This window comes from Rhamphochromis sp. 'chilingali' (genome assembly GCF_963969265.1).
Source record: "Rhamphochromis sp. 'chilingali' genome assembly, chromosome: 2".
Classification (NCBI taxonomy): domain Eukaryota; kingdom Metazoa; phylum Chordata; class Actinopteri; order Cichliformes; family Cichlidae; genus Rhamphochromis; species Rhamphochromis sp. 'chilingali'.
Genome location: NC_137930.1, coordinates 56,182,800 through 56,254,888, shown reverse-complemented (window position 1 = coordinate 56,254,888; position 72,089 = coordinate 56,182,800). Strand labels below are relative to the sequence as shown.

General features: G+C 41.9%; 1 protein-coding gene across 1 annotated transcript; it reads left to right on the top strand.

Moving 5' to 3' along the window:
- Nucleotides 1-28,950: 28,950 nt before the first annotated feature.
- On the top strand, nt 28,951-53,483 carry smad6b (SMAD family member 6b). Its single transcript, XM_080869614.1, has 4 exons — nt 28,951-30,544; nt 33,461-33,517; nt 35,401-35,478; nt 52,672-53,483. Exons 1-4 carry the CDS (start codon nt 29,755-29,757, stop codon nt 53,211-53,213), a joined length of 1,467 nt encoding a protein of 488 aa, XP_080725740.1. The 5' UTR covers nt 28,951-29,754; the 3' UTR covers nt 53,214-53,483.
- Nucleotides 53,484-72,089: the final 18,606 nt, after the last annotated feature.

Genomic DNA, 72,089 nt, shown 5'->3' with positions numbered 1-72,089 from the left:
GATATCCTAGACCTAAATGAAATTTGTATGTTTCTTCAGGCACATTTCCTAATGAATACCTCAGGCATAAACATTATTTGCTATACTGAAAAGATGCTGACTGAATCGTCTGCGTGTAGCAGAGCGCTCATCCTGTACTCGACTCCCAAACACACAATCTAATGCAGCATGCTAGATGTCGTTGCCAGTCATACTGGAATGCTAGCAGTGTTTTCAATAGATTTCGAATTTATTTGTGGCGTCTGGGTGTGTCACAAAAGGCACATTCTCTTAAATGAATTTTTAAATGATACCATGTAGAAGTTTCTCCTCTGCAAATATATTTTATTTGCCAAGTGCTTTGTGACAAATAAATAACTTAGTAATATAATCATCTGCCTTTCTACTGAGTCTCATTTTAAGGATGAATTCCAACTCCATAATTTTAGACTGTGGCTGGGAACAGGAGTCCTTAATATGCTCCGCAGCCTCAGTGAGGAAGATGTAGTGCTTCTGGTTATAGTGGCCCTAAAGCTCACAACAGATCTCCAGAGCTGAAGAAGGACTACTGTCACCAGTTCATTCAATTCAAGGCAATGATACTCGAGGTACTCTTTGGAAAGGGAGCTGAATGATATCAAGGACCACAAAAGCAACCTGGCCAGCAAACCGCCAAGGAGAATAAATATGAGATGGGAAGTGTTGGGGGTAGCTGGTTAGCTTCGGCTGAAGTTCAAATTCAAATTTTTATTTGTCACGTACACAGTCATACACAGTACGATATGTAGTGAAATGCTTGGACAACTGCTCGTGACCTAAAGAAAACAAAAAAGGAAAAGGCTTTGAATAAGATAGGAAATAAATATGAAAAATTAAAAAGGGTAAATTTAACTAGGAAGGAATAAAATATAAATTAAGGTTAAAAATGAAATAACTGTACAACACAAATTAGAATGAAGGGTAAATTTAACTGGGAAGAATAAGATAAAATATATAAATTAAAGTTGAAAATAAAATAACTGCACAACAAAATACACAATATAGAACTATATAAGAATGTATGAAGAAATATAAATAAATATATACACAATAACAGCAGCTGTACAAGTATTAACCGGAAATGAAGAATGTAGTGACCAGTGTTGTGCAATCCACATTATGTCTTCTGCAGTGCAAATATGCTTAAAGTGATTTAAGTGATGAAGTGAAAACAATGTCCAGAATGTCCAGTGTGTGTGTAAGAACTGTATGTGTGGGTCAGTACTGTGTGGTGGTGTGATTGAGAGACCGTATCGCCTGCGGGAAGAAGCTCCTCCTCAGTCTCTCTGTGTTGGTCTTCAGGGAGCGGAATCGCTTTCCTGACCTCAACAGAGAGAACAGTCTGTTGTTGGGATGGCTGAGGTCCTTCACGATCTTCCTGGCCTTGGTCCAGCACCGCCTGCTGTAGATTGAGTGCAGGTCAGGGAGCTCGGAGCGGATGGTGCGCTCAGCTGACCGCACAACCCTCTGTAGAGCTCGTCTGTCCTGCATGGTGCTGTTCCCGAACCAGGTTAAGATGTTTCCCGCCAGGATGCTCTCTATGGTGCACGAGTAAAAGTTCCTGAGCACCTTGGAGGGCAGTTGGAAGTCTCTCAAGCGTCTGAGGTGGTAGAGACGCTGACGGGCCTTTTTCACCACGGTGTTGATGTGGCAGGACCATAACAGGTCCTGCGTGATGTGAACTCCGAGGTATTTGAAGCTGTCCACTCTCTCCACTGGGCACTCGTTGATGACGGGGGTCTGGTAGTTCCTCTCCTGCTTAGTGCTGAAGTCCACTATCAGCTCCTTTGTCTTACTGACGTTTAGAAGGAGGTTGTTCCTCTGGCACCAGTTCTCCAGATTCCTAATCTCCTTCAGGTAGGCCGTCTCGTTGTTATCAGAGATCAGGCCCACCACGACGGTGTCGTCAGCAAACTTGATGATGGTGGTGGAGCTGGTAGTGGCCACACAGTCATATGTGTACAAAGAGTACAGCAGGGGGCTCAGAACACACCCCTGGGGGGCTCCAGTGCTGAGAGTGGTGGAGGCTGAGACATGTCCGCCCATCCTTACTGCCTGTGGTCTGCCAGTTAGGAAGTTGGAGATCCACTGACACATAGATGAGCTGAGTCCCAGATGCTCCAGCTTGGTGGTGAGTGTGGAGGGAATTATGGTGTTAAATGCAGAGCTGTAGTCTATGAAGAGCATTTTAACATAATTCCCCCTTCTAGTGTCCAAGTGAGTGAGTGATGTGTGGAGGAGATGAGAGATGGCATCGTCTGTGGAACGATTTGGACGGTAAGCGAACTGTAGTGGGTCCAGTGTGTCTGGTAGTGAAGAAATGATGAAGTCTCTGACCAGGCGTTCAAAGCACTTCATCACTACTGAGGTGAGGGCTACAGGGCGATAGTCATTGAGAGAAGCAGGGTGGGGTTTCTTCGGGACAGGAACAATGATGGACTCTTTGAAGCATGTGGGGATCACCGACTGAGATAAAGAGATGTTGAATATCTCAGTGAACACAGGAGCTAGCTGGTATGCGCAGTCTCTTAGGATACGACCTGGGATGCCGTCTGGTCCTGCTGCTTTCCTGGTGTTCACTCTCTTGAAGGCTCTCCTTACTTCATGCTCGGAGATGACGAGCACGTTTCCGGTGCTGGCAGTATCTTCCTGTCTGCAGCCGTTAGCGCCGCTAGCACTAGCATTGTTGGAGTCCTTAGCTGCAGCCTCGAAGCGAGCATAGAAAGTGTTCAGCTCGTCTGCCAGAGTCACGGCCGCGTTCATCATACCAGTTGTTGGTGCTTTATAGTCCGTTATTGTCCTTAGTCCCCGCCACAGGCTCCTAGAGTCACTCTGTTGGAGTTGTGACTCTAGTTTCCTCCCGTAGCGCTGCTTCGCCTCTTTCACCGCCCTCCGCACGTTATATGACGCGGCTTTGTACGGGTCCATGTCCCCCGTCGTGAGTCCCGTGTTGTAGGCAGCGGTGCGGGATCTCAGAGCGTCGCGGATGGTTTTATCCACCCACGGCTTCTGGTTGGGAAATGTTGTGATAGTCTTTGTCTCCACGGTATCATCCGCTAGTTTCCCGATGAATCCCACAACTGCTTCCGTAATATATATATATACAGTGGGGCAAAAAAGTATTTAGTCAGCCACCGATTGTGCAAGTTCCCCCACTTAAAATGATGACAGAGGTCAGTAATTTGCACCAGAGGCACATTTCAACTGTGAGAGACAGAATGTGAAAAAAAAAATCCATGAATCCACATGGTAGGATTTGTAAAGAATTTATTCTTAAATTAGGGTGGAAAATAAGTATTTGGTCACCTCAAACAAGGAAAATCTCTGGCTCTCACAGACCTGTAACGTCTTTTGTAAGAAGCTTTTCTGTCCCCCACTCGTTACCTGTATGAATGGCACCTGTTTGAACTCATCATCTGTATAAAAGACACCTGTCCACAGCCTCAAACAGTCAGACTCCAAACTCCGCCATGGCCAAGACCAAAGAGCTTTCGAAGGACACCAGGAAAAGTATTGTAGACCTGCACCAGACTGGGAAGAGTGAATCTACAATAGGCAAGCAGCTTGGTGTGAAAAAATCAACTGTGGGAGCAATCATCAGAAAATGGAAGACATACAAGACCACTGATAATCTCCCTCGATCTGGGGCTCCACGCAAGATCTCATCCCGTGGGGTCAAAATGATCATGAGAACGGTGAGCAAAGATCCCAGAACCACACGGGGGGACCTGGTGAATGACCTGCAGAGAGCTGGGACCAAAGTAACAAAGGTCACCATCAGTAACACACTACAACGGCAGGGAATCAAATCCCGCAGTGCCAGACGTGTTCCGCTGCTGAAGCCAGTGCATGTCCAGGCCCGTCTGAAGTTTGCCAGAGAGCACATGGATGATACAGCAGAGGATTGGGAGAATGTCATGTGGTCAGATGAAACCAAAGTAGAACTTTTTGGTATAAACTCAACTCGTCGTGTTTGGAGGAAGACGAATACTGAGTTGCATCCCAAGAACACCATACCTACTGTGAAGCATGGGGCTGTTTTTCTGCCAAGGGGACAGGACGACTGATCCGTGTTAAGGACAGAATGAATGGGGCCATGTATGGTGAGATTTTGAGCCAAAACCTCCTTCCATCAGTGAGAACTTTGAAGATGAAACGAGGCTGGGTCTTCCAACATGACAATGATCCAAAACACACCGCCCGGGCAACAAAGGAGAAGCATTTGAAAGTCCTGGAGTGGCCTAGCCAGTCTCCAGACCTCAACCCCATAGAAAATCTGTGGCGGGAGTTGAAAGTCCGTGTTGCTCGGCGACAGCCCCAAAACATCACTGCTCTCGAGAAGATCTGCATGGAGGAATGGGCCAAAATACCAGCTACTGTGTGTGCAAACCTGGTAAAGACCTATAGTAAACGTTTGACCTCTGTTATTGCCAACAAAGGTTATGTTACAAAGTATTGAGTTGTATTTTTGTTATTGACCAAATACTTATTTTCCACCCTGATTTACGAATAAATTCTTTACAAATCCTACCATGTGGATTCATGGATTTTTTTTTTCACATTCTGTCTCTCACAGTTGAAGTGTACCTCTGGTGCAAATTACTGACCTCTGTCATCATTTTAGGTGGGGGAACTTGCACAATCGGTGGCTGACTAAATACTTTTTTGCCCCACTGTGTGTGTATATATATATATATATATATATATCCAGCAGATCCCGGGAACAACATCGGAGATCTCTGTCCAGAAGAGCGCAGTCCTGGGAACAGCTAAGATACTGCGCAGGACCCTCAAGCTCCCAGGCCTCTGGTAGAGGACCCGAGCTTGAAGGATAAACCGCCCGCAGGGGCGTGCTGGGTGTTTTTATATATATATATATATATCTCATTCCCCTATTGTGTATATTTATTAATATATTTATTGCCTGTCTGTCTTTCAAATACTGGTTTTAAGCTGAGAACTACCGCGCAAAACTTTCATTATGTGAGTGCATAATGATAATAAAGATTCAATGGTTATGTCAGTTATGTCTATCCATGGGCAACACTTTAGAGTCCAGGGCCTGCTCAAAGAGCTGCTGAGATATGCTGAATCTGTGAGCACTCTCTCGCTCTTGTCAAATGCACAAACATGCACAAACAAAACCATCACTCTCTTATCTGTGGACTGAGGAGCACTGACTCTGTGCAGACATTGCTTTATAACTGGGCTGTGTCTCTGTATACAAAAGGAAATCACCCACTCGTCATGAAAAAATGAAATCTCTGTCAGACATCCTGGCTCTGAGATGAGAAAAAAATGAGAAAAGTAACAAATTTAAAAAGAATAAATCAGATTTAGACTAGCTGATGTTGAAAAAAAAACCCAATTTTTTGTCCTTCAGTATTTAGACAAATCTTTCTCATTTTCTTGTATTATGTACTTTTAATTAGATGGACTGGATCAGCTATTCTTTAGTAATTCTTTATCCGAGCAAGGATTTACTCATTGTTTCCTAATTGTTTTTAAAGATTGTACTGAGGATAGACTGACAGATAGTAGTGATGTCGGGGGTCAGCAGCCATAGGGAAGTTAGGACGGCTGACCCCTCAACAGGACAAAGTGTTCAGAGGTGTTGACTTAAAACTGCCCAGACTCTAGAGTGGCTTTAGCCCTGTCTTTTGGCTGACCTATCCCAAGTGCTCACCGCAGGAAAGATCAGCAAGACAGTAAAAACTCAATGCGAGACCCAACACAGTGGGAGTTCTTGGATCCTGATACTCCCAGGATCCTTGGTGGCAGAATATGCTGACTTATCAACACCACTTGAAACACACATTTGAAATTCTTGGAGAGTGTTTGGTGTTTCCATGTCAATCAGTTTCTTGACTGCAGGAGGCGTCAGCATAGATCTAAAGTAGCTGTATGTCTGTGCAACGGAGGAAGTAGAAGTCTTGTCCAGTACTGTTTAGTGGGTCTTTCTGTCTTTTCTTTAATGTATTGCTACAATAAAGAAAGCAATATGTAGTGTTTATCAGATGAGTTAGTTATTGTGGTTCATATGTATGAAAAAGCTAAAAAGTGTAAAATAAAAACTTAGGTTTCCCAACAGTGAAGAAATATTCTGATATCCTGATTAGATATTATATAAATATAATATCTAATCAGGTAATTGCATAGCAGCAACTCAGTACATTTAGGCATGTAAACATGGTCAAACTGTTTACACTTTGGGACCCTTTGTACCAACTGATCATCACTGTTGATGGTGATTCTTAATTTTTCATTAATTTGACACTCTTTACAAACCCCTTCTTCATCTTGTAATTTTTAGAAAATTTAAATAAGGGCACAGCCATTCTGCAGGTCCAGAGATGATACATTTGGGTGAGGAAACTCTAGGCTGTGGTATTTGTGGCTTTACAGTTTTATAGCGTTAGTAGCCAGGTCATGGTATACATATCACACCAGTCTCTAATTCAGACCTGAACACAAGAATAACGACACTCGAACTCAGTTCAGCACTACTTTGTTCCCAGTCTTTTCACGTGTTTTTGGCAATTGTTTTTCTAGTGAGCCTAATTTGTCTGAATGATTTGAATGTCTATGTCAGACTCCATGAGTAAACACAGAGCAGAGCAGAGTTAGTTAGGGGGAAGTTACTTAGTTTGTGTTTACAAAGCAGACAAAACAGTCCGGGCGCTTTATTTATGAATACTTGATCATTTATTTAAAAAATGACTCACATTAGCGGTTTCTATGGTAATGCATCATTTTGTCTTCAAGAAATTTGTTCAATATTAGGGCCATGCCTTGAAGTTACTAGCAGCGTTTTTGAGTTTGAAGTTTGAAGGACCATACTAGAGTGGATGAGCTTACTGACAGTCAGATAAATAATTTTATGTAGTTTACTGGAATCATGGTGCCCAAGCTAATGTGGTACAATCACCTTGTCCTTGGACAATTATACACACTGACCATGATGCATAATGTCTGCACAAAATGACTAGTTACTGTTACTATTTGTGTTTTTTAAGGGTTGCTAGGTTACAAGAAGTACATGTCTACATGATTTCAATTATTACTAATTACCCAGTTTTACTGCAGCAGCAAAATCATGCAAAGTACAGCTGCCAAAAACGACAAACCCACCTCCACATTGTATCTTTTTAATCCCAAAACCTCAAATAGCGTCAGCAAATAAAGGTTAGCGCTCATCTTTTGGAAGCTACAAATTCCTCCACTTACTTTGAGCGAGAGACTTATGATTGCATCAGAGTGCTTAACCCTTTGTTGTTGTTATCGTTGCTGTCATTTTATGTTCTCCACAGTGGGTGTCTAAACTGTTTCCAACTTACCAAGAACCAGCACATACCAAATCCTCCTCTTAGCATGCAGATTGTGAAATTATTAGACTAAATGTTGCTGTTTCCTACTTTGCAAACTTTCTTTTCCCTTTTCAAAATCATCAGTAACTGAATATGTGAGAGGATATATGTTGTTCATGAACAATAGGTTGCATGTTGAAGATGGATGTAGTTTCAGGGTTTGAAAAGGGACGTGGAAGTGTCTTAAACCTGAATTTTTTCTCTTGGACAGCAGAGGATGGCTTATCTGCTGGAAAAACATAGTCAAACTGTATGGAAGTCAATCAGAAAACCCCCTCGGCTTCATTGCTCCATGATCTGAGTAAATATTGATGAATTGATGGTCTCAGTCGCTAGTTTCAAGTCTTAGTGATACAACATGATGTTTGTTTTGTAAATTATGGTCCCTGCTAAACTCAAAAGGCATAATAAAGCAGGTATTGCTTTTGGACAGGCCTACCATATAACGTATTAGTCATTATGCTACAAACATGCAGCGTTTCTTGGTTTCTCAGTCATGTTCATCCCTTGCTAAACCATATCTGGTTTCAACGCATCAAGATGGCAACTGGACTTCAAAGTGGACTTCACAAACCAATGCTTTATGTCACGCTGGATACGTCTTTTATGTAAGTATACATACTCCATACACCTAAACTGAACTCCACACTTTATCAGTCCAGTCTGCTAGTATTTCTCCAGCATCATGCTGTGCTGTCTTCTCCAAATTGTGCCGACTCATATCTGTTTTGGGGGGTTTTCTGAAGTTTTTTTTCACAGAAGTTTAATATTGCCAGTGCTCTCAATCATCTCTGTGTAGATGTTGCCTGAGTGACACAGTGGGTGTCTCTGGATCGGGCTAAAGAGAGGAGGAGGGCTTATTTTTACCGCTGCTTTGGGAAACATTGGGTTGCAATCACTGGGAGAAAAGATGGTTCTAATTACAGTCTCTTTTATTCCCTCTCCCCCTCTGTCTCTGCATCTCTCTCTTTCTTCCCCTCTCAGTCTACCATTCTGCTTTCTGTATTTTCATCCACCCCCCTAATCAATAAGCTGGAATGTTCTCCGTTTAAAATTGCACATGGCATATTTTTAAGTATAGAGCAAAAGGGACACTTTTAAAGGGTGTTGTGCCTGACATTAATGCTTGGAAAACTGAATAACAGAAGTAAAGAGGGTGGCGGGTCCTGTGCAGCTCTCATGAAACAACATCTGCAGCAGCACACCAGGCCAATAATAATGTTGTGTTTAAGCGATAATGCCTGTTTTTATACGTGTCAATCTGTGATTGCGATGTACCGTTGTTAACTGTGATAGCTGAGTGTATGTTATGAAAAATAAGTTGCTGTTGTTCAAGCGATGGTCAGCATTGTGTGGACCACCAGATATGTCAAAGTGCCTCCAGCGGCATATACCCACACATGTCTGGCAGCTGTAACTGTATGGTAAAAAAGTTACATTCATGCCAAACTAAACCCACAGACAAAGATGGCGGATTAGAGGCTTCCAGGTCCTACAAGGATCTGGTTAAAAGCTCTCCTGCATGGAGGATGACTGGGGGGGAAAGGGTGGAAAGGGAAAAAATCAGAGAACCAGCGGTGAAGGCGGAAAACGAGTGGGGTGGCGAGGGGAAGAGGTAAAAGGATTGAGGTGGAAGGATTTCTCTGGAGAAGAAAGAGAGGGGGAGTGCAGGATTAGAGGCTAAGAGCAGTGTGAAGAAAGGGATCAGAGGCGGGGGAGTGAAAAGAGAAAAAGAGACATAGCAGAAGGGAAGGAGTCTGCATCTGCCAGCAGTCCGTGGCTGTCAGTGGCAGGGCCTCTCTCCCAGCACCAGGGGCTCCAGGGCTGTGGCCACATAATGAAGGCTTGTTTGAGTTCACATTCAAACATCACAGAGAGCGCCTGGAAAAACAGTGCCCCACGGGCTACTTTTATTAACCCAGCTAGTGTTCCCAGCCTTTAACCCTGTTCCTAAAGTCTTCGTCATATCGAGTCTGGAACCTTTACCAGTTTGAGCGTAGCTCTGTAGGCACTGGAGACTCTCCCCTGTCTCCTGACTGTGAGAAAATTAGCAAAGAGCTTTTCACAAGCACAGTTAATTGAGAACGATACTGTTGCACAAGATCGGGTTTTAGCGCTACACTCCTGGCACTTTCTGTCTCATGCAGAAGCTCCGTCGGCTGCTCTTGCTGTTTGTCTTTTCTCTCTCTACCTCTCTGTCATAACACGCACAAGCCCGCTGAATGATGGCCCTGCGAGATTCACAGGGGAGGATATTTGACTCAGGATTTTCCGATAATAGGATTTGAAGCATGCTTGCAACAGATAGTGGTTTTGTGGTGAAGGAAAGGAATACGTGATCCTGCTTCTGTATGTAAATACAGCAGTCGTTTATGACAGCAGTGTTAAACTGTATTCCTGTCGCTGCTATTAAGATGATTTCATTCTTTTTTTTATGGTTTGAACAGCAAACCAAGCCGGAATTGACTTGTTTGAGTTTGGACTCCTTCATGAAGAAAGGAGAAGTTTCACAGAACAACCTGGACTTGTAAGCATTAAAAAAAAAAGAAATCCTCCGTCAGCTTGACACAGTAGGAGAACATAATGAAAGACATAGAAAATCAAGGGGGCTTTCTGAAATCCAGCATGGAATCTGAGTCTCCTCGGTTTTTTTGTTTTTGTTTTTGCTAGGGTTGCCTGTTTGAAGGGCCCGTAAGTCACAAATCCCCTTAAAACCCCCTGGAGTCACTGAGGATGTATCAGGCCCCTGGATCTGTTCTATGCAGGGCTGGTGACGGGCTCTAGTCCGGAGCCAGCCAGGGGGAAGAGGACAGCTACTGTGAGGGCGCCCGGAGAGCCGGGAGTCACTCAGCCACAGAAACCCTGTGTTTGTGTATGGAGCGCAGTGCTCTTATCTCCCGCCTGTACTGACGCCACACTCTTCCTGTTTCAAATCTTTACTGCTGATTTTCTCTTCACTGTTGCCTCAGCCCCAGCCAGTCCTGTTGTTTTTTGGTGTTCTTGTTCTTTTCAGTGGAGATTAGATAGAGCTGCTCTGGCGACATAAGAGACAGAAGCATAGCTGGTTTGGATGTGAGCTAATATTTTGTGCTTATCACGAAATAATAGCCTGTTCGGGGCTTTTAAAGAATGTCCTAATTGTGCTTAATCCTAAAATGTCTGTGATTAAATTACATGTTAAAATTTGAACCAAAAAAAAGTGTGTGTTCTGCTTTAGAGATGCCTGCTCCGTTGCATAAGACTCCACAGTGGAAAAAAGAAGTCTTAGAAAACAAGTTACATGCAATTTCCTGCTTTTTTCTGAAGGTGCTTGAAGTGAAGTTGTAACAATGACACAAATGCAACCGACATACAGTAAAACCTCCAGATTATGGGTTTATTGTACAGGTGCAAATGGATTTCAGTACAACATCAGCAATTCCACTGACTAAGAAATTATTTTCTCAACCCGTTAAAACTGACATAAACTCTTCTATGGTAACTATTTCTATAAATCCAGGAACAAGGGACGGCATATTTAAAATCTTTTTACTAGTTCTGTTCTGACTCTTCGGACATATATTTGTGAAATATTGTGAGAATAAAGGCCCTCAATACCAGTTATGATTTTTACACAAGCATGTGCAGAGATAAGAAAATCAGAGATCCATCTGTCCACGCCATTTCTAAAACCTATAATCCAATATCAGTACACAGAGACTCAGCATTAATAATTAAAATAATCCATTTGTTTTTAAACAACCAATCAATTTCTTAAAGGCTTTTTTATAATTTTAGTCATGAACCTGCTGTTTACTTATTTTGACTCCTTAAGAACGGTCTGTGGTGTATCACATTCGAGGGGTTAAACATCTTCAGTTTGACTCTGTTATTTTTGGAAATGGTAATAAATGTTAATTACAGTTTTCTGTTACACTGTAAACCTGTTTTACACACCTGACTAAAACACATAAAGTTGGTCTCGATTCATCATGAAAAATCTCCCCAGCATATATAATAAAAGGCAATTATAATGGATAGTTTAGTCCATAATATTTACACAAATCACTTTTGGGGGGTTGTGTCAGGAAAGGCATCCAGAGTGAAAAATCTGCCAAATCAAACATGTGGAGCTACCCGCTGTGGTGACCTCTTGTGAGTAAGGGAGCAGCAACTCCAAGTAGCCAAGTTTACTTTGTAATATTAGCACTCACCTTTAAACAGACCTGTTCAGAATCTGATTTGTTAATTGATCCCTTCTTATTTTTTGCCTCTTTTAAATGCATACCTTATAAACAGCTATGGTAAAGCTTAATATATGCTTCTTTGGTTTGGTGCATCAACACAAAACCAAGATGGTTTGTGATACCGTCTTGGTTTTGTGGTTCTTCTCTTTCAATGTAGTATTAGCTGCCATGTTTCATTGTTAGTGCTGTAATTAGTTACTTTCAATACAGACAATACTCAGACAAATTGCATAATTTTAGGGGTTTACAGGACACAGCAGAGTAGAAAAACGAAAGTGAATGCGAACAGAAACATGCACACGCACATACACAAATACATGACTGGAATAAAGGATTTTATGTGTTTTAGGCCACTTTACATCTCACATTACAGCTCCTCTCAGGTTTTGAGTGTTGTGCTAAACCTGAAGTCTTGTGCAAATTATGTAGCTATCAGTGACCTATAAATTAAAACCAGTCTGAGAAAATTGTGAATGATCTCTGGACTTAAATAATAAAAATTGTTTAGTTGACACTTACTGCATCCTCTAAGAGGAGATCTGAAAAGTATGCAGGATGCAGCTGACAGTTCTGGCTGTATACATGTATGAGTTATATAGTGTCCATTAGTGAATGTGCACCTTGGGTATAAACCAGGCTGGCATGCTACACGTGTTAGTTTCACAAACTGAAAATTGTATTGATACAATTAATGTTTGCAGTTGGCAATGTTACCTTACCTAACAGAAGTGTAAGCTGGATAAATAAATAATAAACTTGACAATTAAAACTGTAATTTAGACTTAAGCTGGTAAAAAAAAAAATACTACTTAATAAAAGTGGTTAAAGATGTTCTTATTATAATCCTGGATATTTGACAGGAAGGCAAAAGTCTCTTTGGTGGAGCCACAAAACATGTTCATATCCTGGAAAAACACTGGTATGTGGAGCAACCTCTTGCTTGGTGTGACTCTTTAAACTAAAACATTGTATACATTAAGAAAATATATTTTAAATCCATGCATTACACAAAAAATGATATTGCACAAATTGTGCACAAACTGGTTTAGTAAGTGTGGGAAGTGTCTATTTTTCATCTCCTGCTTTACAAAATCAAAAACAGCCATCTAAAATACATAAACACTGAAAGAGGTGCCTAACAGTCCTCTGCTTGGTATTTTCAAGCGTCACTACCAGTCTTCCTCTCCCTTGTCTGGCCTACCCGGCTGCCTGGATGGCTGATTCTGATGGCGCCAAGCACTCTGCAACTCTGCCGTAATCAGGAACAGTGAGGGGCAGTCTCTATCACAGAGAGTTTCTTTCCCTTTCCTTTGTTTTCCACAGATTTCCTTCCTCGTTTTCTTAGATATTCTCTCCCCCTGATGTAAGTCCAAACAGAGGCCTATTTAGAAAGTAAACAGATGAATGAGGGGAGGTTCTGAGCCTGGCGTCCGTGGAGTCAGGCACTGAGTGGAGACGTCTCGCTCCACCCGCCCTGTGCTGACACAGCCTGTAAATATACAGCATGACAAATGGCATGGCTCTGCAGCAGTCCCCCGACCAATCTCTGGCAAGCAGGCCTGATGCCGGAGAGGCTAGCCGACAGGCCGTGTCTGATTCACTGTCACAAGAGACACATTGTTTATAGGACAGAGAGACACTGTAACACAAATACTAATACCCCTAGAGTGGGTGACACATTGGGAAATCCCTTGGTTTGTGGCTCCAGCATTGGCCTCAAGGAGAACATTGCAAGGAGAAGTTTGTTGCTTCTCCTTGCTGAAAAGTGTCTTACACTGCGTGTCCTGCCTTGCATGTATATCCTGATGATAATGCACCATGCCTAATTTTTTGCCCTGGCCTTTTCGCCTTGCTCTAGTTACACCAGCTTGGCTTCCGATCCTTGGCTTTCCACAAAATATTCCTTTGCCCGACTGTGACTGGAAACATATATTTTCACCATAGCAAATTTATTTTCATGCTTCTCTCAAAGGACATCCTCTCAGGGAATATTCATCTTGGGAGAGTTCAAACAACAGTTTTTCTTCCTGTTTGTCTCAGTTTTTTGCAAAAACACTGGCTATCATGCATATCCTAGCTCCGTGATAACTCAATAACTAAGTAAAAGGCCACACATAGAGATGTTGATGGATTTGATGGATCATTGTGGAGGAAAAGTTTAGAGAAAGGAATTTCTTTGGGGGTGTGTGGGGGGTGCAGGGGGTGGAGGCCCATGGAGGGAAAAGGCTCTGTTTGACCTCTAAGGATAGACCTGCAAACTGAAACGACCACCCTATTTCCGGCCATACTCTCTACCAGGATTTCCTTCCCATGTCTAGGCCCAAATCTACTGAAGCACCAGGGACATGGGCCACAGTGGGCCACCTATTGTGAGCTGGCTCACTAGCTGAGGTCACACGGGGAGCCTGTGAGCGCCAGACTGGCAGGCGATCCATGGTTTCCTCCAAGATAGGAGATCAAGTAAATCAGAGTTAGGAGCCGTTACCCTTTAAGAGTCCTAATGACCACTGCTCCTTCCCCCCACCACACGGCTATGTCTGCGATGTGGAGCATTATGAGGATGGTATTTTGTGCTATCATCCATTTTTCATCGACTGGCTCTCCTTTCAGCAAACATGATATCATCCTGGTATCATGGCTAACTTAATGCAGCCAGTATTAGTGTTGTGTTATGTAGCATTAGCATATAGACTGGAGCTCCATTAGTCATGCCCTGGACTTTTGCCCCACATGGATACTGTGTTACCTCTTAAGAGGATCCATTTTTCACAGGCTGCCGTGGGCTATAAAGACAAGAGACAAACCAATTGATTTTAATTCGTTGGCAGCGTCAGGGGAGCCTGTTTGAATGGACACATGGAGATTCATCTCCCTAAGCACTAGTGATGACAAGACTATAATGACAACTATCTGATCGAGACCGATTTGCTGTTGCTCGAACAACAGAAACATCTTTGATGTTGTGCAAGTTGTTGAGCATTACACCTACTAGGACACCTTTAAAAACCCACCTGACATTTATTATTCTCATTTGCACATTGTAGCCATCTCCTTATACAGGGAGTGCAGAATTATTAGGCAAATGAGTATTTTGTCCACATCATCCTCTTCATGCATGTTGTCTTACTCCAAGCTGTATAGGCTTGAAAGCCTACTACCAATTAAGCATATTAGGTGATGTGCAACTCTGTAATGAGAAGGGGTGTGGTCTAATCACATCAACACCCTATATCAGGTGTGCATAATTATTAGGCAACGTCCTTTCCTTTGGCAAAATGGGTCAAAAGAAGGACTTGACAGGCTCAGAAAAGTCAAAAATAGTGAGATATCTTGCAGAGGGATGCAGCAGTCTCAAAATTGCAAAGCTTCTGACGCGTGATCATCGAACAATCAAGCGTTTCATTCAAAATTGTCAACAGGGTCGCAAGAAGCGTGTGGAAAAACCAAGGCGCAAAATAACTGCCCATGAACTGAGAAAAGTCAAGCGTGCAGCTGCCAAGATGCCACTTGCCACCAGTTTGGCCATATTTCAGAGCTGCAACATCACTGGAGTGCCCAAAAGCACAAGGTGTGCAATACTCAGAGACATGGCCAAGGTAAGAAAGGCTGAAAGACGACCACCACTGAACAAGACACACAAGCTGAAACGTCAAGACTGGGCCAAGAAATATCTCAAGACTGGTTTTTCTAAGGTTTTATGGACTGATGAAATGAGAGTGAGTCTTGATGGGCCAGATGGATGGGCCCGTGGCTGGATTGGTAAAGGGCAGAGAGCTCCAGTCCGACTCAGACGCCAGCAAGGTGGAGGTGGAGTACTGGTTTGGGCTGGTATCATCAAAGATGAGCTTGTGGGGTCTTTTCGGGTTGAGGATGGAGTCAAGCTCAACTCCCAGTCCTACTGCCAGTTTCTGGAAGACACCTTCTTCAAGCAGTGGTACAGGAAGAAGTCTGCATCCTTCAAGAAAAACATGATTTTCATGCAGGACAATTCTCCATCACACGCGTCCAAGTACTCCACAGCGTGGCTGGCAAGAAAGGGTATAAAAGAAGAAAAACGAATGACATGGCCACCTTGTTCACCTGATCTGAACCCCATTGAGAACCTGTGGTCCATCATCAAATGTGAGATTTACAAGGAGGGAAAACAGTACACCTCTCTGAACAGTGTCTGGGAGGCTGTGGTTGCTGCTGCACGCAATGTTGATGGTGAACAGATCAAAACACTGACAGAATCCATGGATGGCAGGCTTTTGAGTGTCCTTGCAAAGAAAGGTGGCTATATTGGTTGCTGATTTGTTTTTGTTTTGTTTTTGAATGTCAGAAATGTATATTTGTGAATGTGGAGATGTTATATTGGTTTCACTGGTAAAAAATAAATGATTGAAATGGGTATATATTTGTTTTTTGTTAAGTTGCCTAATAATTATGCACAGTAATAGTCACCTGCACACACAGATATCCCCCTAAAATAGCTAAAACTAAAAACAAACTAAAAACTACTTCCAAAAACATTCAGCTTTGATATTAATGAGTTTTTTGGGTTCATTGAGAACATGGTTGTTGTTCAATAATAAAATTATTCCTCAAAAATACAACTTGCCTAATAATTCTGCACTCCCTGTAGATCCGTGCCACTGATCAGCACAAACTACAGAGTCACCCTCAGATCTGCAGATCTAAATTTCTTAAGATGGATAATCTCAAATATTTGATCACAACAACTTATTTGACTTACAGACTGCATCATATGCTGAGCAGATTCCTCATACTCTTAAAAATCAATTGTCATGGTTCAGTCAGGGTAACAAAAAGGAATTTGCCTTTCTTCCAAGTAACCACTTAAGAGCAAGCGTGCTGGAACTCAGGTGTCACTCACTGAACCCATTAAGTCCAGATTCCAGTGGTGTGCTATTACCAAACAAACTATCCTTGTTGCATAATTACATGCATTTCATTGCACTCGTTTGAAAATGTGATCAAAATCTGCGCAGTGCATCATCACTTACAAGAATTTTAGCCTTATTTACCACAGGATTTGTGCACGTATGATGTTACCTGACTGTCAGCGACAGGTGCAAAGACTAGAGATGGACCGATCCGATATTACGTATCGGTATCGGTCCGATACTGACCTAAATTACTGGATCGGATATCGGAGAAAAATAAAAAATGTAATCCGATCCATTAAATATCACGAAAGCACCTCACAAAACTTGCAACACGCTGTAACTCACCTCAGAACGTTAGCACGTCGGAGCAGTATGCATCACGTGATAGAGCGGCTGTGGCATGCGGGACCTGTCGGTGGTCTGGATAGCATTTGGAGCTTCGCTAGCAACCCGGCATTTCATCTCCGACAAAGTTATCCCCGAGAGAAGTAAAGCAAGTGTGTAAGTCCATCTCTGAATGTTTGTAAAGCATTCCTGCGTTAAGCTTAACAAGCGACTGCCTCTCCTGCTGCTACTTCAATCATGAAACTGCTTAACGATCAGCTGATCGGCTTTTCTGTCGCGAGTCCGTGTCTCTAGTTTGCTTTTGGCCCACTTTGCACCAGAAAGAGGAAACCAGCGGCTGAACAACAGCAGCACGTTTAAGCTTGATCACCTGTTGTTAGAATGTATTTAATATTACTTTCTACTCCAGGATCTTTTTCTACGTAGCTGACGCTGGTAACTGTGCAGGGGCGGATCTAGCAAAGTTTAGCCAGGGGGGCCGATAGGGCAATAACAGGGAAAAGGGGGCACAAAGACATACTTTTCTTTCTTATTCTCATTTAAAATGTCTAGCTTTTAATAAATAATTATCTGACACCCAAAGTTTTAATTTGATGTAAAATGAATAGAAGTCAATTACTGTATACAGACTTAATAAACTAATCCGTAAGGCCAGCAATGTTGTGGGGATGGAGCTGGACTCCCTCAAGGTGGTGTCGGAGAGGCGGATGCTGTCCAAGATAAAGACAATGTTGGATAACACCTCCCACCCACTCCATGACATGTTGGTCAGTCACAGGAGCTCGTTCAGTGAGAGACTGAGATTACCGAAAAGCACCACTGAACGACACAGGAAATCATTCCTGCCTGTGGCCATCTCCCTGTACAACGCATCCACTTAACACACTGTTTGCTGCTACAACTACACATGTTTCTTTTCCAACTATTTATTTATGAGTGACTTATGTATGTATGTATGTATATATATGTATATATTGTACTATTCTTAGTTAGTGTATTGTCTGTCTTGTCTTAATGTTGGTTTAAAATGGAGCACTGTAACAAAAAATAATTTCCCCCAGGGATCAATAAAGTATTCTGATTCTGATTCTGATATAGTAACTATTAAGTCTAATATATATATACCCTAGTAAGCTATAGTACTTTTTCCTTTGGGAAGGTACCATCTGTGCAGTCTGCAATTTTGTTGAAGAAAGATGTTGAATCTATTTAATATTTCTTGAAAAATAATTGATTTCTGTGCATTTTTTTTTCACACTGCATCAAATTAAGGTTGATTACGTCGATTAAGCATCATGAGGTGGAGCGTGAGGGGTGGTTCCCTATTTTTTATTTATTTATTTTTGTTGTTGCTGGGAGTTGGAACCCTATTAGTTAGGTTGCTTAATATTTATGCTAAGTACTCTTTAAAATACCAGAATAGGGAGGATGGTGTAGGTTTAAGTTTATTAGATTGATCAGTATTGCTGAACTATGAAATTTTTTTTTTTTGCATACAGGTATAACAGAATAGCTTTAGTGTAGTTGTTGTTTTAAACTTGAGTATGAACTTATACAAAATGCAGCAAGATATTTAAAAAACAGTTTTGTTGATTAAAAAACACTATATCGGATTCATATCGGTATCGGCAGATATCCAAATTTATGATATCGGTATCGGTATCGGACATAAAAAAGTGGTATCGTGCCATCTCTAGCAAAGACCAAGTTTCTGATCAAGCTGTACAGATGGCATCTTTCTTTGTAATCTTGAAGAATGATTTTGAACTCAAAAATCCAGGCTAACTTCCTCTGTTGTGTACATTTCATCAAATGAGACAGAGTTTAGGTATAAATCTTTTCTCTTTCATCAGAGGACCACAGCTGAAAGAATGAATTCCATATGTTATGTTGCTGGATTTAATATGTTGGAATAAGTCCTCAGTATAATCTTAGTAAATCTACAGAGTTACTCATTTGTTATGGAACATTAAATATAACTTATCTGTAATGTGTAGCTGAGCTCTCGGTAAGTCAGGATTTTTACATTTTTGTTGCTATTCATTGTACTTCTCCTCAGGCTTAAAGGAGTCAAAAAATGTTCACTGACCTCCTCTCTCCCTGCTTTACTCTGACACCTGCACAGGTTCAACAAAGATACAACAGAGGCACTTTACTTTTACAATCCCAGTCCCAAAAGTATTACAACACTATGTAATGATTTTCCCAGAAACCCATAGTTTAAGTAGATCACACAAAACATGTCTAATATTAAAATGAAAAAATGCATAATTTTAATAGAAAATATTAGCAATGGGTGCTGTATGCAATTTAGTATTGTCTTGCTGAAATATGCAAAGCCTCCGGTCAAAAAGTCGTCATCTGACTGGGAGCATATGCTGCACTAAAACCTGTATATACTTTTCAGCATTGATAGTGTCTTTCCAGATTTGTAAGCTGCCAATTTTATGGCACTAATGCACCCCCATACGACCAAAGATGCAGGCTTTTGAACTCAGTGCTGATAACAAGTTGGATCTGTAGTTCAGAGGGGGCACCCTCCATGTTTTCCAAAGATAATTTTAAATTTGTAATCATCTGAACACAGAACAGTTTTCCACTTTGTCTCATTCCATTTGAAATGACAGCATCATGTCTGTTTTTAATGCAGTGCTCTCTAAAGGCCAAATGATCAAGCACATCCAGTACTGATGTTCAGCCTTGTCACTTGCGCACAGAGATTTCTCTAGATTCTCTGAATCTTTTAATAAAATACTGTAGATGAGAGATTCAAAGTCTTTGCAATTATATCTTAATAATTTGTAGACGTAGGGTTTTTTTTTTGCACATTCATGAATGTCTGTCAATCTTAACTTTTGATAAACTCTGTCTCCAAGATGCTCTTTTTATACCCAGTCATGTTACCGGACTGTTGCCAGCGGTATCTTTTTACCACTTTACTATTAAATATGTTGCACATATGTTGCTGAGATCTATTTCAACATGAACATACATATTTGTGTGCATTTAATATGTTTCCATGTTCTGAATAAAATATTGGTTCAATCTTGATGAGGCCAGGACACAATCGGTGGCCTTTCTGCGTAAAACCGGAGCTTTCCGTCCAAACAAGTAAATCCTGAATGTGATTTTACAGGGAGACTGTGAGTCGGAGTAACGGATGGATTGAGCAGAAAGAGTGCCCTCTGTGCACCAGCAGGAAAAGACAGGGTCACAGAGTTGACCGCTGTACCAGCAGGCCTTAAATCAAACTATCTCTGGGTAAAGAGAGACAATACAGGCTTCCTAAAAAAAACTTTGTCTCTTTAATATTGCCTGTTTTTCTTTAACAAGCCCACCAAACTTCAGTTCCATGTGGATAACCTAATGCCTTTGGAACTGTGAAGATATAAGGCCAAGGTTTTCCAATTAAGTCTACATGGTATGCTAGTCCTCCGACCACCCTCGGAGAGACAGAGCAGGCCTTACACTGTTTCATGATAGTGAAATGGTTATAATCATTATCAGCTCTGTGGTAGTGAGTGGCTCCCACTCTGTACAGGCGGCTCCGTGTCTGACCTGTCTGTGGTGTGACAAGGCTCTACTCAGAGGGTAGGGGTCAGGCAGTGTCTGCCGCCTCCGCTGAATATCTGCATGCCATTAACAGCAATGGCTCTGATGACATGTTCTTCCTGAACTGGCCCTGTCTGAGCTCCTTTGCTTCAGCTGGAGATGCCCATGGCCCATGGTCTTGAGGCACTTGTCTATTTTGGGAGGTCATTTGGAGCCGGACACTTTGTCTCCCCAAAGCAGCCTGTCTCCTGATACTGCTATCAACTGCCGGCTTTTAACAGGGAGTCACGGCAATTTACTAGAGTGACGCCATGCGAGGCAGTTATCAGGACCCCGGCACGAGATTAGCGGGTTGGTCTTCTAATGAGCATCCTTGAACAGGGAAATGGAGGGGGAACACAATAATAACACTATTATCCATGGTCCTGACAGAACAGGAAATACTATGTAAAGTGCACAATCTAGAAGAAAATGTCATTCATTTGTCAAGTTCAAAGATGAACAGGGGCCTTTGGGATTCAAACAACTTTCCTCACAGTCTGTGAACTACCACAGAAGAACTTGCAGTACGTTTCAGATTCAGGGAATAGTTCTTTATAATTCTGTAAAGACCTGGACTGAATGTATTTGAAATATGCGGACATTTGCATTTATGAAACTCAATTAATCGATCAGTATATTTAAAAAACAAATTAAACTCAATTATTAGGTGTGAACGGAAAACATTTTTTGAGCTTTCCAGATCTTGTTTGTGTGTGTGTGTGTGTGTCATCGTGGACTGAATGAATTATCTTTCTGCGTTAGCCTTATGATAGAGTGGCGTCCCTTGCAGGGTGTACCCCGCCTCTCGCCCAGATTGATGTGATCGGCTCAAACACCCCAGCGACCCCAAGCTGGATAAGGAAAATGGATGGATGGTTTGAGCAAAACACAGATATGATATAATGGTTTTGTTACATTCTTTGATTAAATTAATGACAGTAATCAACAAACTACATTGCGAAAAAACGGCAGCTGTTCCCTCCCACATCTGGGGTTCTCTGAGTTTTCCACATAGATCTGAAGTAAATGACTCAACTCACTAAACTAGTCTCTGCCGTTCAGTGTGGCAGCTGAAGTTTAAACTGGACTTTGTGGCCTGCCCAGCCCTTTTCTGGTTAAAAATAATAAAATGTGTCTGTAGCCGGGTGATGTCATACTTGGCATAATGTTTTATCATGGATTTTAGAAGGGTTAGATTTACCAGCATTCGGGAAACATTAAAAAGTACAGTGGTTCGCACTAACTGCCTGTGCTCTCTGTAGTGTTTCCCATCTCACCCCCTCCCGACTTCATGCTGTAAACTCCTACTGTTGGTGTGCAGCACTGAAAAGAGATAAAAGAAAACCTTAAAGAGAATATAAACTCAAACCATTAAACAGTGCATTTAGCAGCACTGGAGTTTGTTGTTCTCGAAGCAGTGCGCTTACTTTTTTCATGTTTAAACATGGAATACTGAATTATAAGTAAGGTGGACAGAGACCATTTGCATGTGAATGCTATGCTAGTGTGAGTTTATGATTTCTTCCTGAAGTGTGAAAATCCACTTACTGCCAGTAGTTTTTGGCTCGAATCCTCATCCTGTGGAACAGTGTTTTCATTTTTACGCTGCTCGTATGGATGGCCACGGGCAGTCTGGTGCAAAATTTATGAAGAAACATTTAAATGTTTCAAATTAGCCGAGTGCAAATATGCAGATAACTATGCGTCTGTAGTAGTTTAATTTTGTAATTGCAGTCAACTTATACTGTAGGCAAACTATAGAAACATATTAAAAATACATGGCATCTTTTTTTTTTTCTTTTTTTTTTTTAGATACATGGCATCAGTTATGCTTTAATACATTTCAATGAGTGTGCTGTTAAGTGTGGGCTTGATGGAGGCAGTTTGCAACAGGAAAGTCCCCTGTGGATTGCTTGGGGCCCTGGGGCAAGATGGCGCCCACACAAGAAAACCTGTGGTACCATGTGGATATGACAGTCAATAATTATGTTGCATGTTGATGTTTAAAAAAGTGCAATCAAACAGAGAAGGGGAAGAAGAGAGGGGGTGTGTTGAGCCATGAAAGGCTACAGCTTCAACACCAAAGGGCTTGTTACCTTTGCTCTGAAAGAAGCTTTTTATTACCAACCGTGAGGAATCTGGCATTTAAAAGAAAATCTCACTAGAAGATTTAATCTGGTGTGTAAAATGTGGTCTTTCTGCGCAGAAATCATTAGAAAAGAGTAATAAAAATGAAAGATCTCACTGTCAAAAATATTCTTCATGTTTGTCTCCTGCGTGTTTTAAAGATCTGCTGGATTTTTCCTTTTGGTTTCCTTTAAATGAGGTAACTATCCACACCATACATATTATTTTATGTCTGTTCCATGACTATTAAGACCACGCCAAAAAGAAGATACTCCCAACTCGCAACTTCCTGGCTGTAAACAGCTGAAGCCTTTGTTTATTTATTTTATTTTTGATAGTGCATGTGTATGTGTGTGTTTGTGTGTGGGCAGGGATGACGGAGTTGTGCGCCGATCATGTTTTATGGTTGTACTCTTTTCCCAGACTTTAAGTTTGGGTTTGTAGCCTTTGAGGTGTGGATTAGTTTGACTGTTGAGTCAGGCCCATGCGAGGGCCCGGAAGGTCAACCCGGAGAGAGGCCCACGTAAGCAGGCTCCAGTGCTGCTGAATGGGCCGATAATGGCCTGGATCAGAAGGAATGTGTTCATGGAGCCTTGCTACTGACAGCCGGACCCTGGGGACAAGAATTACTGAGACTGATACAAAAAGAAGATGACAAAAACAAAACCTCCGGCACTGTCTCCCCGGACTCCTTGTCTCCACTACAGCTAAATGAATCAAATTGCCTCAAATTAAAGATTTAACTATACTTCTTTGCCCTCGGCTGTTTTGTTTTTTCTCCCTCCAGTTTCATGAAACAAAAGCACTTTTCAAGGCATTGCTGAATTAAAAAAAACAGACTCTAGGTAAGCTTTGTGATGTTTGGAACTGTTTACCTGATTTTTGTGCAAAGAAATGGTTGTATAACTTGGATAATTATATGAGGAAAGGGGAACAAAATCTTTGTGTGTTTTAAAAATGCAGCCTTGTTCTGTAACAAATAGGCAAAAGAATTACGTAAGTATAAGCTCATAACCCACCAGTTTTTCTGGTTTCTATGTACAATATGAAGCAAGATAGCTATTTTTTCACTGTACCTTTCCTAACTGTCTTCAATTCTTGTAAATTATGATGGTGTTGCAATCACGGCCATGATCCCTAACTGCTGTTTGTCAGGATTCACCCTTTTTTTTTTTCATTTTTCTGTAATGATTTACATCCATAAATATTTTCTACTTGTGACCTTCTTTCTGAAGGAAGATTTACTATTTATTTCAATGATGACTTAAAATCAATACATACAAATTATAGATCACACTCACGTGCATAAAAAAACATAAACACATTATTTTAATTAGAATCTGTAGTTTTACTGTCCATTTATTCTGACACAGTGTCATACATGCCTTGCTACTGACATTTGAAATAACATGAAAGATATTTAAATATTCAGTTGACAGTTTCCTGTGCTAAACTGGTTTTGAGCACCATATTTGATTATGTCACATTATTATTGCGATTTTTCCCATTTCAGGTAAACTGTGTTGCAGTAAGATCCACCTAATGTTGTCAGGCAGTCTAACACTGGTGTATTCTCCAAAGCATACATTAACACCTTTGATCAATTAAGAAACCACTGAGCTGAGCTCACCTTCAAGTAAAACTGCAAATGAATCAGGCCCATATTTGAAACAACTCTCCAACCACATCAAGGAGATACTCTGTGTGGTTGTTATAAAGCTTCTTAAGCATCACCTGAATTATCAGTGACATATGGAGTCATTGTGAGCATGCTTCAGTTGACAAATTTGTCTTGCATCAGATGCATCACTTGTATAATCTGTCTTTCTGCCGTGTATAATATGAGTCACTTGCCCACTTTGTCTGAAATGCAGTCAGAGTTGAGCTGGTGTGACCACTGCAGTATTACCCAGGGGTCTCCAGGGGTGCATGGGACTGGGCCTTCACAGGGAGAGGGGAAGGCCAGGGGACAGGCCTGTGTGAACAGCTGTGCCCTGTTTTAGATCCTCGTACTCAGTTACCTCTTACTCTTTGAAGAAGTCTTCCCTTACACGCTTTCACACATGCAGCATGCATTAGTGGAGCAGGGCTCAGACACAACTGCACAATGAAAAGTTCAAATGCCAGAACTTTGATTTCTCAATTAAAGTAAGGTCCATGTTTGCTTGGGGTTTTTTGTTGTTGTTTTGTTTGTTTGTTTTGTAGCTTTAAAATAGCACTTTAAATAATCTGTTGTTTCAATAAAAATCAATGAATAAGACGTATTGCCTGTGAATGTTTAAAAACGTGAAAAGCCACAGGTTGTTTCAGGCAGCATGTATCATATAGTCATTGTTCTACTGTAGCACATTGCCATTATAAGAGGACATGCATATTGCAACAAGTCCTATTTTTAACAGCTGTTGTCTTGACATTTCTGTGTCTATTGTTGAAACCTTGAAATAATCAAATGCACAACAAAAGTCACTTAAAAGAAAAAACATCCGCTCTGCCTGATAATCACAGTTTCCCATGTAGGAACCTCTTACAGTCCATCATGGAGCTGTAAATACCATTTTTGCATTGGCCTACTCTTGTTGGGTTGCCTTTACCGGTCACATTGGCATGATATGTGCTGCTATGAGTTTTTTCATTCTTAATACATGTTTAAGAAGAACTTCTCTTCGTTCCTTTTGAAATTAAATATGTCCTCCATACCTGAAATGAATTAAGTGTGCAGTTTGCAAACTGATTTTATTGGCATTGAAGTGTAAAACTACAAAGTTCAGGGGCATTTCAACCGACCAGTGTTTAAACAGATGGGCAGTCTAATTTATTAATGAAGAGTCACTGTTGGTAGCTTCAGATGTCTGCCATTGATCCAGAATTATCCATTGACAAATGCATGATGATACTCAATGACTGCAAGAGTAAATGTTGGTACATAAATAGAATAAAATAACAGCATTGATATATAATACTTGAATAAAACAGATTGTCAAGTTTTGAATTTATTAGTGGCATTTCTTATTCCAGAAGTGTTCACTGTCGTCTTTGGTGAACAAAGTGAACAATTGTTTGAAAAAATGCATGACGTCATATAAACATATCATTCAAATATACAAAAAACTGAAATCCACAAACTGGTTGCTTTGGTACGCATTTTTTTTTAACACAAATACAAAAAAAATATTTCAGCGTGAAAATCCAACCTCTGCCTTGATGATATCCTAGTGTCCTGTTGATTTAAAGATATTCACACAGGTTCATTAGCTAACTCGCTGTAACAGTGACCGAGTCAAGACCCTCTCCCAGGGTCACTGGATCATCGGTATGTAACTTACGCTGTACCAAATTTAAAGCATCTAATATGTCTGCATGCTCCTGATGCTTTCAGAGGTTTGCTTCACATGAATCTGTTCCAGCAGCGAGCATGGCAGAGCAGACAGCCTCACTGACTTATGAGCCAGCTGGGTTTTCTTTTGTCTTGATTGAAAATTGCATGATTCAAATGAAGCAGTACTCTGTAATAACAGTTTTCTTTCCCTTGTCTGACATGTGATTGAGTTACAAAAGGGAATGCATTTGCAACAGGTGCCTCTAACACAGTGCAGGCATGAGGGCCTCCACGTCTACCCTCAGTAACCTCCCTCTGCCCCAAAGCCCTGATCCTGCCAGGGAAATCTGATTCCAGTTCAGACACCGGCACAGTATGCTGCTGCAGCCAAAGCTTGGAGTCTCCACTGGAGCAACCTGGAGAGGTTCAGAGGTGTTCAAGTGAAAGCTGCATGTGTTTATTATGAAGTTTTTTAAAAAGTCAATGTGTCCATAGTTCCTGTTATAATACTGAAATAAAGAAACCCTTTATATAAGAGATACAGTTTTATATTTAAAGCCTTAGATTACATATGTTCCATTCAAACATAAGTAAGATAGTTATCAGGTTAAAGTACACTTAATATGAGTTAAAAATTTGAAAAGTCTTATTTAACATTTTAGCACAATACCGATGGTTGACTTGAGCATGGTATAATTTCATTTTACTGACAAGTTTAATATTGGGTTTAACTTTAGTTACTAAGCTTTCTATTGCCAACCAGCAGTTTTTACTACTAAACTTTTAAGTCTTTAATTATGTTTTTTTTTTTATTCTTACAAAGCCAAATCAAAGTAATAACTCACTTAAATTAAACTTGTGCCAGTAATTGATGACGGATGGTTAAGGGCGATTAGGGAATACTGGGTATATTAGTGTAACATTATGTCTGACTTCAGTCAAAATGGGTATTAGGGTAAGTAGTTGGTACAACTCTACATTGAAACAGGAAATCCATGTCATTTGCAGCCTGTCTTGACAAGACAAGAAACTTGAGATTAGGAGGTGCCAGAACCGCGGAGAGGTCAGTGCGTAAGGGTTCACCTGTTGTGTCTCCAGCCAATGTGAAGGCCACTGCCTCTACACGTGTCATTTCTGTTTACTAAAACAAGCTGCTATAGGAGCTTTGCAAGTTCTAAAAAGCAGGAAGGGTTTTCTAAAATAACTACGAAAACATATTAGTGCGTGTTGCTTCACTAGTACATAAAAAGCAGGGGTTTCTGAAACTGACATCCAAGCACCCACAGTATGGTATTGCAGTCCCATTTCCCCAACTGATACCAGTGTAGAGTTCAAATGCTTAGTTAAAATATTGCAAAAGTGTTGCTATACTGTTTAGGAATTACACCATTTTACACAGTTTCAGAAGACCGTCAAAAGTAGCTGGACAATTTACCTACAAGCAGTTTCATAGACAGGTGAGGCCTGCACCCTCATTCTATGACACATTAAGCAGATAAAAAGATCTGCAGTTGATTCCAAGTGCTGAAACTGGATTTGGTAGCTTTTCACTGAAATTCTCAATATGAGGCCCAAAGAGATGCCAATGCAAGATAATGAACCCTGAAAACTGAAATAAGATTATCAGCGACTCAGAAAAAACTCTAGGAGTATCCAAATCAACAAGGTGGGTAAGGTATTCAAAAGAAAGTATGCAGTGCCCATCTCGGCTACACCGAAACCCTGTTGCTGTGTCCATGTTCTTGATTAAGGAAAACAACTTCATAACATCTAACACATCTAAGGTGAGAACACTCTTGAGGAGGTGAGAGTATCACTGTCAAAGTCTACAATCAAGAAACAACTTCATAAATGGATATCCAGAGTTTTTACACCAAGGTGTAAACCACTGGTTACACTAAAGATCAAGAAGACTGGGTCAGAAAGTCAGAAAACAACCCAAACCATACTGCAAATGCAACCCAAGAGTTTCTTGAGGCAAAGAAATGGGATACTCTTCAATGGCCAATTCAGTCACCTGGTCTTTGTCATTTACTGGGGACAAAACTGAATGCATAAAGACCCACAATCAAGTCCTGGCAGAGCATCTCAAGACATGACACACAGTGTTTGGTGAGGTCCGTGGGTTCTAGACTTCAGGCATACTTAAAGACCAAAAATATCCTAAAGTTGTGTTGATCTGAACACAACGCAGCCAGAAAACCAGCTACATGGCCCTGAGCCCAATATAATGTGTAATTTCTATATGTAATAATGTTTCTAACTTAACACAATTCTTACATATTTAAATACTTAAACTACTAGTTTAAATTTGGAGTGTTTTGGTGCTTTGAATCAAAGCTAAAACTTCATCATGTGTGAATTTACTGTGATCAGCACTGCATTTATTCCCACCCAGCAAGGCAATGCATGTGATGTCATCACAAAACTGCAGAAAAACTGTATTTTCAGTAAGAAAAAATTCCTAATGAGGTCAATGGGTCAAAGATTAGATCTAATGCAAAATCGTCCTATCTGTCATCCTATGTAAATGCAATTGCAGGCTTTCCATGTTCTTGTAGTTTTATTATTTACTCATGTCTGTTTAGGTGAGGACAGACTGAAAGATGAGTGTCAGCATCATTATTTTTGTCTTATTTCTTTTATGCTATGTTGATGCTTTGTCTTCACTCTTCATAATCTCATAAACTTTATTAGATTATTGTCTAAAAATTTCTAGTTAAATTCCATGTTTGTGGCTCAATAAAAAAAATGAAGTAGAAAACAAAATAAACAATGAAAATAATCAGACTTTTCAGCGGAGAAATAAAAAGCACATATTGGTGCATATGAGTTTCTCAATTGTTTGTTTTTGCTTTCTGTAAAAACTTTACATACTAAGTGCAGTGGGTGTGAATAAGTTTTTGTAACTTTAACTTAAAAAGAGAGATGGGTGTTTCGCCTTTAAGAGTTAAGAAACTTGAAACCTTGTTTGCGCAACAATCAGTGCAGCTCAGCCGCCAAAGTGTCTAGACTAGCACATGATGGTAGTCAGCCAATGGCTCCACCGCTCTCCTCGGGGGCCCCGTGTATGTGTGTGTGTGAGTGTGTGTGTGAGGAAGAGAGAGGAGGGGGGCAGAAAGAAAAAGAGCGAGAAACGGAGAAAGAACGGGATCTGGGCTGCAGTTTGGTTTAGATCTGAGCAGAGAAGCAGGAGCTCTACTCAGCCCCGGATCGATCGGCTTCGTAAAGATCATTTCAGCACGCATGGACGTTTTGTTTGGATTTTAAAAAGAGAAGAAGTGCACTGACATCTCGAGAAGAGGGCAAGGATCCTGACTTTGCGCTGCATTTTCTTTGGATTAAAACGCATCGAAGTACCTCATGCTCTACGTGCCGGTGTAGAAAGTAGAACTGGGGTCGCTAAAAGTCGGGAACTGTTTGAGGCAGCGAGTTGTCGTCTTGCTTTGGAGGCTGTTGGCTTTGGATTATATTATAGAGTATATCACTATATGTTTTCATGTGTTCAGATTATTTTTTTATTTGCTTGTAAGAAAAAAAAAGGCTGTAAACAGTCCATTCCACAGCGATCCAGGAGAATAAGTCACAGTTTCATAGCTTGTTTATTTACAGTATAATCGGCTGAATTCATGCCTTTTGATCGGAATGCTGCAGTGCATTTGTTGCTCGGTTTTGCTGTTGTAGATGCAACAAAATCTCCTTAATTCTAATGTTGCGGTTTTGCCACCAATGCTCGTCACTTGGCTGTGCATGCACTGCACGGCATTTCACCGTCATTAATGTTTTGCAACGACCGGAGAAGTGTCTTTAATATTAGGATATCCGTACAAGAGTAATAATAAAAAAATCCTTATAGATTTTCAAGTTGTCGTATGTTCAGGACGAAACGCTCAGGTCTTGTGCGGCGACTGTGGAGAAGCCGTTTGATCCCAGATAAAGAAGGAGAAGATGGAATTGGCAAATCTGGTGAGGGCTGTAGGGACGATCTGTTCAGCTACAACCCAGAGAAAATTCCCAAAACGGAGTTCAGACCGATGACCCCTAGCGGGTCTCTTGTCTTGGACATAGGGGGTGTGTGCCCCGTGGAGAGCAGCGACTTGAGGGTCACATCGGACCAGGATGGGGGTGCCGCGTGTGCCCAGGAGCAGGGCAGCCCCCGCTCGCTACAGGACAGCGAATGCAGGACGGTGACGTGCTGCTTATTTAAAGACCAGGACCACTCCGAGCTTAGGGGTGCAGAGACGGCTCAGGGCACCAGGGGTCCGGGGTCGTGTCACTTCGGGCTGAGGAACCTTGGACCAGGAGAGAGCGACTCTCCGGAGGCGCAGGAGGCGATGCCACGCACGGTATTAGAGCAAGAACTGAAATCAGCCACATACGCTCTTTTAAAACGGCTCAAGGAAAAAGCGCTGGATACCTTACTAGAAGCGGTGGAGTCCAGAGGAGGGATGCCGAGCGACTGTGTTATGGTTTCACGGACAGAGCTGAGATTCGGCGGCCATGTGGCATCCCCTCAGCTGCTTGTGTGTAAACTGTACCGCTGGTCTGACCTCCAGCACTCTGCCCAGCTCAAACCGCTCTGTGAGTGTAGGAGCTTTGGGGCCCCGGACAGTCCAACAGTATGCTGCAACCCCTATCACTACAGTCGACTCTGTGGGCCAGGTAAAAGAGTCTGCCACACAAACTGCATGCATGTTGTACCACAAAGGCCTGCAATAGCTTAAATGACAACAAAGCACTAAGCATTTGGGCATCTGCACTTGTTTTGCATGAAAACGTTCCTCAAAGTTGTCTCTGTATTTTCACTTTGACACACCTTTACTGCACAATATTGCGTCTTTTCTTTAATTGCAACAATTTCATTTAACTTTCAAACATTTTCCATTTGATTTAAAGGCAGATCGTGTTAGAGTTACAAGCAGAAACCAGCATTATTTAGGGGTGGGCATTAAAGGGCCTTGGAAATTTTTCTGTCACACTGCCTTATTTGTCCTGTTGTTTGGCTTGGTTTCATACCCTGTGATAGAGAAAGGTTGGCCATTTGATTAAACAGTTAATGATTACCAAAGCCATCTTTACTGCAAGGTGAGCAATAATAATAAGTGCGAGCAAAGGGACATGCACGAAGATTTGACAAAGCATAAATGTGGGGCAGATTACTTAGATGATACCTTGGGTAATTTTATTATATTTGTGCAGAGCGTGTGTTGAAAACACGCCAGGATCTGCACAAATTTTTCAGCGGTTTATTGTGCCTGTCAGTTTTGACCCAGAATGTCAAATTTGAACAGCTCTGTTGTTGCAGAGCTCACTTCAGTGGCCTGTGACATCAAGTTTCCAATAAAGGGGAGTTTGTTTGTTTGTTCCACTGTCCATGTATACAGTACTGTGTGTACTGTGTAGTGTGTCTGAGCAAGTCGGTGCCTTCAGAGTGACTGCCAGTACCTCTGTTTTGACTTTTTGTGTATGACATGTATGTGGCTGTTTAGAGTTACTCAGAGGTACAGCCTCGCTGCTGTATGTCACTTTAAGTGGCGTGTGCTGGAGATTAAGCTTTATTTCCACAATCAATCAGCTATCTATGGCAGAACCTCCCTGACCTCTATTAAACGCATTAGATTTTGGCAGTGGACGGGGTCTACGATTTGAAAAACCTTAAACGCAGGGCCACTCGACCCCGCTGACCCAGTGACAACGCCTGGTATCATGTGTAAAGATGCAAGCGTTAGTATTTCTGTCCCTTCACTGGCACAGGAGGAGGATTTTCCATAACATCCATGTTTACTAGAGCCAGCTGGCTGTGACAAGCACTTCAAAGTCACAAGTTTAACAATATCAGAATTCATATTGAGCAAATGGGGGAAACTGATGTGGATTTTGGCTCTGGTTTCCTAACACGCTGTCCAAATCAATCAGAACCAATATATGTAACCTCAAGTTTGCTGACAAACCTTACTGTTTATTGGTTTGAAAAAGATCAGTTTGATAGACAAGAGTGTGATATTTGTTCCATCTGCTGAACAGTGAGCCTGTGCTGTGGGATTTTTCTTCTTTCTTATTTTTTTGCCCCCACTGAAACTACCAAGATGAATTATAAGAAGAGGGAAAGAGGCACGTACCCCAAATTGGGACTAAGGCTTGTAGTAGACATAGCTCACATGCGCTCATGCGTGGCCCAATAGAGCTGGTATTTCTTTCACACTATTCACAAGGGGTGGGGGGGGGGGGGGGGGGGGGGGGCTTTGAATCAAGACCTTAATCACCGGGTTTTGACAGTGTTTGTAGACGGGAATGTAAAAAACAGGGTTTTTACAGGAATGAAACTCAGTAAAACAAACAGGTTTTAGTGTAAAAGAAGTCAGCCCTTTTGTAAAAACTAAGCTAAAAACATAACTGTAGCTCAGCCTACTTAAGATTTATCTAAAACTATAATACTGTTCAAAGTTTTACACACGGGATTTTAAGGAATAAAACTTTATAAAATGTGAAGCAGTGAGCTGAGATTGAAGTGGACAAAAAACTTTTCCCTTTTATTTCGCCAGGCATTATACTTTTCGAATGAGATCAGTTTCAAGTTGCGCTTTAAAAGCCCTTTTGTCCTGAGGAGGTCCCCTCATGCTATTTAGGTGAAGGAGTGGTGATAATATACAGTTTGCATACTACTGGCGCCAGACTGACTAGCTGTGTATCTGAGTGACTGAGTTCAGATCCTGGCAATTACTGCCGCCACTCTTAAAGGACCCACTGCTATTATGCTTTTCTCCTTCCCATTTTCCCTGTAGGCGAGGTCACTGTGTGCTCGCAAAGTTTTCTTTCCTTTGTGCTTTCCTTCTTCTTATGCAAGTTACTTTCTTCGTTTCACCTTTTTATTGGAAAAAGAAAAAGTCAAGGCGTTGAACAGAATTAAGTTAAAAAGAGATTTACTCGTATTTATTAAAACACTAACTAAAAGTTAGGGTTAGTCTGTGGTCATATTAAAGACTGCTCAGCTTTAATAATATCTCCTCAAGTAACAGAGACAAATGAAGGGAGTGTTTCGCATTGGTTTATTAGCTTTTTAACTAGCGTTTGAAGAAAATGAATTTATTTTGTAGCGCAGACACAGAGCTGTAAGAGTCAAGGTGCAATCTGCCGTTTCCTCTGAAATGTTGTGTGTTGAAGCTTCTCTTGTGGCTTGACTTGAGCTGTGTATGTGAGCTATGTTTCTTGCTTTTACTGAAAACAAAAAGCGCAGCATGACTTCACACAGAATATAACGTCTGGATAGATCTTTGATACTAGAACATTATCTAAATACTAGATCATTATATGTGTATGCCTGTGTAAAGTATAGTCTACGCAAAACCTTACAGTTACCGGCCTCTAAACATTTTCACCAGCGTCAGAGGTTTTCACCCCCTAAAACATCTTTCTTACATCAAATTAGTGCTTAAAATACAAATGCTGTGTCGCAAATGTTAGATCTTCTGAAACCTAGCTCCACAAATCCATATTTTCTCACGACTGACTTAACCTTATGTTTTACCTTCCTTTTTTTTCCCTTTATAAGGTTATTGACATTACTGTTTTGTGTTACAGAGTCACCCCCACCTCCTTATTCAAGGCTTTCCCCTAATGAAGAACACAAGCCACTGGGTGAGTGACAAACACAGTTGAACTCTGTTGCGCCTCAGTTCCTCATCTTCATCTGAATTAGCACTTGCACTTTCTCTGTTTGGGAGTGCTGAAGAATCGTTATGACTGATGTCTAATGATTTTTGTATTAATAAAAATAATACGAATTAAAGACCATCGGAGCCTGTAAATTGGAAATAGCACGGTCAGTCGCTGTTTTAACAGGAAGAAGCACAAATAGAGTAATGCGGAGAATTGTAATGGCTGTAACAGGGCACCATGACTGGCAATTTACATGGTAGCTTTGAGATGAGACCTGTGCCAGCTTGTGGCATAATGTCAGCATACCAGCTAGAGCCAGGCAGATAGAGGTGTGGCCGGCCCATATAATTCAACCCTGCTCAGTGTGTATTTGCATGGGTTGTTTTTTTTTATTTTTTTTATTGATGATCAAGAATTGCTTCAAATTCCTTTGAATGAGTTGATTGAATTGAATGATATAATCGCATTGGCCTTATTTATTACGGTCATGTCAAAATGATTCAACCCATCTCTAATATTGCTGTTTTTGAATCACTTAACAAATCTTTAACGCCACTGAATTGGTTCAAAATGCAGTTAATCTTTTGGTAATTCAATTTTAACGCGCTCATAGTGTTTCATTAGCAGACACAAATATATCTATGTAGGTGCTTTAGCTCTCTTCCCTGCGAAGAGAAAGAATAAATTATTTCATTTTATTAAAGCAAGCAGTGGTTTAACAGAAGACTAACCTGGGGCTGTACGATGTTCGGTGTATGAAGGGCAACACATAGAAAATACAACATGGAGATGAGTCCCTCACTCAGTGCAGTGGACTTCCAAGGAATTAAAGCTTGAGTGTTTTTTAAGTGTCTTTAAGTTTAAATCTGATTTGCAGTTTTAAATTTCATTTATAATACTGCATTCAGTGTCATAAGACCCTACGCCACGGCCTAACACAGAAATAACTATGTGTCATGGTGATGCAGGCCCCGTAGTAGTAATGCGCCATGTAAACACAGTGTATTGATTAGCACATGGTTAATAACTGTTACACAAAGTGTACTAGGCTGTAATTGTATCCAGCTCACAATACTAATGCAACAGCTAGTACTCTTCCAGTGTTTACATGTGCTGTTTCGCCATTTTCACAGCTCGGACAAACTGTGTATAAACTTGATCAGTTTTAATGTCTTCTCTCTTACCTTCATTTCAGTTAAAGTAATTGTTGTTAAATATTTATTATCTCTGAGTGGCAGAACAGTGCAGACATACCAGCACACGAGTACAAATGCAAACAATGACATCGCCCACTGTGTCTTAGACTCCACGCTGGCCTATAAATCAAGCTTTGTGCGGGATTTAAAGAAAGCGGTGGCAGCATGAAAAACAAATATTAGTGAGCTGGAAGCATTTGCACATGAGATGCAGGATAAAATTCATAAAGAGAGTTGTCAGGAGATTGTGAGACTACCTTTAATGCTTATTGGAGGGCACAAAGGCCAAAGGATAATGTTACTAATCACTGACTTTGGGGTCTGACTAATTTCGGTCCTGAGCTTTTTACTGTTAATCTCAGCGCTCTCCTCAAAATCAGTCAAATATGCTGTAATACAGAGAAACTGACTGTCTACAAATGCAGGGTTTCTGCTGTTGTATTAGCTTATTAGCTAATTATGAACAAGATTTAAAAAGAAAGACTTCTCAGAATTCTTTTTTGTATTACTAAATGAATGTTTGAGCAATGCTGTTTGCAGCTGTACTGTATGTACTACTCAGAGACTACACCACTGAGTGTCTCTGGCTGATGATAAGTAAGAATATGGATTACTTGCCTGCGTTGTTAGTAGATCAGGGGTTGATTTCTGCCTTATTCCCCACAGATCTGTCAGACTCCACATTGTCTTACACTGAAACCGAGGCAGCCAGCTCACCAAACATCACACCAGGAGAATTTTCAGGTACGTGTTTTTGTTTTACCTACAGTGGACAAATGAGCAGTTTTGACATGTTTTTTTTTTTTTTACCAGTTTCCCAAATTGATTAGTAGAGTTAAAATGCATGAAGTGCCAGTGTGTAAATACTGGTGTGATGTTAAATACGGTTGCTGATTATGGGTGGTCAGAAGTTGTCTGGATGTTTGTGCATACATGGATTTAGGTTGTGATTTCAGCTATATTTCCTTCCTGACTTACTTCTTAATATATGTGTGAACTGCTGTTTGAAGTAGTGGCACATCAGCTCTCACTAGCACTTATTACTCTGATTGATTCTAACACTTTCTGTTAGATGAAGTGATCCGTGTGGTAAAGATCAATTATAAATAGATTAGGCACTTTGCTTTCTTCCCCGAACTATATTTGAAATTGGTAGTTTGAATAATAAAGATCATCATTTAGTTGTAAACAAGAGCGTCTTTCATGCTGATGCGTTTGCCTGCGGTTGCCCATGTTTTTTGCACAGTTGTCTGCATCTGAATATATGAAGCTAAATGCATACACTTGCATTGGTAAACTGTAATATTTCCACTGTAATAAATCAGGGGAGCTTTGAGTGTGGCATCATCCTGTTTTTATGGCTTTGAAATGGTTAAATTGAGTCTAGCTGGAAAAAATGTGTCTGGAGTGTACTTTAACGACAATTCAGTGCTGTTCTCTGCACAAAATTGAGTGTGTGAGGGGGAGGTTTCATTTTGATGGTGTATTTTATTCTTTCTCATTAAGGACCATTTCAAACAGTCCAAGCTTTAAAGATAAAGGTTTCATTGTGAGCAGTGCAGCGGTTCAGTGGGGCGTGTGCATTGGCTTCAGAGCTGGCCTCCCCTCCTCTGTTTTTCTTTCAGAAATATTTGAGTGGGATCAAACTGTAATAAGATCCAAGCTTGCTCAGAAACACACACAAGCACACGTAGTTGTCCACATGCATGTGCACAGACACACATACAACCCTATCCAACCTCCAGCCTGGCTGTAAATGGGCTGCAGGGAGGGGTGGGTTCACGGAAATGGAGTTGCTCCTGTGAATGGGGCCACACCAAAGGAGGTGAGCAGAAACTGCCCTGTCCTCTGATGTGAAATGAAACTCTCCTTTCTCATGGCCCACAGTGAGCATGCCTCCCCCTTTCGTACTAGGGTTCTAGCCAGCATGCGCAGTGTCATGTGGACAGGGAGTCAGACCTCTGATTTTGGGGGCTTGCAGGGAATTGCATTTCCTGTTAAGGGGTCTGCCATGGCTCAGAGGCCAGGACACTGAGAAGTTGACATGGCTACCTGGCACTGAAGCATTCAGTCAGCGAAGGCCCCCTCCTCCCCAGCGCACAGGCTGTCACCACCTCAGCATGGCCTGGCGACACTCCCTGAGTCAACAAATGAGGGGCTTGTCAGAGCGCGCACCACAATTCCTCAGAGACTCTGGTGAGGGAGGATCTAGACATGCTAGGCTTTGGTTTCTTCCAACTGTTTTTGCAGGCCAGGCCAGATCATTCTGCAATGACTGTGATAAACTTTGCAAAATGAACTCAGGAAAGAGAATGACCAGGGCCCAGCGGAGAGTTTTTCTATACTAAGAGGTTTCAGATACAAAAGCATTTCCATGTAGAATAAACATCAGCATCTTGTCAACGATATAGAAACTCCATCGTGAATAAGCTCTATTTCATCGTAACACCACAAGCTTGAAGGCCTCCATATAAAGCCTGCATACAGTAGGTCTGATTTAACATAAAACCTGCAATGCATGTTGTCATGTTATCCTCTGTGTAACATGCTGCTGACCTGGAGATGACTTTCCTTGTGAATCCCCCGCCAGCTTAGGTAGAGAGAGTGTCTGTGTGTAACCAGAGTTGTGTGGGATCCAGACTCCACCCCTCATGCAGGAACAAGTAAACCTCTTAAAAGCAAGTCTGGGGGGCACTGGCTGGGTGGGGTGCAGTCAAATAGTCGACTAGAGTTTGCAGCCCTGGGCTACAGAAATACCCGCCGAGCATTCTTTTGCGTCACACAATGGCACAGAAACAGATCGGAACTGGTTGGTGTGGTAGATAAGCTTGTTCTGCCACTTTACAGAATATATTCAGATCAATTTGAATAGGTATACTCCTTCTACTTCAGATTATTTAGTGTTTGTAAATATTCCATTAAACCAGTACGATCTATATCGTAAAGTTCCTGTTGCAGAGTTACAGTTACAGTTCAGATACATTCACCTGATCCCTTTGGTTAGTTTGTGCAGTTGTGCACTATGCTAAAATGTTTTTCAAAAGCTTCTCCATGTGCACAATGTTGTATTCAAGGTCAGTTTTATTTATATAGCACCAAATCACAGCAACAGTTGCCTCAAGGCACTTGATATTGTAAGGTAAAGACACTACAATGATACAGAAACAGGGAAAAGCCCAACAATCGTACGAACCCCCATATGAGCAAGCACTTTGGCGACAGCGGGAAGGAAAAACTCCCTTTCATCGGGAAGAAACCACCAGCAGAACTAGGCTCAGGAAGGGGCAGCCATCTGCAACGATCGGTTGGGAGTGTGGGGAGGAAGAATGTGTGTAATATTCATACCTCCTGATCCTATATGTGCACAGACATTTGTACTGTTTGCAGGATTTATTTAAAAGTGGCGGTGATGTCAGTTCACATCATGACTGGGTCCAGCTTTTTAGTAGATAATGTAGCTTAATGCTTTGTGAGTGTGTAGTGCTGCCTCTCACATTCTGCCTGCACATGCTTCCTCACTGCCTGGGCCTCGTTGTGTGGACATCGGTACACAGCCCTTTGATGCAGATCTCATTGCTTCCTGTATGACTGTCTGAGGGGGGGTTTCTACGCATCGACTTTATTATGTCAGTCACATTGTCTCTGACATTGGGGGCTCTTTATGCTTGTCACTGCTTCATTATATTGCTGTTCTGAGCAGCCATAAATGTGAGATATTTTTGCACTGGTACTTATTTCAGTCGCCAAGGATACATTTTTTTTATTTTGGCCGTTGGCTTTTTTTCTGAGTAATTGTGACTACATGTAGTTATAACAGTATCTGTACTATTTATGTACAAGGAGTGATGCAGAACTTTCCTTTGTTTGAGCCTGTTTTAAGACAATGGCTCTAGTCTGCCTATATTCATCAGCCACTGGAGGGGTGTCTTCAATTAAGCCACCGGGATTTATCCATGTAAGACAATTTATAAAGGGTCATGCTGCTCTGAGCCGACATCACTGGTGTGACTGGTTGGACTCTCTCAGATTATAGTGGTTAAGTGACCAGAAGACATGTGTAGTGAGAAGGGTCCTTTTTAAAAAATGATTTTTCTCTTTTCTTCCCTTTTGAGTGAAGGGAAGTAGGAGGAGGGAAGCAATGACTGAAAGTTGCTGCTGAAGGAAAGAGGGCATAAGCAAGTAGTCACGGTTCCCACACAATAATCATAGATTGCTCCTCTGTGTCTGCCAGCCTGTCTCTGGTGGAAAGACCAGTGCTGTCTAGATGTCTTGTCTGCAGACAATCGCTGTCTCAGGTCCACTCTGCTATTTCTTTCTGGCGGAACGAAGCAGTTGGTAGATAGATATCTTTTGTCTCACTGATATGAGGCAACAGATATCTATTTTGCATTCACATGTATAAGCTAAGCGCATTAAATTGTTCTTATCGGAGCTGGTTTCACGAGAAGGCGAGCGCTAAACATCAAACCAGTCACTCTGTCTGCGTCAGACAGTGGAAATGCGTGGAATAATTAGACAGTCTAATCAAGGCATGTGATGCATCTCTTGATTAGAGCAGATTAGACTGGACACATTCCTGTTGATCTGACTTCGAAGGCATGTGATTCCCCTTGTGCTAGGATCTAATTAAACAGAAATTAAATAAATTAAAAGGCATGTCTACTGTACCAGCCCGCTCTTATCAGAGGGCAGGGCTCTAGACTAACTTTTTGACATGGGCGCACCGGTACGCCTAACTTTAAAAATCTAGGCGTACCGGCACAAAAGTTAGGCGCACTCAAATTTTTCAACCGCATCGCTTAACACCGCAGTTTTACATGTGCACTTTCTTTGGGGGGGGAAGTCCATACAGACAATATTAATTTCTAAATTATTAACTAACAAACTTGTGCTTAAAGTGCTTTGTCAATATTGTAGAAAATGTTAAAAACTTAATCATCATCTTGGCCTCCTCTGACGACCTGTTTGCTGCTGTCTGCTGCTGAAAGGCCGTGGGGAGAGGGGACACTTGGGCAGTGCATTTACTGCAGCATATAATGTGTTTTCTGGATACACTGTGCTTTTTCAGCATTCAAATATTGATGGCACCGTGTCAGAGCACTGGCTATGAATTTCAGACAGATCAGGCCTTAACTTAACAAAAAAGTTATCAATAGTTCTTTTCATCTTTTCTTATTACCCACAGCTACAGTACATCCACTTCTCTCAGGCCTAGGCTGCTCACTAGGGCTGAGTATCATCACTGATTTCTATAATCCATTCAATTCCGGTTCTCAAAGTCCTGATTTGATTCAATTTAGCCTCAGACAGTCAGAAATATTATAATTCTGATCATTTATCAGTATTGATACATGTGAGACTTCATCAGAATTGTGAAAATCACAGCAGATGCCTTTGTGTGAAAGTAACTGAGAATAAAACACAGGAAAACATGAAGGAGATTTTCCTGGTCTGGCTTTTTTATAGCAGATAACCTTAAAAATATTCTGCAATTTTGCATAATTTTAAGAAATTTAAATTTCTTCAGTATTGAACAGCAGAAATTAGGCTTTCTTGTCCGAGGTCATTTAAGTGAAAAAAGAAAAAGCGCTGTAAACAACGCTAGACTGGTGGGTAATAAGCGAATGAATAATGCAGAAAACAGATTTGAGACGGGAAACTGTTCCTGAAGTACAGAGAGAGAGAGAGCTGTGCAGGAAGTGTGATTTTTATCGTGGTGGAAGCAAAACAGCAAAAGTCAGAGGGAATTCATGACGACATTGATCAAATGTGAAGCGCAGTTTGCTGCTTCTTTTGCTGCAGGCTCGGTGAATTTTGGTTGGAGAGAGGCAAAACCTGCAGCTCAGAATCAGCGCAAAAAGACGTAAACACAGCGCGGACCCGAAGAATCGCTAAGCTCCGACAGCGTGTCCGTGTTCAGGCCGTCGGGTGAGAAAGCCGAGAAAGACGAAGCTGATTCTGATGTGTTGGGTCCGCTCCGTGTTTAGGTCTTTGTGTGGAATCCGTTAATGAATTGATATCGCTTTATTCAAGCTACTCACCTCTCTCTTCCACTTGCACTTTCAACTGGACCACGGCCAATCAGAGAGGTCCCGCCCCTGACTATCTCTGATTGGTTTAGTCCACGATAGGGGCATAATGTGTGTCTGTTGTTGACCACAAGGAGAGTTACAGAGATTTTTTTTTTGTTACCGGAACAGTTGGTCGCACCTGTGCGACCAAATATTTATTTTTAGTCGCACCACTGAAAAATTTGGTCGCATTTGCGACCAAATTGGTCGCACTCTAGAGCCCTGGAGGGTGTCGGAAACTGCCATTTTGTCAAAGCCGCTGGCATCCTTTGGTGTCTGTCTTGTGACACTCTGGGCTTATGGCAGTATTTAGACAAGTTTATTACTCCAATCTCATCATCGTATAAAATTCGCCAACTATGCAAAAAACCTAACCAAGTAGATTTGGTGCGTAAAGCGAGCCGGCGAGTGAAAGGAAAAAATAAAAACAAAGGGCAAACAAAGTAAAAAGAGGTAATTAACAGGATACAAACCATTTTGTCCCCACTGTTAACTTTGAATTGGCTTTTTTTTCTCTCTCTAGCCTAATTGTAACCCCTAGTGCCATCATATAGGCTTATTGTTTTTGAATATAAATAACTGTCATCTTGCATCTCTATCATTTGCACACGCTGTATATAAGACATCTGGCCTTCTCGGTGTAGCAGCAGGACCCTGACAGAGGTATGGTCTGGCATATGGTCTGCTGCATCAGCATGTTAGCGATGTCCCCCTCCCTCATCGAGGCATGAGCCCCTTCCTCCATCCTAAAGACCCCAGACTGATACAGCTCCGGCTCATCTCCCCTTGCAGCCTGGCTCATGGCCTCAGGTTTCCACCGCAGCCCAGAGCCTTCCCAGCGCCTGGCCGCCCACACTCCCTCAGGAGCCCAAATGCTCCAGGATACGGGATGTGGAAATAATGTGACTCGAGTGCTTCCACCCTGCCTCCCGAAATCAGGTTTTGCGGATTGTTTATTTGAGGGGAAGGAGGCCTCATACAAACATCCTGTTTTAAAAAGCTGCCTGGGTTTTGTAGCACTGCAGGGCGGTGAATTGCCCCTTTGACAGTGGGGAGAGACTGAGGAATGTTGAAGAGAAGGCCAGCATCTCAGGGGACATGAGGGGGCTCTCCTCACCCGTTTGTCTTGTCCAGTTTGCAGAGTCCCATTTTAGGCTTGGGGGAGGTGGAGCAGGGTTATAGCTATACATCCTGAAGGGTCTGGTGCTCTATTCTCTGTGCAGCGGTGTAGGGCCTGTACCCACAGTCCTCGTCTCAAGTATCCGTTCCTGTCCTGGGAAGCTGGCTTCCGTTTCCCCTTACGTAACACTCATACACACAGAAAAAAAGAGCCATTGATAAGAGCGATAAGGCCATTTTTCATTTTCCCTTTCTCAGCATTGTTAGACCGTGGTGTGTCAGAAATTTGCTTTCAACTTTTTCTGGCTTGAGTCATGACAGTGAGGATTCTCAGTAGAGTCCAACAGACGTTTTTGCATTTCCAGAGGGGTCATTGTGCATATGATATTATTGTTTCTCTTATGTGCAAAAGAAACTGTTTTGGCAATTGTATACTAATGTTTCTACCTTTTCGTTTACAGCTTTTTGACCTTTTTGACCTTATTTGAGGCATTTAAAGGAAGACTTCAGTTTATAGGGAAGAAATCTTCCATGTGTAGGCTTACTGTGTTCTGCAGAAGAAATAGGAGTTTGAAGTAAGCACCTTTTTATTTTCTTCAGTTATCACAGCAATTCAGAAATTAGTTTACTCTTTGTTGAGCTTTTGTTCAAATACTCATTTGTTTTGAGAGCTGATTTTCAGTTAGTATTACCCAGAGGTGGGACCAAGTCATTGTTTTGCAAGTCTCAAGTAAGTCTCAAGTCTTTATCCTCAAGTCTCAAGTCAAGTCTAAAGTAATGTCAGGCAAGTCAGAGTCGAGTCTCAAGTCACTGGTGTAAAAGTCCGAGTCAAGTCACAAGTCTGAAATTTTGAATTTCAAGTCCTTTCGAGTCTTTTAAAAAAAAAACGAAAAAAATAATGTTGCAGTTATGCTAAATGTAAATATTAGACCATGTAATTTTTAAATCTGTGTTTTTCTCAACACATGACAAAATAGTGAACTTAGAAAATATACACAAATTGTGAAATTGCACCTCTATAAAATGCAGCTCAATTAAACCTAGCTCCAAGAATAATTTTCACCGACAGTTCTGAGATAAGCTGCATGTTATTCTTGGATGTGGTTGTAAGACCGGCTTTAAAATCGCATGACAAAAATATCATACATAAATAAATGATTTTTTTTTTTAAATATCATTTAAAAAAAAAAAACTGCATCACCAACGTAGCCTGGAAAACATTTGCTAGTTAGATGAAGTCAGCTATCTCATCATAGCATATTTATATGCATATTTATAATCATACGGTTCTTGGAGTGAGTGCATACACTCATGAAGTTTAGTAACTTCAGGTCACTGCAACAAGCCCAGGTACAGTTTACCGACGGATGGGTACAGGACCTTGAAATGCACCGTGTAGAAAGTAAAGACCATCGTACGTATCATAAGTTTACCAGTCTCACAAATCGTCTTCATAAATACACATTCGTTAACAGTTTATTAATAGGACCTTTGAGCTCAATGGTAATTAATTAGCAGTGGAAATAATTTCTGGTAGCATCACAGAAATGTAGCAGTGACAATAATACTGTATGCTGTAATCGTACTGGACAATTAGTGATACAAAACAACTGTTTTATCCTGTGAATAAAAGTATATGTTTTTGTCAATGTACCATAATAACAGAAGCGAAACGCAATATTGTGTCAGGACAATTCACTATTTATGCACAATAAACAAAGAAGCGACAATTTCTGTTCAGACTTGCTTGTAACCTATATCACCAATTATGTTAAGAAAAATGACGTATTAACTACAACAGCAGACTGACCTTCGTGTAAATGCTTGGAGCAGACTAACCTGTGAGCTGGAGTGTTATGGGACGTTATATTTGATCTTTGAATGGCTGCAATCCAGGCCACCCGTCGCGTCTTTGTTACTTCGGAAACATGGCTCGAACAATTTCTCTTCAACGACGTAATCCGATAACAACCGATCTCTTTACCCGTCGGCTTCCCGTGGCTGTCATGCGACCGGCTATTGCAGTTAATAATACAACGGCTTCTTGACATTTTTGTGTTTCTTTTTATCGCTGTGTGACTGATTTTAATTGAAAGTCTGCGTGCGCTAGTACCGCTTGCCACGAGTTCCCAGAATCCTTTGCGGTTCTACCCGTGAATGTGTCATACTGTGTATGGTTGTGTGTGTGTGACAAATAAAATTTGAATTTGAATGACGTCACATTTTCAATCTCTATATAATATGCATGTTAAATTTTATATTTGGGGTAAAATATCAAGTCTTTTCAAGTAAACCGGTTCAAGTCCAATTCAAGTCCCAGGTCATTGGTGTAAAAGTCCAAGTCAAGTCACAAGTCTTAGAACATTTTTTCAAGTCAAGTCTAAAGTCATAAAATTAATGACTCGAGTCTGACTCGAGTCCAAGTCATGTGACTCGAGTCCACACCTCTGGTATTACCAACACAGGCCCTAGATGCGGTGAGGTAATGTGACCTCTACGTGCAAAGTGAAAGCCCTGCTAATCTAAAGCAGTCCTTGGAGAGGCCTGAAACCCCTTACATGTCAACAGAAACTAGCCTGCTGAGCTTAGTATTTAACTGTCTCGGTTTGGCAAGCCAGTATGGTGCCATTGCTGCTGGGTGTTTGATTAACTTAACTAAAGGACTCCCAGATAAATCTATATCCTCGTACCTGACCGAGCCTCTAGGCTCACAGTGCTGTACTTGTCATTTGATTTACAGAGTGGACTGTGTTTCTTTTTAGGCCTTACCACACAGAAAGTACAGTCAGTAGAAATAACAGGAGGTTTGCTCGGTGTGCTATAATTTTCTTTTTTGCCCCATATTCTACCTTAGCAAATAAAGTGATTGAGCTAATCTTGACATGTGCACAGGGAGGCCATCCTCACTCCCTTCACACTGCAGCGCAGCACCACTCTCCACCAATAGGGCCATTCATTCAGCTCGGGGCAAAGGGTTAGAGCAACAAATAAAGAGTGTGCAATGCCATTAAAAATGTATGGAATGCCCAACTGTTAGTTTAGCATTTTAGTGTGCCTCCCCTCAAAGCTGAGAGGGGGAACAATACTTCCATTCGAGCTGGGCTCCGTAAATGAGCTAGTCTTGCGTCCACAACTGGCATAGAGTAGCGAAGGAGGTGCCAGTTGTGGATGCTGTTTTTATTTTCTGACCATTTCACCCACAATTATAAATCCAGACACAGGCCAAGGCCGGCTATGATTTAGGCCAGCCTGTGGCCTGATTGCAAGCAAAAATAGATTTAACCCCCCCCAGTCCTCCCCAGAGGAGCATTGACAGTTGTGCCTAAACCTATAGCCATCAGTATTTTTAAAACTCAGAATAGCCAGCACATTCTTTGAGCTTTGAGAATGCTCTGTGGATTAACTGTAGGGGCCCATGTCAGTTGACATCTCTACACGAGACTCTTGCTGCTGGAGGGAAAAGATAGCTTATTGTGTATTGCTAAACAGTAAACTCCTAGTGCTTCAAGGAACTGGTTAATTTTCTCTCTGCATGTAAACTGAGATAGAGCGCTTGGATTTTTTCTTTTATTTGGCCTCTTTCCTTATCTTGAACATGGTCTACTGGAGTCTACTGGAGCTATATCTTCATTCCATTACCTTGTCTTAACATACTTAATTATGTCTATCATACATAAGTATGATAGACATAATTTGGAGCCTTTCATCTTGTTCCTGAAAACTGATGCCGTTTTATATCTGACAAGAAAACCTTTATTGTTGAGTACAACTTGACAAAGTAGATTGTATTGTGAGATCAAGTTTTGCAAGTAGTAGTTGTTACAAGTTGTAAACAGGCTTATGTGAAAACTCTCATTTATTATGTTCCCCGGGGAAAACTGTATTTACTTTTGTCGTGTGTTTAACTTATCTTTTATTTGTGTGCATTTCTAAAGCCTTGGCGGTGTGGCTCAGTACGTGCAGTCAGCCTGTCGCATTTCAGGGTACGGTTTAGATTAGAAGTCTGGCTGTAGCTTCCCCCTCTTCCCCTCTCTGTGACTGCCAACACATAATTTACTTAATGAAATCCTGCCATTCCCTTTAGTTTCAAGATTTTTTGCAGATGTTGACAGGGAAGGACTTTGTGAATTATTGGAAATGTTCACTCCTGCATTTTTAATGAATGTCTTGCTTGTTGTGAACGGGCTGACTTATCGGAGATGAGGTCGGGTGGGGGTGGGGGGGCAGTTGTCTTTGTTTTGGGAGCCGGTGTCTGGATGCCCGCGGTGGAGCAGTGTGGGTTACACCCAAGCAAGTGTTGTGATTGAAACAGAAACTCTGGTGCCACATTATCCTGACAGAACACATTCTCCTCACAGACTCTGATCCACTGGGTCAATCAATAGAAAACCATTGTTTGAACGGCAAGCGTGTCCATCATAGCTGCTCCACCTCCCGGCCCGGTGGAAACCAAATACCTACCTTTCGACTTAAATTAGTCAGACTAACATAACTCGAAATAATAGAGCTCCTTGTTACTGCTCATTTGAAACCAGGCCTTCATCATAGCTTGATTCCATAGCCTAGCTAAAGTCGCTTTTCTCCCTCCGATATGGAATCTCGGTTTTCCCAGAAGAAAGTTTGTGCACGTTTCAAGCCACGCACCCGAAACTTTTTGACTTCACACGTGATGTCACTGCTGAGGATTAACCAAATGAAAGTCACCTTCTCACTGCTCCTCACCCCCCTCACTCCTAACCAGAGTAGCAAGTTAGGAGGCACAACGAGGGGGGGGGGGGGGGGGGGTTCAGGAATGTGCAGGGTCTTCTCCACTCAGTCGCTCCAGCCTACTTGGCTCGAACCTCCCTCGCACACTAGCAAACAAACACATTCACACTTGTGCACACACAAACAAGACACACACGCAAAAAGATAGGTTGTATGGGGAGGTGAAAGAGCGCAGCCACCCAGCAGGATGTTGGCTGAGCGCTTTGCTTTCGATGCTCACTCGGACTCGGCTGGCCTTTGAGGCTGCCTGTAGATATGACATATTCGCAAATATCCCCCACAGTTTTTACAGAGCTTTTACGAACCCTGAAAGGCTCTTGAAGGCCTCACTTGGATCATCACCATCGCTTGTGCTCTATGTCTCTGACACATTGCAGAGCTTTGGAGGAAACTTGGAGGAAATGAGCAGCACATTTTCTTCCCTTGAAAAAAAAATGGAGCCTTTTTCTCTCAAACCAGCAGCCTCACTGACGCGCCCAGATGGCTCCTTCGTATTAGCCTCCTTAGCTTCCTACACCCACTGTTGTTTATTGATTTAATTTATGGATTCTGTTAGTTATCTGCTATCAAGGGTGCAGCACTTTTCCTCCCTCGTGGGGTCATCCCAAAACAGAAACAGAGGGAAAGTGAGGAGGAAGCGGATGACAATGTAAAGCATTCCCGTTGTGACCAGAAAGGTTTGGTGATTGGATTCAGTTTCCTGGGCTCCCACAGCATGTGTGTGTGTGTGTGTGTGTCCCCAGCATATATATCGCTGTGTCTATATCACTTGTTCTCTCTCAGCAGAGAAAGGCCAGACCTCAGGGAGAAAAATCCATAGACATGTAGGAGCAGCTCCAGTTAGCATATCTGTCTGATAAAGCCGACTTTGATGGCAGTGATAGCCCAGACGCCAGCCTAAATGTGGCCTGCTCCGGGGTTATAGTCAGCCTGTGGAAGCTATTGCCCACAGAATTAAAGCCATGAATTTGTTGTTTAGTTATAAAAGAAATCAGACAAATGTGTGGGGTGATGGGGCAGGAAAGCACAATAAGAAAGAATTGTAAATTTTCACACATGCACACACAGTCCTCAGTGCTTGCTTTCCACCACAAGTCTAGAGTCTATCAGTTCACCACTAGAGTCTAATAGCTGGAGGGGAATCTAATCCTTGGAACAGAATGAGAGCTTGCTCCTCTCCTCCCTTCAACTGTGCTGCATAAAAAGTCTGGCAACAGTGTTTTTCTTTTCCTGTTCAGCAAAGTTGCAGAGGAATGAGTGCATCTCTGCTAGCCGCTCCGGATTAGGACAGATAAAGTATAATGGGGGTGGCCCTGGAGCTTGGTGGGGAGATGTTAGCGCGGAGGGGAAGCTGTTGTTTGTCTGCCTGTCCCTGACACTCGGCCTCCCATTCATCTCACTCCAAGGCTGCGGAGCAGTGTTTACCCCAGGGCAGCTCTTTTCTGCTGCTCCCTCTGCCCTTTTTTTTTCTCCCTTCCCTTTTCATGCTGTCTTTAAAAGCATTACTGGATGATCATCAAGGATTGCCATTGAAACTTTCAAGCCCTCATTTTTGTGTACTTAACAGTAATTATCCAGACTTGCCCTGGAGTGCAGGGAACTCGTAGCAAGCAGGGTGATCTGCTCGCCCCCTGTTTTTTTTCCAGATGTAAATCTGTGGAAGAGGCTTGGGCAAATTATGTTTAACACAGGTGTACTTAAGGGCTTTTTCAATGGCATGTTTGTCTTCTGTTATAACATAATAAATATGTCATCCATGTTTGCTGTGTTTGCTTATCACCATCATAGTCACCTGCATTGTTACAACCACAGCGGCAGGTTTGGTTGCCTTTTAGCACATTTTGCTAATACTTTTGTATTTTTTCAGTTTGACTACTTCTCCCATTCTTTTCTCCATCACAAAGAAATAAAAACACATTTTGCTTGGACAACATGTAGCTGACACTTCACTTCTTTTTGCGTTCAAATGAGCATGCGTAACTTTTAGCCTCCTAACTTCAAAAGAACTGATATAAGTCCGTGTTTATTGACAGATCTGATGCCCTGCATTTGACACTCGGAATTTGTCCAATCGGAGAGGCCACAGGGAAACAGAAAAATCAACATTTTCCTCATCGTCTCCATGGAGATCACATCTTGTTATGGAAATCAAACACACTGAATTCTGGCTGTGGGAGTAGCAGTTCTTAGATAGTGCTGTTTACTGTGTGTCACTGTACCTCTAAGTGAAGTATATGTGGATACAGGTGTCCTCAGCTACACTTAATTCCCTAAAATGTGATAGTTGGTTTGCTACATTTCAAATCTGTTTGCCTAAAGGAAAACCAAACACAGCCTGTTCTTATCATATTCCTACAACACCAGACTAGATGCTTTATTCCACATACTGTGTTTCCTGTTGGCCATGGAAATGTTTAGAGATCAAATACCACAGATTTATGGATCTCTACTTTTTTTTTGATGTGAGCCTGGTTATGTAAGACTTTAAAATTGATCAGCTCCATCATATGCTTAGCTCATTGCCTCTGGCTGCAGGAACAGGAAGTGTGGCGTCCATGCTGTTTCGGCATCTATTGACTCTGAGACTGACACTAAGAGGAGAGGCTTTTGAGAATAAAATAACAATAATAACATGAGCTACTATTCTAATGGGTAAACGGAGCTGTTAAAAGGTGGCAGGGTTAAATGGATGCAGAGCACTTGTAATTGCTCCCAGCCATCATGGCTCCACCCAGAGCAGAACCTCATGCAGGCCAACATGGAGCCTGAGAGAGTTGGGTGTCCATGCTGTGGCTAAAGGGGAGGGAGGCACAACCATTCATTTCACCTCCACTGAACTGCCTCTCTGATGTCTGAATTTTTAAGGTTTGGTCTGAGTCTTGGTCTGGCATGTATCTACATAATTTTATGACCAGATACTACTAATTAAATCCTCCTTCTTACTCTTATATCAGTTTTGTAGAAAAACATTTGCAGAACATCCAAACATGTAAATCTGAAAATGCCATCTTGACATTGTAGCATGTTTTGAGGAAAATGGAGCTTTGTAAAAATGTCATGACACTCAATAAATCGCACGGGTGTGATAGAACAGGCTAGTAGTGTTTCTGCACAAGAAAAGCACCGTAAAATTTAATCAGGTTATGGCAGACGTGCTCGTTTATCCGTAACAAGCAAATTTAGGACAAAAACATAAGCATGTATGCTGTTTTTTCTCCCCTAGTCCAAACAGGCACGTGTGCAAAAGCACACGTAGACACAACAGAGCAACAGGAAAAAGCACAGCTCTTTCTGTGCTTGCTGTCTTCCGTCAGGCTCAAGCTTAGCATTAAATACATTTTTAACCTTTGTCCTGCTTATTCCTCTTCCTGGTCCTCATAGTCCAACTGACTATCTTTGCACCACGCTATGTGCGAAAACTAGATATCATTGACCAGATTGTTTTTGCTTTGTTCTTTCCATCCAAAGAGAAGGAGACAGTAGCCATTTGGTCTTTCGTGTTTCTGTGCACAGTTTCAAAGTGAGTTTACCTTGATGTCTGGGTTCCATTTGATTTGAGACAATGGACGGCCGTAAACTAGTTGGAGCTGAGTTCTTTGTGTGGCCGAGCGGTGCTGCAGTAAAAGTTGAGCTCAGAGTGGAGGAGCTGGAGTGTGGAATTTACTAATGGCACATGCATGTTGGGGCCCCTGAAGAGAGGGGGTCATTTAAGCCATCAGTGTGTGCGCAAACACACAGAGAGCCTGTCTGCAGCTTCCCCCCACCTCCACACTTCCCCACTCACTCGCTCTTTTCTTCCCCCTCCATAACACAGAGAGCCTCGAACCAGCAGGCGTTTTCTCTGTGCAAGTCTGGTCAACGTTTTTGCTAATCTTTGTATAAACTTTACTAGTATGGGTCACTCAGCAGAAAGATTTAGTTGGGTGGGAGGTGAACAAGGCATTTTGTTGCGGTGTGGATCTGTGATGCTCCACCTTAAAGGCGTTTGTTAATGGGGCGGGCGGTCATTAAGCCCTGAGAGCAGAGAGACTGAAAGGAATGGGGCCACAGGCCCAGGCTTTAAATCCTCTGTGCCAATAGACTCTCTGAAGCAAAATAATGGCATCACTCTGTGTGTGAGTTAATGGGAGCTGATAGCATGAAGGCTGGGGGGTCAGCGGGTCACGGGCTTGTGCTAAGTTGTCAGGGAGCTGAATGCCGTCCCTGGGCCCACAGCAGGGGAAGAGCTGGCTGGAGGGGGAGGGGGACCCCCTGCCTGGCCCTCTACCGTCACCCCCACTCTTGTGGAATGTGAGGAAGACGAGGGAAGAGGAGAAAGAGGCTCCTTAAAACCACGGTTATGGTTGACACATTGGTCATTGCTTGCACGTACTGTGACGTCAGGACAGATGTAAAAATGTTCATACATGTGCTTGAGGCGCACTTGGCTCGCTGCAATCTTGTCCTACACTTCAGACGCACTGCTGCTTTATGAAAATAGAAATGAGTATGTCAACACTGATCAGAGAGGTTAGCTTTCTGCAGAAAGTCTTATCTTCTCCAGCTGTTGCAGCAGTCTAAAACCACATTGATTATGTTGCATGACAACTATGATGTCACCCTGTCATTGTTTTAACTGCAGCTTGAAGTGCACCAGACTTGATTCAGTCTAGATTTTTTTCCCCGAGTCTCATCTTTTTCAAGCTGTTGCAGCATCTTGTTCTCTGTAATCTGGAAATCTCTAAACTCCTCGACTGATATATCATTGAAATGGAAGTAAAGCACAGTTGGGTGTTCAACCCAGCCACGTCCGCCAGGTTACAAAAATCGCGTGGGCAGGACAAGCCAAAACAGCACCAAAGACCAGCATCTGCACTGTTGTTTGTGAGGGCGACAACTGCAACCATAAACCAGGTGTTACTCTCTGCCGTCACATAACGGCTGTATATATGTAGTGAGGGACCTGCACACAGATTCATGCCTCAAGCTCAGCCACAGCTCGTGACAAAAATGCTTACAACAAAAATAAAGTTATAATCAGAATGAAACCAAAGTGCATGGCACTAATAACGTCACCTTTGACTCGTTTTAGCTATGACAAAGAGAACAGTAAGTCTCCAGGATGTGAAAAACTGGAACTGTTTGTCTTCCATTCTTTTTCTTTCTCATCCATCGAGCCCTGTCCTCTCCTTGTACCACAGATTTTATGAGTAATATAAATGTAAGACAGCTTTGAGCAGCTTCTGAAAGTAGTCAGCAGTGTGTGTGTGTGTGTGTGAGTGAGTATGTGTGTTTCTCTTCGGTATGGTGAAGATCGAAGTCTACCTTGGGAGCAGTAATTCACTTTGGAGTGCTGAGGTCTGTCACTGAAAAGATTTCACAGACTGCAGCCATGAAAACTGAATTAAGAAGCTGATTTAGTGGACGGAGATGTTTAGTCTTAAGATGCCAGGTTTGCTTCCATTGCTAAAAAGAAATTTTCAAAAGTTATTAAAATGTGCAAAACATTTTTTCTACGTTATAACCGTGTCCTCTATTCCACTCTCTAGATTTTATAGTTTTAAGGCGTTCAGAGGGGAACACTTGAGTGTAATCTGGATTTCATTTAAGTAAACAGAATTTGTTTTGGAAGTTCATGTGTGACCAGCAGCTCTGTAGTGTGGTCAGTGTTTAATCCCTACAGTGCCCTCTTGAGGTAGAGGGTGGAAGTGCAGGTCTTTGGCTGCACTGACCTCGCTACACCCTCCACCCCCAGGATATGTATAGTTGCGGTGGTGTGTGTGTGTTTGTGTGTATGTGTGTGTGACAGAAGTCCAAGCAGCGGTATTTATACAAGGCTTAAATTTCAATACAGTGCCTGCTTCAGTATTTATAGTGTGGCCATCTGCTCTGAACAATAAAAAGGGATAGTTAATCCCTTAAAACTCAACCCATCCTTTTTATTAGCCCTGTTTACATTTGTTTATGTTTTGTGTAATGGACATTTCTCTGTCTCTTCTAGATGCCAGTATGTCACCTGATGCCCCTAAGCAGAGCCACTGGTGTAATGTGGCATACTGGGAGCACCGGACACGTGTGGGTCGCCTCTACACAGTGTATGAGCACTCCGTCAGCATCTTCTATGATCTACCTCAGGGCACCGGCTTCTGCCTGGGCCAGCTCAACCTGGAACATCGCAGCAGCACTGTTCAGCGTACAAGAGGCAAAATTGGCTACGGCATACTCCTCAGCAAAGAGCCTGATGGCGTTTGGGCGTATAACCGCAGCGAGCACCCTATATTTGTCAACTCCCCAACTCTGGATGTGCCCAACAGCAGAACTCTGGTGGTGCGGAAGGTGATGCCAGGCTACTCCATCAAGGTGTTTGACTATGAGCGCTCGTTCCTTCTGAGGCACACGACAGAGGCTGACCTCCTGGATGGACCCTATGACCCTAACAGTGTGCGCATCAGCTTTGCTAAGGGCTGGGGCCCCTGCTACTCAAGACAGTTCATCACCTCCTGCCCCTGCTGGCTGGAGATCCTCCTCAACAACCACAGATAACACAGATGGACCCCACAAACTATCCCAAATATCATCTACCTAGATTTAATATAAAGTTTTATATATTATATGAAATATATATTATACTTGTAAATACGGAGTCATTTTTACAATGTAACTATTTATGTATGGTGCAATGTGTATATGGACAAGTGGAAAAAAACGGAAAATGCACTTTGGCATATATATATATATATATATATATATATATGTATATATATATATATATATATATATATATATATATATATATATATATATATATATATATATATATATATATATACATATATATATAAAAGAATCTTTCAATACCAACTTGAGAAATTATACAGCAAAATTAGGATCAGCAGCCTGGATTTGGTGTATAGTTTTCATATACTATTAATATCCAGACAAAAAGCTAACACCATTCACACATTGATAATAAAGTATTCGCATAATAATTCTCTGTGCTTGGTCTGTTAGATCTTTATAATCACTAATTCTCTATAATGTATTTTTTACTGTATCCTAAAGAGGACCTATCCGGGCACACACAGACACACACATATATTTATATATATATATAATACATACATATATAGTTAAACTGGTTGATACGCATATTAAGCATGGCTTATATTTCAAAAAAAGACACCAGCATGTGCACAAGCTTGTTTCAGAGAGAGGAAGCAAGGGGATGGACCAAAGACGAATATAAGGAAAAGTTATTTTTATGAACTGTGAATCAAGCAAAGCTACTCTAGCAGAGTTCAAGACTGAAACTGGAGCTGGGAATGGGAATAATAGGTCCTCTTTAAAAAGCACACTGATACCAATACCACTTGAGATTTCTCAGTCTTATTTTTTTAGAAAATAGAAATCATAATAAAGTAATGGATAATATTATATGTTATACCAAGATGTAGTGTAAGGTTTTGTTTGGCTTTAGCCTTATGGGCCGAAGGCTGAGAAACACATTTCGCAGTCAGTCTAGGAGCACTTAATATAAAAGAAGAAACATCTCTGCTGTGCTCAGCTTTTAGAAGCAGAAAATAAGCTGTCAATTCACTGTTTATTCTGACTGTGGGTTATTTAAATATCTCAGCAGATAAATGATGTTTATATTTCAGTAGCGTCTCCAGTACCACGTACATCACTGGATTTTTAGACAAGCCAGCTCAAGTGAACCAGATGTCCTTGAGGTCCTAAGGAGCCCCGGTAATGGGAACTGGGAGGAGATGGTTTCATAGAGGACAGTGTAGGAGGAAATCAGGAAACTGCTCGGTAGCAGCTAGGTCGTCCTTTCAGAGGTGTTTCTACTGCAGCACATCATCGTTGGCTGATGGTCTCACATCTCCGCAGCCAGCTTGTCTCACAATGGCCGTTGTTATAAGTGACCAGGGATGGAGCACGCTGAAAACCACCACAGTGATACTGGAATGTATGCAGAGAAACCAAGAAGTTTTACAAGCCTGCTGGAATCTTAAAAACTGCAGCCAAGCTGGATGTGGTTTAGCTGGCTTCCTTCATAATTGCTGGTATTGGGTTGTCAGGTTGGCGGTGATGGTAGCGAGGGGGGTGGGGGGGCTGCAGAGGTCTCTGCCAGCATTCAGCAATAGAGACATTCACTGACACCGATTCTGGTTTAATGAGCACTGAAATGTGCAGTTACAAGGATATGTGTGTTTTCCAGACCTCTGAATTTTTGAAGTTTGTGAACAACATGCTTTAAACAGTGACAACCAGAGAAGATGATATTTTTTACGAAGGGTTATCATTTTTTTTCTTAAAAATACTTGTGCAGTGTACGTGTGCAGCATCTCTGTCCTTCACACTCCTCCATAAAGGCTCAGACAGCCTCCTCCAGGATTGCTGTCTGTCTGGAGCCAAGACTGTGTAGAGTTCAAACAGCGGAGAGGAGTGGCTCCACTCCGCCTCTGTCTCTGCCTCTTCCCTACAACTGGGGGCCATTATCCCGCTCCTTTGTGTCTCTGTTATGGGAAAAGGGCCCACATCACCACTGGAGAGGAACTGGCAGACAATTATATGGGGTGGCGAGGAGCTAAGACTCATAGTGAGCAGATTACACAAGCCGCCACAGAGCGTATGAGAGGGGGCCTAATTAGACAGGGCTGGGGAGAGGCCAAGCGACAATACACATCTACTGTGACTGCATCTCTGGGAAGGCGCCTGCTCTACTCTACTCCAGAGCTTGAATAGTTGTGGCAGGAGGACTGTAACTCTGGGCAAGATGGAGGAGAGAACGGGAAAAGCCATGTAAGCAGCTTTGTGTGCTCTATGGGCTCAGGAATGGTATTGATTAGCAGGCCGCGGCCCTCAATCGCTCTGCCCCCCCCCCCAAAAAAAAGGGCATCCATTTTGTTCCACTGGTTATGATACACTGAGCCATAGTTGCAGCTCTGCATTGATTATAAACGGCTGTTCGAACGAAGGCAACCTGGTAGCTACCTTTCACGTCAGCCCAAAGGCAAAACCGTGTATTCGATGTAGAAGTGCTACATATGTGTGCATTCGTGTTTCTGCACAAGCTGCTTTTTAAAGCCCTGAATTTTGAAACCCTGTTATTATGGCTTCTATGCTGCCAAAGCCTCAGTACATTCCTTGAACTGTAGATTTTTGACTCCTAAGGTTGCTTTCTCCCTGTTCGCAAAAGGAATTGCAATCGACTCACTAAAGTTTTGAAGCTCACCTTCCAAAAACTGAGAAAACTGAGTCGGAGTTAAAGAGGATTAATCTCTAGCTGTTCTCAAAATAGATTAGAGACTTAGAAAAGACATAAAAGTCAGTTTTAAGAAGTTAGGTCATTTGAACCAGGAAGAGCTAAAGCAGCTTGCTACTAGTGATGACCCTATTCAGCACATCTGGCCCCAGTAAAAAGCTCAGTGAGGTAATAGCACCTTTTGAAACAAAGAGAGATTACACAGAGTGCCTGAAACACTTCCTGCTCTCTGTCTCTCATGAACGGCGGCCCACGGAAAGCCTTCTCACCTTGGCTGAGGGTGTTAATTACGGCTCCTCGCAGCTGCCATGCTCGCCACTTCCTGGGCGTGCTGATACATGCAAGCGCACAGGGGATCCACGCTCTCAGAGGGGATTATGGGCTAGCACGCAGAGCAAGATGCAAAAGGAAGTATTTTTTATTCTTTTGGTACCTTTCCACCTGAATTTATCTGCACTATCTGGCTGATGCTTGCATTCCTGCCCCACCACCATCACAAGAATATTTTTTTTAATACTTCCTATATGCTCTGTTGTTAAATCTCACATCCAGAGTGGCATTTATGGTTTGCATCCCCTGAATGACAAACCATGATTCTGCTACTGTGCTGCGGGCCCCTAGCTGAGCCTGGAATAGACCATTGAGTAAGCATTTAGGCGGGGTTTTTTTCAGAAGCCAAAGGCAGCTTGGTCCTGATGCTATTCTGCTGAACCCACCCTCCCTTCAGTAATTACAGGGTGCACAGGGGCCTCTCTGACGTACGAAAAAGGATTTATTTTAGTGAGTTTCCACAGAGGTTAAAAGAATGCCACAGTGTGAGCGCACACACACACGGACATGCACATGAACACACACAACCCTGGACTCAATATCGACAGCATTTATTAACCGCCTGTCCTACTCAGATCATAAAAGCTATGGCCCTCATTGTGGCATTTAGGTATATTAAATATGTTTTTAAGATATATTTTAATGTTTTAAGCAGGAATTAGTATGTTTAACACCTAAGCATATAACTTCATGATATCTGCAAATCCTTTTGTCACTTGTTTGAATTCAAACTGAATGATGTCACACTGGATCTTTACTGCAACACAGTCAACCTGAGTGGATACAGGCGCTTCTTTCTTACTTGCGCTCAGCTGTGACACTGCTGGGCTTTCTCCACTGCAAACTGCTATTTCTTTCCCCCTTTAAATCAGAAATCCTCTTTCATTTAACCCCCCTAACACTACAGAAACTACAGGGTTTACCTTCTTTAATATTTCACTTTTCTTCAAACGTTTTGTCTCTGTCTGTACAGGAAGTTTCACTGATGAACAGAGAAAAAAATGTTTGCTGTGTTTTGTGTGACATAATGTCAGAAACCTCTGTAATTTAGGCAATAACAGCCTTTAATAGAGTTACTTTATGGGCTATAATCAAATCTCTCCAGACCCCTCTACCTAAATTGTGAGGCAATAACACATGAGTGCGCTGGGGCAGTGCTGAGATACATATTTTTATGCCTGCATGGTTGTGGTTGTGCCTGCCTGTGGGCTTTTTTTGGAAATGTGACTCTTTGAGAGAAGCAGTCACAAAGCACTTTGCACTTTTTTTCTAAGAATTGCAAAATATATTCACTTAACTCTGAGTCTCACTTGTTTGGAGGAGTAATCCTATATATTACAGTATGTCATGCTCATTGATCTCACCAAGAGCTCAACAACTTTTTCCATAGGCCCACTTTGTCCTTTTAGAAGTCTGACTGAGGGCTGTTTTTTTTTTCCAAGGGGCTGTAAAAGAGAAGATCTAGGAACGCAGCCCCCCCCCCCCCCCCCCCTTTTTTTTTTTTCTTTCTCCAGGCCTCCTAATATGTTCCATATTGTGAGTTTAAATGGGGTGGACTCAGGAAATGCAGTCACACTGCTTTACCTTCCAAGCTTCCAGTCTGAGGTTTGGCCTGCAGTGGTGGTGGTTGTGTAGACCAGGGCTGATTGGGTGGCTGGAGCTGCCAAAGTGGTTAGGCTCAGCCATGTGGGCTTTCTTCCTCCTCTCCTCAGGAGCCAAGGTCCACGTTGCTGATTCTGTTTTGTTATGTTGCTCTGTCTGCAGAGAAACCCCACTTCATGTACACACTGAACACTAATGACTAACACTTGCGTTCTGTTTACCAACTGCAACTTTCTCCAAGCTTAATCATCGTAGTTTATCGTGCAGAAATGCTCTAAGGAATCGTTTTGAGGCGTGAGAGTTAGCTATAAAAAAAAGGCTGATATCACCGCAAGGTAAAGCTACAGTCAGCAGCTGTTTAGCTAAGCATAGGTTGAAAGTTGGAAACAAGAAAAACAACTGGTTTGGATATCTCTCCTACAAACTGTAAGGTAATGATGGAAGTAACCCTGGATCTGAAAAGTAAAACCCCTGTGGAAGGACCTTAATAGACCAGCAACTTTGTGCTTTGTCTACATGCTGCAGATGTATACCAACACCAGAGACCAGTGTCAAAAATATGTGGAACAACTGGTCTGTGGGCTTCTTTTGTTTGGGTGTTTGCTGTTGTTGGTCCCTTAACTTATAATGAATTTAGGTTACCTTAGAAATTGGATGCCATTGATTGGATTTCAAGTCAGAAAAGCAAGGAAAACAGGATAATAGTGAAGTGAAACGGAGTGTTAACAGTGTTCTGTTGGCGCTTTCCTGCAGCTTACTTCCACTGTCACTCCTTTTCCCGTTTAAGCCCACTTTTCCACCAATTAGCATTCTAACGACACATCACCATCAGGCTGTTGGACTTTGGAGGGCTTCGCACAAGGACATTTTCTTAGGTTGCTTACCACAGATCCTTCACTCTGCATAGACGCAAATGTACTAGCATGAGTTTCACTTTAAACCGACTATCTCTCTAATGAGTAGCAGGTGACGACTCATCTGGTTGCTAAAAAGCATTGTCCTGGAATGTTTTTTAAAATGACAGCAGTTGCCACTCAATTTAACACCTCAATAAGATTTTCTTAATAGGTTTATGCTCTCAAATGCTAGCTTCAAGTCTTGCTTGATGCAGCATGAAATCTATTCTGTAAATTATGGTCCTCTTGACATTAAAACTGACAATAAAGTGGGTTTAAGGTGTGGCTATAATTGTGATTGACAAGCTGCACCCATATGGGCATGTAGCGTCCCTCAGTTTTTCAGTCAGATCCACACCTTGCCTGGTTTCCTGGACAAAATGTCAAAGCCGAGTTTCCTGAATGGTAGATCAAAAACAACTAGAGGATCTCACAGTCTTTGTTTTCATCTTTCATATATAGTGTCCTCTCACCAAACAAGGGAAAAGTACCCTGAAACCACTTAATTTAACCTGTTATATCTTTTTTGTTTAATTTATACAGAATATATGTGTAAAAATAACTTTTTTTTTAGCAGCAGTAACACAGCGTGCGATCACTGAAGGCTTCTTTATTGGCATTTGCCCTCAAGGCATTGTGAGATTTCTATTAAAGCCACTGCTAAAGTCTCAAAGAACCCTTTAGCTGTTTGACTTTCTGTAACTGTTCAAGTCCTCTGCTGGGCAGTGTGGGGCCAGCTCCAAGAGCATATCTCTGAGAAGAGTGAAGATGAGTGAGGAGGTTCAAATTCCAGCCCAGAGGTCAGATTTCGCATTCCTGGGGCACACACCACCGCCTGTCTCCATACTGACATACCTGCTGAGTGTTTGAGTACCAGCAAGGGGCCAGGAATGTGTGTGCATGTGTATCTGTGTATGTGTGTGAGTGTGCGTACATGTGATAGTTTTTTCGAACATGTGTTGAATTGGACATATTACATTCTAATAAACATCATCCAACATGAACACAGAAAGTCATCAAAACACACAGCCGCTTTATTCTCTCTCTCATCTTTCATACGGGGTAAAAACACACAGATGTCGAGAGGATTTGGCCCACCCATTCAAAGCCGAGCACTCATTACTCCACACACGCCATTCACAATCAGCTCAGCTCAAGGGTGGGTAGGAGTCTCGTCTCATTTCAGCAGAGCTGTGCACTTGAAGCACAGGGGAATCCAGAGAGGAGAAACCACTGGAGCTTTTAACTGCCCGTGGTGCCTACTGGGCTGCTGCGCTGCAGCATTTTATTTTAATGTAAAAGCCTCGCTAAACAAAACTGACTCGTCTTTGTAATTGTTCAGTCATTCTGTTGTGATTTTCATGGGAGGAGGGATATGAATACCAGCCCAGCCGCACACAATGGTTTTCATTATTTTAACAATAGTGTTTATTTCACTGTCTTTGAACTGGGCCAGTATGAGTAACATGAGGGGGAAGTAAATCACTAATTAGATTTAAATGATGCCTTCTTTGTTGCAAATATAGTTACAAGACAAATTCAGTATTCACTGGATGATGTTGTTTCTGGATTCCTGGACTTTTAAACATTCAGACACTTTTTTTCTACAATAAAACTGCTAAAGTGTCCTAAACTTTTCCTCCTTGTGTAAAGGTTTTATGGACTATGACATTGTCTTGGATGTTAAAAGCAGTACTCATGATGACTGTACTGCTTTAAATTTATGTCAGACTTGGCAACCCCACTAGAGTACACTTCAATACTACATTCAATACTCTCCTCGTTGCCAATCCAGCTACAGTAGACGGGGATGCCTCTGGCTGGGAATTGTTGGCTCATCTGCTCAATGCTATAGATTAGCAACACACCCCCTCCAAGCAGTGATTTATCTCTGTTTTCATGGTTAGCGTGCATTAATCTTCCCCGAAAGATAAATACCTAAACCAAAAGATGGGTGTCCAGTCCTTAAGCTCTCTGCTTTGTGGGGTCCCTTGAGAGCATAAGTGTCCCCATCCCCTGAGGACAGCCAGCGAGAGCAGGCCCTGTTAATAACATGTCTTATTCCTCGAGGGCTGTGCAACATGATCTCCATCTGACATTCCTGGGCTTTTGTTTGCCTCCATTTCCAGCCCCAACTGCTTCACTCGTCCCGTGCCATCCCATATGAGGCTGTTTAACATCTTAATCTGCTGCTGTCTTTCATCTGGCTCCTGTTAAAGCCTTAACAGAAAGATTGTGAATGCTAACTTCTGTCAGCACCTTGCTGTAAGAGAGAGGGGGGCAGAGGTGGAGAGAGGCAGAGGAGCAGACAGAAGAGAGACGGGGAAGATTTAGGAAAGCAGAGTGGAGTGCAGAAAATATTTGCTCAGTGGTGGAGCAAGTATTCAGACACAATTTCTATTTTCTTACTTACTCGCTTCTTAAAAGCACGACATCCTACGATAATGTGCTTCCTCTGAGTTTAATTCTGTGATTACAGTCTCAGTACAGATGCTGAATACTGTTGTATGAAGGTAATTTGGCTGCTATTTTCAAAAACAGGAGTTTAAAAATGAATCTAAAAAGAATGCCAAATAATTAAATTAAATTAAATGAGTTTAAATGAAATCTTAGTCTGAAATATAACTACTACTTGCTCTTGCAGGAAATGATGTAAGCCCATGTATTTTTCTTCTGAGGTGATCTTAACATGACTATGTGAATGGATCTTAACTTATGAATGAAATATGTATAAATCTCTGTGTTCTGTATGTGTTTTCAATACGGTATAGAGCAGAGAAGCTTCTAATTACCAAATGTCCATCAGCACAACCCTCAACCTCTTGCTATTCAGGCCAAGGTTTTACTACCATGAGACTTTTTCACACACATTTGTGTTCTTGGTGTCTGGTAGCTTGAGTTACATGGTAAGAGGGCTCAGGATTTTCCTATTTCTGAGGAAAAACAAAATAAATAACTAAATAGAATAAGGCACTTATAGGGAGAGAATTGTGGGCTGTATGGCAGGTTAAATCAATTTTTAGCTTTCCCCTGCAGTTTTCTTTCATGCAAAGACTTGAGTAGGTCTTTTTTTCATATTGATATTTTGAGATTTAGGATTAAATATGTCCAGTCCATCTTATTTAGCACCTCCCATCTGCATTTAGACTAAATAGCAGATGAGGGTTAAATGTAAAAACAAATGAAGAAAGAAATAATTAAAAGCAAATGTAACAAACTGAAGTCTTGGCCTTTTTCCAAACAGTGCATCTTTTTCTGTAGTCATCGCTACAGTAGCTACCCCTCCATCTCCCCTTTTTTGGATATTTTTTCTCTTTCTTCGCACTTTATCGTATATACCTGAGTGTACAGCATGCGCTCATTTTCTGATAACTCTTCCCTCTGTGCCGTCATCTCCCTGACTTGTGCCTGTTAAGGCAAAGCGCGTTAGGTACAATTACTCTATCTGTGCCGCTCTTGTCAGCTTGTTGCTGTGCAAGATGGTGTAGTTCTCACAGATTCCATGGCAGATTTATGTGAACGCCCATCCCCTCACCTGTGGCAGCAGGTACAAGTGGCGGCAGCCTGTCAGAGCCTAGGGGCCTGATGATGTTCTTACAGCTATTAACACAGCAAGCAATTGCTAACAGGAATGAGCCTCCAGCTACGCAGGCAGGGTCATCTTCAGTACATTGGAATCTCATGCATCAGACAACCCGCGACTGTCGCTAGGAGGATAACAATGCTTAGCATAAGGCAGCACACAGATCAGTGCAGTCCCTGCGCCATCACTCAGCCCATCTCATCTGCATTCCTCTAATTGCTTGAGTCTTTTTTTCTTTGGCCTGTATGAACTAAATGAAGCAATCCAGGGGAATTAATATAAATGCTATAATAACTGCCCTTGGGGCTACTCAAAATCATGATAATAGCAGGCGCCTCGCAAGCAGAAAGAAAAAGAAAATCCTCATTACACTTGCTCCTGCATTCTTCCTGAATGGACGACATGCTGCGGCTTGCCATTTCAGCTCGCAAAGTGTACAGACTCATCTATATCACTGCCCCTCATTCCTGAATGGGCTCTAAATCGAAAGAGGAGGCTTGAATCTGGCTACGTTATGTGCGTGAGATTGATGTAATGAAATGTCCCACGGCGCTGTGGTGTGAAAGTTCAGTTCTTCTCCAGGAATCCAAGCTTCGGTCATGAGCTCTTCTGCCAAGCGTTCAGTCCAGAGTGTAGGTTTAAACTGAGAGCAAGGTAACTTTGGTCCACGGCGTTGGTTTATTTTTGCTGGCACGTGCTCATTTTTGGGCACAACCAGGCAACTGCTAGTACTGCACTTCAGGTCCCTGGCACAGCCTCAGTCAGTGAGGTACAGTATCAGGGGATTTCTTCCCTCTGGCGATGGCTCCACTCCAACCTAAGAGGCCTGTTCAGATCTAAAGAGAGGCCCCCTGTGTCAGTGTGATCACTGTGTGAGAATAGACCAGAATAGGCAGTCGGTTGTTACAGCTAGAGACACGCTGGTGGAGGCTGATCAGGCTTACTACACGAAGAGTCAAAGAGCCGTTTTATTTTGTTTTGACTGGACAAATATTTGTGAGTCCATTATGAGGCTACACCTACAGACACGGGCTGAGGAGGCAGTAGGAGTTTGTTTTCATCCTTTTCATCTTCCCTTCACAGCCCCCCCCCCCCCCCCCCCCCCCCCCCCAGCAGAGTTTTTAATATCAAAGTGTGCAGTCTGACAGGGGTAAGTCTCAAACAAGGGCTCTTTTGTTGGGGGCTCCCTCCAACCGGCCAGGAACGACAAGAACTTGTCAACCCTTGTTCAGTACGAAAGGAAGATGAAGAGACGGGGGGAAGGGGGCCGGGACAGAATTGGCTCTTCTGCAACATACAAAAGAGATTATTTAGGTGTCTGGCAGTGGGTATGAAACTAAATAACTTAATTTCAGTTTATGAAGGCACAGACATACTGTAGATATGAAAACACTATTCATTTTTCAGATTCCCCATATATTCAATATCATCATATAACATGGACAACAGTGTCTCTGTTTCTGTCTGTGGGAGAATGGGAAGACTGTTATGACTTTGCCAGAAAATAGAAACACGACCACAGCCAGGGGAAAAAATAACACACGTACAGTTTGCCTTTTATCTACACTCATTCCATTAAATACATACTGTTACAATGATAGTTGCACATATTAAACGCGGCTAAAATGTAAGACAATGAGGTCAGTGTTTTTCTGCTCTTTAATCTTTGTGATGTCAGTGGGAGCTGGTATGCAAATATTATCATTTCATGTGCACAGTGTAGCACAAAAGCTAAATCTGACTGTTCAAACTACAGGGAGTGCAGAATTATTAGGCAAGTTGTATTTTTGAGGGATAATTTTATTATTGAACAACAAACATGTTCTCAATGAACCCAAAAAACTCATTAATATCAAAGCTGAATGTTTTTGGAAGTAGTTTTTAGTTTGTTTTTAGTTTTAGCTATTTTAGGGGGATATCTGTGTGTGTAGGTGACTATTACTGTGCATAATTATTAGGCAACTTAACAAAAAACAAATATATACCCATTTCAATTATTTATTTTTACCAGTGAAACCAATATAACATCTCCACATTCACAAATATACATTTCTGACATTCAAAAACAAAACAAAAACAAATCAGCGACCAATATAGCCACCTTTCTTTGCAAGGACACTCAAAAGCCTGCCATCCATGGATTCTGTCAGTGTTTTGATCTGTTCACCATCAACATTGCGTGCAGCAGCAACCACAGCCTCCCAGACATTGTTCAGAGAGGTGTACTGTTTTCCCTCCTTGTAAATCTCACATTTGATGATGGACCACAGGTTCTCAATGGGGTTCAGATCAGGTGAACAAGGTGGCCATGTCATTAGTTTTTCTTCTTTTATACCCTTTCTTGCCAGCCACGCTGTGGAGTACTTGGACGTGTGTGATGGAGCATTGTCCTGCATGAAAATCATGTTTTTCTTGAAGGATGCAGACTTCTTCCTGTACCACTGCTTGAAGAAGGTGTCTTCCAGAAACTGGCAGTAGGACTGGGAGTTGAGCTTGACTCCATCCTCAACCCGAAAAGGCCCCACAAGCTCATCTTTGATGATACCAGCCCAAACCAGTACTCCACCTCCACCTTGCTGGCATCTGAGTCGGACTGGAGCTCTCTGCCCTTTACCAATCCAGCCACGGGCCCATCCATCTGGCCCATCAAGACTCACTCTCATTTCATCAGTCCATAAAACCTTAGAAAAACCAGTCTTGAGATATTTCTTGGCCCAGTCTTGACGTTTCAGCTTGTGTGTCTTGTTCAGTGGTGGTCGTCTTTCAGCCTTTCTTACCTTGGCCATGTCTCTGAGTATTGCACACATTGTGCTTTTGGGCACTCCAGTGATGTTGCAGCTCTGAAATATGGCCAAACTGGTGGCAAGTGGCATCTTGGCAGCTGCACGCTTGACTTTTCTCAGTTCATGGGCAGTTATTTTGCGCCTTGGTTTTTCCACACGCTTCTTGCGACCCTGTTGACTATTTTGAATGAAACGCTTGATTGTTCGATGATCACGCTTCAGAAGCTTTGCAATTTTGAGACTGCTGCATCCCTCTGCAAGATATCTCACTATTTTTGACTTTTCTGAGCCTGTCAAGTCCTTCTTTTGACCCATTTTGCCAAAGGAAAGGACGTTGCCTAATAATTATGCACACCTGATATAGGGTGTTGATGTCATTAGACCACACCCCTTCTCATTACAGAGATGCACATCACCTAATATGCTTAATTGGTAGTAGGCTTTCGAGCCTATACAGCTTGGAGTAAGACAACATGCATGAAGAGGATGATGTGGACAAAATACTCATTTGCCTAATAATTCTGCACTCCCTGTATCTGTTTGCAAAGGACAGCTAATCAGATGAAAGCTGAGCTAGAACAACTTATTTTCATATACAGGCTGAATGATAATAAGTATAATATAAGTAAAGGGTAAAATAATTAAGTAATAAGTAATTTTAAATTTTGAATCATGCAAAGCTACTCTACTACAGTCCAATATAATCACAAAATAGTAATCTTCACCGTATCCCTACAGATGTAATGTTGGCGTGATAAAGTCAGCCACTATCATCATAAATGTTAGGAATTCACTTGAAAACGTCACTGGAAAAAAGAAAACACGTCATGCCCTCATCTCTCGTGACAAACCAAAGTATTTGCCTGCTTACAATTGTACCGTTGATGTGAGATCTGAAATCAGAAAGATTGCCATGCTGATTGGAGACACAATATTCAGTTTGTTTCACAGTTTTAAATGGCAGAGATGAAAGGGCAAGCATTAGATCTGGAACTTTAAGAAAAATATCTGTGATGCATTTATGCATTTATGCATCACTGACCTGGAAAACGCCAGGTCAATGATGTCACCCCTGAATTGACTTTTTGTGTTCATGTAAGCAGCATGGTAGCTGTGACAGAGACGTGCTGGATATTCTTGCTTTTCTTGCTTAAAGCACACTCCCCCCAAAAAAGACAAACAAAAAAAACCCAGCATTTGCCCCGAAGAAAAATGCTCCAACATGCTAAACTTTGTTTGACATCAGTCTACAAAGAATGTCCTTATAAGCAGCATTTCAGGCTGCTAGAATGAAAATGTTCGTTTACAGCGAGCTGTAATGTACACATGGGGGAGAGGGAGAAAAGAGAACTCATGGCTGGAAGCCAGCTCGGGCCCCAGATGTGCAGTTGTTTGGGCCTTGTTCTGTGGTGTAATTGTGTAGTGAGGAGCCGGCTACCGGACACACACACACTGAGATCTGGGCAGCAGATGACTGCTCGCTGTTTCCAGTGCAGATAAGCTGCAGGGTATTTAGGGTTTAAAACAAAAACAATATGAAAGAGAAATCTTCAGTTAGTGACACAGAAAGAAGTAACACAGCAACAAGAGTTGGGGAAATTTGTGACAGTCAATACTGCAAATTTTGGCATCAATCCCATACCAAGTAACTACAGGGTCAGTACTGCCAATGCCAATACTGACATCCATAGTTTTAACCTACAAAGGTAGCTCATCTACGGGAGAGAAGTGTGTTTTGATTTATGAGATGAATCATCATCAATTTGCAAGATCTGGACCCATTTTAATGACAGCTAAATTACTGTGATTAGTTAAGACAGCAAAGCACTTGTGTTTCTGGAGACCTGGAAGGTAAATGTGTCTGTCTGAAAAGCACTTTGGGGTCAGCTTCTGTTGTTTAAACATAATAGGCTTTAAATAAAATAGACGCAACAGTGAACACGAAAAAGTTCATACAAGAACAAACAAGAAAAATAAGTAACACAATTCAGTGAGCTACATAATGACCTTTAAGGATATCAATCCTATCACGTATATTAGTATTGATTTGATACCAGTACCAGCATTATTTGGTTAGCAATATTTGGATATGCCTCGTCTGCATTTACATTTAAACATGCTTACATTACCTAATTGCAAAATATGTAGATACTAGTAGAATTTCCTCCAGAAATAACCAGCAACAAGCTTGTTATTCTCCTGGAGTGATAGCTTTAGCAAAAAGCTGGTGACTGCTGCTTCAGAGCTGCAGCATCAAGGTCATTCTCCTCTTCGATGGGCCTCAGTGTGGTGGAGCTTGCCGCGCTTATCTCGCAGGTGTTTGCTTAACATCTGAAGTAGAGCTCACAGACATTTATTATCACCCTGAAAAAACAATAGCTCAACAATGTAACAACTTTCCATTTTTTATGTGGGCACAGACACTGTAATATTATTGGATATGTTCCACCGTGCTGTAAGGAGTTGGGCGATGGGGAAATGCTCTAAAAATGTCAGGGGTTTAAAAACATTTTGTTACAACAAACGGACCAGGAGAATGAGGAAATATTTCCCATTTGAAAACATAACCAAGTGAAAGTAAATCCAGCGACTTAAAAAAAAAAGTATGCACTACTTTGCAGAACATATTTCCTGATATTGTGTTTGTATCAGTTTGTGTATGTCTTAGCTATTCAGAGTGAAGGATTTTGAGTATGCAACCAACACAGACATGCTTGTCTGCAGTTTTCCAAATAACCAACAGCGTGTAGACCTTTCACATTCTGTTCTCATCAAAAAGAAATTAATCTCTAATTGTGTAATACGTTTGTAGTCATTGTTATGCTTGTTCTTTTTCTGTATATCCACCCAACTCATTAAGAACGCATTATTATAAAAATCCTCACTGCATCAACAGTGATTGTGGGTGTATAGGTGATATATATATCACACTGAGCCAAAGCCTTTCTGCTTTATATATCTCCTCCTTCATTATTTTCAGGTTGGCGTTTCCCACCACACGGATCTGTGCTCTGGAAGAGTATGTCCTCCTCTTGCCTCAGTTTTCCATGGAGTCACTGAGCTGGCTGCCTGTTCCCACGCTGACTTATGAACAGAAAGTTGAAGCAGCAGAGGTAACATTCGTCTACCCTTCCACCAAAATGTTTGCTTTTGACCGTGCCGCGCACACGGAGAATGACATCTTACTATTTTGAGACGCTTAAGAGGGGAAAATACTCCACCCAGAAGTTATGCAATCTATAAACATTAAAAATGTTCCATATTTATTTCATGGGCTTTTCAAGAACAGGTCCACGTGGGGAGTCCGTTAAAAAGTTTTGCTGGACGGGCACTGTGAATACGCAGCTCAGGAGGAGTGGAAGTGTTCTGTCATGGTTGGACATGGGCGTCTGGAGGTGATTAGAGACCATTTGTTTCTGTCAGGGAACAAGGCTCCAGCCTTCTCTGTGTGTGATTGATGAATTAATGGAAGTGAATTGGACAGGATAAAAGGGGACACACACATACACACACTCATCAGTTAAATACTTTGACACTGAGACTTAATGTGATTGCCTGTGTTGGAAACTTTTTTCTACGAAAGGCCAAATCAAGTTGAAGAAAATTCAGCTCGTTTTTCTGACTGTGTGTGTATGCGTGCTATTCTCATGGACACAATTTTCCATTCCATATATCCCAACTTCTCCTCCTTTCACTCTACATCCCTTACTGTTTTCTTTTTCCTGCACACACATGCACGCACACTCACGCACACTCACGCACATGCATAATAAACATACTAGTTGAGGACCTGGCTAATGCTTGTTCCTTGTCTAAAGAGCAAAGATAAAGACAGAGAGCGAAGTGGCGAGTGGTGCAGTAGACCCCCCCCCCACCTCCACCACCACCACCACCTCCTCCTCTCCCTCCTCCCCTCCTGTCCTCCCCAAGGGGATCGGATGTTCTCAGCCGTTATAAGCAAGCAAAGCTGGTGGCCGGCAGACCGTCTGGCTCCAGCGCAGCCCAGGCACACAGACAATGCCAGACCTTCTGTCATGAGGTTTGCTTTCACTGAGGTCAGCTAAACAAGCCTTAAGGCCCTAAACACAGCCATGTGCACACATACTCCTCCACCCTCAGAAACAAAGCGCATCTGAACACACTCAGACTTACTTTCCCCCCCTACCTTAGGCAAAACTGTCAGTCTCCTGTTTATGTTTTCTGTGTCTGTGTTTGCAGTATCACTCTGTCCTGCAGCTAGTTGACCTCACTCTCCTTCTCAAACTCAGAAGACGGGTAGCCAGCTGACCTACGCTCCGTGCCAACTTCAGCATACTTTGGATTCCATAACTCTTTAACAACAGCATGACTATACATTATTACTCTTGTGTAGTTAACACTGTGTCACCAGAAAGTTGGAATATTTACCAGTTAATCTGTGATGATGTGATACTGTGCTGCAGCTTTAACTAAACTTGTACACAGGAATGTATCTGTAATAATTCTCCACCGTGTATAGAATATTATATAAAATTATAGAAACTCACCTCTCTAAAATCCCTGTGCAAATTTCATCCTCTGTCTCCTGTTCTTAACCTCATGTGCCGAATGTGAGTTTATGAGGAACAGAGTGTATCTTGAAATATTTATTTTTCCGGAAGATTAGTTAGGATGAATTTAAATAAAGTAACCAGATCTGTGTTTTAGGAATGTGTGTCTAATCATGTAAATTAAATAGCTGGCATTATGAAGGGCCTTTAAAAGACTGACGCAAAAATATATTTAACCACAAAGAAATCAGCTGTTTTCCATTAGATAATCCTATTAAATATTAAAATGTCAGCTACTAATCCTTTATGTTTTATCCTACTGTCATATTTCCTAACATAGTTACGTTCCTTTGTTTCCTTTACATGTAACTGTTATTTTTAATTAGTTTTCTGCAGCTCTTTATTGACATTATACAGTGATTTCATTTTGAGCCACGTATTTGAACCCAGGACTCCACAATTTTTATTGGATTTTATCAAACTGACACAATCTACGTGCTTTAGACAACAATTTTAACATTCATGTTCTGAAATTCTTGGCTATTGTCTTCATTTTGCTGGAAAAAAAAGTTGTGTGTGTTTGTGGCATTTATGCAAGCTGAGTTTTTGTCAGTGCCAGTTAAAAGGGGACAAAAAGGCAAATCTGTTGCAGCTATTTTATGGCAGTCTTAGTCTCCTTTGTGAAGGAATAGACAGAGGTTAGAGGAGGCCCGGTGAGCGACTCTGGTCTCCTGCGTTGGGGTTGCACCAACCTGTCTGCGCTCAGGAGAGTAACTTTTTGTGAGTGACTCATTCCAGCTGAGGCTTCCTTGGTAGCCTGCTGCTTTTGATTTCACAGTCTGTTCCGGCTCCTCTCTCCCAGCGAGAATCTCAAAACACCTCCTCCTTCCCCTATTGCCACCCCTATACTATACACCTCTACTCACTCATCTCATGGGAAAACAGCAACAAGCACCACAACAGGTGTTTACACTTGCCTGTCTGTCTGCACAGGTTTCACGTTGATTTATGAGGGACAAGAAGAAAATAGGTGTGAAGGATTATATTGTGTTTAAGACACCGGCAAGAACTGCGTGTGTGGTGTTCCTCCCAAGAGACTGTCGGTCTGCAAATGTGGCGTCTCTGATAGACAGCTTTAACAACTATAAAGCATTTTTCACAGATGTATGAACACAGAGAGGCATTCATAAAAAGGAAGTGCAAAATAACACAGAGAAATACTTTACCAGCATGTTTTGTTGATTTTTAATATCAAGATTCACACACTGAAAAAAAAGGGCTGCGTTTAATTGAGTGGTCTGGATTTGTCAATCTGGATTTGGGATGCCCGTCCCTTATCCTTCATTTTCCTCAAAGCAAAAACAGCTGGGGATAATACATGAAGCAACACAGGAGTCTAATAACGTCAATATTAGATACACAAAATACTGCGTAACTCAAAGGATTTGGCTCAGAAGGAAAAAAACACAAGCCTGCCATTTTAAATTGAGAAGCCTACAATGCCGCCTCTAGAGAAGCCAAATAACCGCTACATACTCAAACGTTTCCTTTCATCCTCCCTCCCCTTTGGCCTGCTCCCACTTTGCTTTTTGGACCATCTTTCCCTCTTATATCTCCTACTCTTCTCCTCACCCCCCCCCCCCCCCCCCCCCCCCTTTTTTTTTTTATCACTCCCTCTTTCTCTGAATGAGCTGCCCTCAGATTACTGGGGTTTGTGGAGGTCTATCAGAAACATGTGTGGAGGTTTGGAGGCGGCTGATGGGAAGTCCTTCGTCAAGCTGCTCACCCTCATTCCTCCCAAAGAGCCCGAGCCAGTGGGGAAGAAAAATTCTTAGTGAGTTCAAAGACAGAATCTTATTGGGTTTTTTTGCAGGATATTATTTTCCACTGAACGGATAAACAGGAAAAACAGTTGGAAGACTGAAAGCATCACCCCCCACGCCCCACCCCATCACAGCGTTCAGCCACTACTCTTCAAGATTTTAGTCGATGTGTGATTCTCCTGCCTTCTCGGGCTAAATGACGCGTCCCGTATGTGTTTGGCTTATTATACAATGAGAAAAATGACATTAATTCAATTTATTAAATTGTATATATTTATTTTAGATGATCAGGGATAATTGCAGATACATACAAATGCATAAAATGAAATGCAACAACTTGAACTTGCCTCATCATATCAGTGTTTATATGTGACAAAGGTGAAGGCATGACATTATTACTTTAAATGTCCTGTTTGGACAGGGACTTTATCAGTAGCTACATTGCCCCCTTGTGGACTCTCTTTTTATTGTTTAGAAGGCATTAGATTGTACTTTCAAAATAAAACATTTATAACGCTAAAACTTTGGAACAAGCAAACACACAGTGAAAGGCAAGAGTGCTCTCTGTGTGTACGGCCCTTGTGTGTCTTCTTTATACATGCGTG

Bases quoted from the DNA above. Each gene is read 5' to 3' on its own strand.
- smad6b (XM_080869614.1), top strand. From the start codon at position 29,755: ATGTTCAGGACGAAACGCTCAGGTCTTGTGCGGCGACTGTGGAGAAGC. The intron at 30,545-33,460 runs GTAAAAGAGTCT...TTTGTGTTACAG, and splicing joins CAGTCGACTCTGTGGGCCAG to AGTCACCCCCACCTCCTTAT. The intron at 35,479-52,671 runs GTACGTGTTTTT...TGTCTCTTCTAG, and splicing joins CACACCAGGAGAATTTTCAG to ATGCCAGTATGTCACCTGAT.